Source organism: Dromiciops gliroides, chromosome 6 (genome assembly GCF_019393635.1).
Source record: "Dromiciops gliroides isolate mDroGli1 chromosome 6, mDroGli1.pri, whole genome shotgun sequence".
Taxonomy (NCBI): domain Eukaryota; kingdom Metazoa; phylum Chordata; class Mammalia; order Microbiotheria; family Microbiotheriidae; genus Dromiciops; species Dromiciops gliroides.
Window position 1 is genome coordinate 167,537,444 of NC_057866.1, and position 72,089 is coordinate 167,609,532.

General features: G+C 40.5%; 1 pseudogene; it reads left to right on the top strand.

Annotated features, from left to right (window-relative positions):
- Nucleotides 1-36,279: 36,279 nt before the first annotated feature.
- Nucleotides 36,280-37,419, top strand: LOC122732134 (annotated as a pseudogene).
- The last annotated feature ends 34,670 nt before the right edge of the window (nucleotides 37,420-72,089 follow it).

The window sequence follows — 72,089 nt, forward strand, 5'->3', positions numbered from 1 at the left end:
ATCATCTGGTCTCCACAGCAGAGTGTGGTAACTTCAGACATCTACTAAGGCATAAGGGCTCCAATCCCTTGTAGGAGGGACCTTTTATGCCCTTGGGTTGATGCAGCCAGAGGCCTCCGGTCAATTGAATGAAGGGAAGCACAGTCTGAGACTTGCATTGGCCCTAGGCCAGGCTAGGTGAAAGGTGGGATAGAGAATAACTCTGGTCACTATTACTCCTGTCTTACTATCTCCATGGTATCAAAATCCTAAGGATCTAAAGCAGGGCTTCTTAAACTACTTCTGCTCTTGATCCCTTTTCACTGGAGAAATTTTTACACAACCCCTATTTATATAGGTATGTAATAAAGCTTCTTAACCTTTTACTGTTGCCAAAATGTTCACAACCCTCATATTCAGTTATGAGGCCACATATGGGCTTGTGACCCACAGTTTAAGAAGCTAGGATCCAGATGATCTCTCACTATTTAAATGTTTTAAGAACTTTTACTCAATCCTCTTGGCCAAGGTATGAGTGACTTTCTAAGAAGCCAAAAAAAAAAAGTCCCATGAAGAATCACCATTAAGGGGGGGAAATGTGGAGATCAAAAGCCAAAAATCGTAAACTTTCCCTCCCATTTGAAACAACTGAATCTCAGATCTCAGTGATCTGGTACATAGGGTAGGACATTCCTAATCCTTGAAATTTCATAAGGGCTCTCCTAATGCACAGTGGTGGTAATGAGTCAGCAGTACCAGTACAGATGACAATACCTCTAACGTAGTCACAGATTCATCGTGAATCAGAGTCATCTGTGATAAATTGGTTTAAAGGTTATAAGTTTCTGCATGCAACCTGTCACGTCTAAGGTGATGTTGAGGCTCCCCCAATACTTCCACCCACTTAGCATTCCTTAGCTCACCTGAGAGCCTTATTAGGTGAATGAATGATAGGTCTTTGAATCCTTAGAGGCCTCTACCTCTAAGGAGAGGGACTAAATAAGGACTCTTCATCTCCATCTGGGGACTTAATTACCCCCAAGCTAGTTAAGAGATCCCCTTTCTTCTGAGTAAATATACATTTATCATAGTTATATAAAAAACTTCTCCTCTCCCATGCTATTAGAAAGCAAGGCACCCCCCTTGATTTCTAAGCTTAGAAAGCAGCAACACCCCCTTTGGCCTTATGGTGTTAAGTGCCTTTCACAAATAGCTGGAAACTAAGCCATCTTCTGGAGCCCTGCCTCTTCTGCTAGCTCAATAAGACCTCGCCTGTAAAGATATGGGGGTTCCTGAGGAGTGCTGGTTTTACCTGCTTTACTGTTTTTGGGGGGGTTTTTGGTTGGGTTTTTTTTTTTTGGTTTTTTTTGTTCTTTGCGAGGGGCAATGGGGGTTAAGTGACTTGCCCAGGGTCACACAGCTAGTTAAGTGTCAAGTGCCTGAGGCCGGATTTGAACTCAGGTCCTCCTGACTCCAGGGCCAGTGCTCTATCCACTGCACCACCTAGCTGCCCCCTGCTTTACTGTTTTTAAAGATCTTTCTGGAAAGGAGCTGCCCAAACCATCCCAGAGGAAAGAAAACCTTAACAAATAAGGTGAACCGGAGTTATTTCTCCAGGGCATACAGAACTTTCTAAAAGGGCAAGGACCTAGACTGCTGAGGAAGCAATAAAGAACTGGAGAGGGTCATGCTGTAAGCCTTCCTGGAGATTGTCTCCTAAAAACCAGAGGATCAGAGAGCCCTTTCCCTTCCTAGAGTGTCATTGATTTGTCATAGATATGGCTTCTGGGAGGTTAGGCACCTGACCCAGGCAGTCAAATGCATGATGATGCAGCTGTTAATTAGCAGAGGCTTAAGTGATACATAGGTTATGTGAGTGCTTCACAGGCACAAAGAGACCAGTAAGGTCAAAAATAGCCACTTTGTCCTTGTGGGAATCCAACAGAAGACATAACCTCGGGGGCAGCTAGGTGGCACAGTGGATAAAGCACTGGCCTTTGGATTCAGGAGGACCTGAGTTCAAATCCAGCCTCAGACACTTGACACTTAAATAGCTGTGTGACCCTGGGCAAGTCACTTAACCCTCATTGCCCTGCCAAAAAAAAAAAAAAAAGACATAACCTCCCTAATGTCCATATTGGCAATGAACCCATTCCCCAGAGTAATAAAGTCAGCCTGCTTGTTTAGCATATGATGTCTCTGATGGGTGCTGACAGGTTCCACACACAACTAAATTCAGTGACAGACATCAGCAAAATTCCTCCATCGGTCCTAACATGGTTGAGAACAGCCTTTGTTTTGCTAGTCCTGTTCTCTCCAGACCCCAGGCCACTTGGCCAGCCCTATAGTGTAAATACAAATCTCCCTCATCCCTCAAGGCTCTTCTGTGCCAGTCATGCAGCTTGCAGCTCAGTCTGCTAAGGAAGACTTGCCAAGATCATGACTCCCTAGAGTATCCCCTGTTACTGAATTAGAGGCTGCTAAAGTCCAATTGCATTTGCCTTTTTTTAATAGCAGATGGAGCTATTGGGAAATGAGGCAAAAACAGCATTCCTCAGGAACCCTTAGATCCTTATAGGTGAAGTCACATTGAGCTAGCAGAAGAGGCAGGGTTCCAGGGTCTGGACTGGAAGCCATAGTCTCTGGCTTAGTTGCCAAGTGTTTGTGAAGGGCACTAATTGTAAGAATTCAGGCAAACATGATTTTTAATGTACCCTTGCCATTTAGCAATAGAAGCCTCCAGTGCCCTTCCCATCTTGTTATAAGGACCATCTTTGGGACATCTAGGTGGTGCAGTGGATAAAGCACCAGCCCTGGATTCAGAAGGACCTGAGTTCAAACCTGACCTCAGACACTTGACACTTACTAGCCCTGTGACCCTGGGCAAGTCACTTAACCCCAATTGCCTCACCAAAAAAAAAAAAAAAAAGGACCATCTTGTATCACCCAACTCAAAAGGCAACTCTTTATAAAGAGTGATTGTATCATCCTGCATCATCCTGAACAACTAGGACTCAATAACTGGTTTTAACTGCTTTTATAAAGAGGTATAGTGAGTCACCCCTTTGGAGAACTGGCATCTTCAGAAGCCTAATAGTTGCTTATTCTTGCCACCCCCTTGTTGTTGTTGTTCAGTCATATCTGACTCTTCATGACCCCATTTTCCCATTTCATTTTCCAGCTCATTTGACAGATGAGAAAACTGAGACAAACAGGGTTAAGTGACTTGTCTAGGGTCACACAGCTGGTAAGTGGCTGAGGCAGAATTTGAACTCAAATCTTCCTGACTTCAAGCCCAGTGCTCTAGCCACTGTTCCACCTCGCTCCCCTGGCCACTCCCCTACCCCCCCCGCCCCCCATACCTGCCATAGATTTCACTCAGCCTGGTCTTTATGGACAGAGACTTGCAGAAATATGGGCCTTGCAGGATCATAAGGGCCTAAAGGAAGGGACTACTGGACAACCTGTTCTAAATATTCCAAAGCTATATCCCAGGGCTATGTTGTTCAGGGTTCTATTTGAAAGAGATAAACTTATAATGTCCATGTTGGTGACTTGGCAAATGGAGCCTATCATGATATCCAGATGGGGAATGGGAGTTTTCTAAAACTTGAAATCTAATAAGTCTCTGGGCTTCCTTCTTAGATTGTGGAGGAGCAAGTATCTGTAGTTTATTCCGGACTTTACCCAGAAGCCTCTCGGTTTTCCCTCCCACTGTATTCTCCAACATTTGACAGAGGATGCTGGATTCTAGATTTTCTTAGGATTCATTTCCCACCCCTTATCCTTCATATGTCCCAACCAATCTAGGGTCTCTGCCATCATTGTCTCATCTGGCCCAGGCAATATTACATCATCAATGTACTGGTGCACACCAATGTCCCCAAGAAGAATGACCTCTTTCAGGTATCTGTCCGCCATAATATGTCCATATGAGGGAAAGTTCAGATAATCATGGGAAAAGACAGTGAAAGTATACTAAATTCCTTCCCAGGTGAAAGCCAACTTCTCCTACCTAGTCTCAGCCACAGGAATAGAGGAGGGGAAAAGTATTGGATCAATAACCCCATGCTACTCACTCTGAGCCTGGGCTACCTTTCTCTATGAGAGGTCAGAGTCAGGTCAGTAACAGTTATACTGATAGGCATGATTATTTTACTCAGCTTCCTGTAGTCTCTCTGCCAGGTGAAACATGCCTTCTTGTGTAACACAGGCTTGGGGTATGAAGCACTCTAACTTCCTTCATCGGCATAATTGAAGAAGAGACAGACACATACACACAGAGGGATCTAACTACATAGGATGGTTCAAGCAATTTCAAAGATTTCAATTTGATCCTACCCCACAATAACCTGCATAGAGGCTGCTGAAAGAGCCCCCACAGATACTGATTCCCAAGGGAGAGGGAGGGAACAAGCATTCATTAAGTACCTACTATGTAACATATACTGTGGGGCAGCTAGGTGGTGCAGTGGATAGAGCACCAGCCCTGGAGTCAGGAGTACCTGAGTTCAAATCCGGCCTCAGACCCTTAACACTAGCTGTGTGACCCTAGGCAAGTCACTTAACCCCAATTGCCTCCCCCAAAAAAACCAAAAACCATATACTGTGCTAAGCACATTACAGATATTATCTCAAGACACCATGAAACCCCTTCCCTTCATGGTCTTGCATCTGTAGCTTCTTTTGAAAGACCTACATTGGATAGGGTTGGGGGAGGGGGTTAAGTGCCTTAATCTTGAGTGGGGCTTAAGGGCTTTCTACTGCCCTGGTACTGAATTTCTCTGTACAGTTTTACTAGCATCCCCATGGGCTGGCCATCAATTACTTTATTAACCCCACACTGCAGGAGCTCAAACCTTACCCCACCCTGGGACAATCAAGTTCTGGCTTTGTCACCTTTTCCTAGCCTATATTTGACAGGGAAGCTAGAGAGAAGCCTAGTAAATGTTGCTCCAATCACAACTCACAAGAGTACCCCTTAAAAGATTTTTAAAATTTTACATTTCTTTACTCAGTCCTAATCTCCTGTCATTCCATCTCTCCTTATACCTTACTCCACTTATTCTTTATCCTCAATGACACCTCCAGTCCTGGCTCTCCCTCCTTCTCAGGCTATCCTCTCCTCCCTTACCAATCTCCACCCCTTATTAAACCAGTCAACTCTAACCCTATCTTTTACTCTCAAATTCCTTACCCCCTATCCTCTTGCGTTCCACACCTAGCCAAATCCCAGTCTTAGATTGCTCCCTGCATGATATTCAGATGGGGAATGGAAATTCTCCAAAACTTGAAATCTAATAAGTCTCTGGGCCTCCTTCTTAGATTGTGGAGGAGCAAGTATCTATAGTTTATTCCAGACTTCACCCAGAAGCCTCTAGGTTTTCCCTTCCACTGTATTCTCCAACACTTGATAGAGGATGCTGGATTCTAGATTTTCTTAGGATTCATTTCCCACCCCTTATCCTTCAGTCAAGTCCTTTGTTTCTACTCCTGTGCTTAATAGAGCTGGAGGAAGTCATGAAACTGACGACTGGGTGCATTGCAAATTTATGTTCTCAACTGGACCCTCATTAAATGAGGGAAATCCTTTTTTTTTCTGTCCCTAATGTTGTTGTGGCCAGCAACACTCCGAATGTGACCCTAACCAGATTAAAATATAACTGGGAAATATTTAGCAAAATATAGTAAAATAAGCTGATACTAATAGGTCATTTTCTAAATCAATATGTGCCCATGGGGATCTTAACTATATTTTAGTGGTCTATTTGAGTTTGAAACCATAGCAGCTATTCCAAACCTCTTCTCTACCCAAATCTCTTACAGTACATCCACCCACCCTTTCAAATGAGGGCCTCACATCATACTTTACCATTCTTTTTTTTTTTTTTGCTGGGGACAATGAGGGTCAAGTGACTTGCCCAGGGTCACACAGCTAGTAAGTGTCAAGTGTCTGAGTTCAGATTTGAACCCAGGTACTCCTGAATCCAGAGCCAGTGCTTTATCCACTGCACCACCTAGCTGCCCCCCTCACATCATACTTTACCAAGAAAATAGAGGATATGGCCAATCTGGGAATGTGTTTAGCTTTGACTATGCTTATTTTTTTCCAGGCTTGGCTGGGGAGGAGGGGAGAGGAAGAGGAAGAGGGAGTAGATGGGAAGGAGAAAAATAATTGTCCCTAGATCCTACTATACATACTAGATATTGTCCTCTAGCTCTCCTCACACTCTTCTAAACCCTCTTCAGTCTGGCTTCCAATTTCATTATTCAATTTAAATTGTCCTCTCCCTAAACTTATCAATGATCTCTTAAATGCCAAATCTAATGGCCTATTCTCATTTATCATCAGTCTTAGTGACCTTTCTTATGCCAGGCCCTCTATCCCCCCATGCTTGCAATGCATTTGTTCCTCTCCTCCACTGCTTGGAATCCCTAGTTTCCTTCAAAATTCAGTTCAGGTGGGGGCAGCTAGGTAGCAGAGTGGATAAAGCACCAGCCCTGGATTTAGGAGGACCTGAGTTCAAATCCAGCTTCAAACGCTTGACACTTACTAGCTACATGACCCTGGGCAAGTCACTTAACCCTCATTGCCCCGAAAAGGAAAAAAAAATTAGTTCAGATGCTGCCTTCCTGTTGTGATCCACCCCTCCCCCCTTCCCACTGCACCCTCCTAGCTAGTAGTTCACTACATCCTAAAACCATCTCCTACTCATTTTGTAATTGAAGGGTTCCCAAAAGTCTTCATGCATTTTAAAGCTTAGAAAGCTTGAAACTGCACTTTGGGGATATCCTGTATTATGTATGTATTTGTGTAGTCACATTTATTGGGACCCTTGAAATGTAAGAAATTGTTTCCTCTTTGTTTTTGTACCTTCAATGCTTTGCATAGTGTGTAGCATGTAGCAAACATTTAATAACTGCTGGTTGACTGACTGTATCTTCTCATCCAAGGTCATCATGATTCTGCTTTTGTTGGTTTGGGAATTACCTCTATGTGTTCATATTGTCCTCCAATTAAACTGTAAGTCCTTGCAGGCAAGGACTGTTTTGCTTTTTTCTTTGTATCCTAGGACTTAGTGCAGTACTTGACATTAGGAGACACAATAAATACTTGTTAGTTGATTGAATAATTAGAAAGGTAAGTTAGAACCAGGCTGTGAAGGGTTTTAAATGCTAAGCAAAGGATCTTATATTTCAACGTAGAGGTAATTAGGAGCCATTGGAATTTTTTAATAGAATGACTTGTTGGGGCAGCTAGGTGGCGCAGTAGATAGATCACCGGCCCTGGATTCAGGAGGACCTGAGTTCAAATCCAGCCTCAGACACTTAACACTTACTAGCTGTGTGACCCTGGGCAAGTCACTTAACCCTCATTGCCTCACTAAAAAACAACAAAAAAAAATAGAATGACTTGTTCAGCAATGTGCTTTTCAAATGTCACTTGGGAGATGAGCAGAACCAGAAGAACATTGTCCACAGTATCATCAACATTATGTGTTGATCAACTGTGATAGACTTGACTCTTCTCAGCAATACAATGGTCCAAGATGGTTCCAAAGGACTCATAATGGAAAAGACTCTCCAAATCCAGAAGAAAAAAAAAAGAACTGTGGAATATGGATGCAGATTGAACTATACTATTTCGTTTGTTTTTGGTGCTGTTGTTTTTCTTTTTTGAGGTTTTTCCTTTTTGCTCTGATTCTTCTCTTATAACATGACTAACACAGAAATATGTTTAATGTTACTGTACATATAGAACCTATATCAGATTACCTGCTGTCTGGGGGAGGGGGGAGAGAGAGGAGGGAGGGAGAAAAATTTGAAATTGGACATCTTATAAAAACAAATGTTGAAAACTAAAATATAAAGGAATCATGTTAGAATGGGGGAAAAAATAAGTGTGACTTGGACGGTTGTTTGCAGGATGGAGTATCCCAGGAGATGACGAGTTGCGAAGAGCAGTTAGTAAGCTTTTACCATATTCCAGGATGCCAGTAAGAAGGGCCTGAACTGACTGGGGAGGGGGTTAATTATATGAGTACAGAGAAGATGACAGATACTAGAGTCACTTTCAGTTGTATTAATGTGTTTGCTTTTATATTACATAAATTTACTAAGGTGGATGGAGTGTTCAAGGAAGACTAGCAACTCTGGTGTGAGGGGTTGCTGATTGAGCCCTTTTCAGGGCTGCTCCTTCACTTTTGGTGTTTACCTGGCACCCAACTCTCATCGGAGGCTCCAAGAAGCTGAAGCATTCACAGCGGCCACACCCAGGTAAAACTCTCTCAGCAGACAGGCTAAACCAGGTTGAGGATGACCAATGGGCCTGAAACCTGTCGGTGAGTTAAAGAATGTCTACCCTAGCATGTGAAGACTTCCCCTGGTGGAATGGGAAGATGAGAACAATTTTTCCAATGCCTCTGAAGGCAGCTGAAGCAGGTGCTGTGGAGCACTTCAAGCTTGGTCAGACGTTGAAGAAAATAAGGTCATGCTGATTGTCTTTTGTCCTACACCAGGACTTTGACGACTCTGGAAAAGAGAGTGAGACATGACTTTGTGCAACTCTGCCTCACTTAAATCCAATAAGACATCACCCTGTGATGTCATTGGTCCCCCTCAAAAACAAAGGACAAGCAACAACAACATTTACTGATGGTTCCTATTTCACAAGAGTTCTCTTGTAACAAAGTAAGACAGTTAAGTAAAGCTAATGAGACAGTGAACTCAGCTCAAAGTTCATGCAACATTTCACATCTCTAGCACTCTCCCCACTTATATTTTGTTTTTGTTTTGGGGGGGCAATAAGGGTTAAGTGACTTGCCCAGGGTCACACAGCTAGTAGTAAGTGTCAAGTGTCTGAGGCTGAATTTGAACTCAGGTCCTCCTGAATCCAAGGCCAGTGCTTTATCCACTGCACCACCTAGCTGCCCCCACACATACACTTATATTTTTTAACAGAAATCTCACTCACTCACTCCCCAAGCCATGGGGAAAAAAGGAAAGGAAAATAAAAGAAGAAAACAATTCTTATAACAAATATCTACAGTCAAACAAAAAGAAATTCCCCCAAGGGCTGAACAGAAAAATTTAGATGTATCATTCAGCACCCTGAATCCATCACCTCTCTGTAATAGGATGTTTCTTCATTGTTCCTCTGGAATCATGAATGGTTAACTCATTTCATTCTTCATCAATTTATGAAAAGCCCCAGTGTTTTTTTAATTTTTACAATAGTGATATATATTCATTTTGCATCAGACCTGGTGACTGGCCGAGATGGACAACAAGGAAAAGTAAAGATTCAAAAATGACTCAAGTTGTGAATCTGAATGACCAGTAAGATATAAATTAATAGGAGGAATTGATTTGATGAGAAAGATAAGTTCTGTTTTGGATATGGGCTTGGGATAGCCAGTGATAATTCTATAATAGGAACAATATACACAACTACAAAAATGTAAATGAAAGAGTTACTAAGAGTAAGTTGAGCTCTGAGGAATGAAAAAAAAAATCAATGAACACCCCAAAGAAGAGAAATTTAAAGATACGTCCCCCCTCTGGCAGTGAAGTAAGACCACCAGGAAAAAATACATACATTTTCAGATGCAGTCGCCATATTGGCTGCTATATAATTGGGAAGTAGGAAATTGCTGTGATATGAGACAAAAAGCATCAATAAAATGTATTATTTTGAAAAATGTCCAATAGGCAGCTGAAGAGGAGGGCTTTGAGCTCAGGAAGGCAACTAAAGGAAGACATATATCTAGATTTGGGAGTCATTTGCAGAGATGACTTTTTTAAATACTATTTTTAGACCTATTTGCACATACATATTCATAGCAGCGCTTTTTGTGGTGGCTAAGAATTGGAAATCAAAGGGGTGCCCATCAATTGGGGAATGGCTAAACAAGATGTGGTATATGATGGTGATGGATTATTATTGTGCTATAAGAAATGACAAGCAGGATGATTTCAGAAAGGGCTGGAAAGACTTATATAAACTGATGTATAGTAGAGTGAGCAGAAGCAAGAGAACCTTGTGAACAGAGACAACAATATTATTTAAAGAAGAACTGTGAATGACTTAACTATTTTCTTTCTTTCTTTTCTTTTTTTTTTGTTTTGTTGGGCAATGGGGGTTAAGTGACTTGCCCAGGGTCACACAGCTAGTAAGTGTCAAGTGTCTGAGGCTGGATTTGAACTCAGGTACTCCTGAATCCAGGGCCGGTGCTTTATCCACTGCGCCTATCCACCCCCTGACTTAACTATTTTCAACAATACAATGATCCAAGACAATCCCAAAAGACTAATGATGAAGCATACTAATCCCCTCCAGAGAAAGAACTGATATTGAACACAGACTGAAGAATGATATTTTTCACTTTATTTCATTTTTTCTTTTATTCAAGTTTTCTTGTACAAGATAACTAATATAGTAATGTTTTACATGATTGCACATGTATAACCCATATCTGTTTGCTTACTACCTCAAGGAGGGGGTATGGTAGGGAGGAAAGGAGGAATAGAATTTGGAACTGAAAATTATAAGTAAAAATATTTATTATTTTAAAAATAAAATATTATAAAATACTAATTTATTCCTATTATATGTAAAGATCATTTTAACATTCATTTTTTAAAAAAATTTTTACTTCTGGGGCAGCTAGGTGGCGCAGTGGATAAAGCACCCAGCCCTGGATTCAGGAGTACCTGAGTTCAAATCCAGCCTCAGACACTTGACACTTACTAGCTGTGTGACCCTGGGCAAGTCACTTAACCCCCATTGCCCTGCAAAAAAAGAAAGAAAGAAAGAAAGAAAGAAAGAAAGAAAGAAAGAAAGAAAGGAAGGAAGGAAGGAAGGAAGGAAGGAAGGAAGGAAGGAAGGAAGGAAGGAAGGAAGGAAGGAAGGAAGGAAGGAAGGAAGGAAGGAAGGAAGGAAGGAAGAAAGAAAGAAAGAAAGAAAGAAAGAAAGAAAGAAAGAAAGAAAGAAAGAAAGAATTCAATTGGGCAGCTAGCTGGTACAGTGGCTAGAGCACTGACCCTGGAGTTAGGAGGACCTGAGTTCAAATCTGGCCTCAGACACTTGACACTTATTAGCTGTGTGACCCTGGGCAAGTCACTTAACCACAATTGCCTCACCAAAAAAAGAATTGACTTCCAAATTTTTCTCTCTCCCTCCCCACTCTCCCATCCCTAAACACAGAGATGATTACTGAATCGTACAAAGCTTATTAGAGTACCAAGAGGTCAGGGGGTAATAGAGAAGAGAAGGGGGCTCAGGACAGAACCTTAGGGTAGACCTACTGATCCAGGACCTAATGATTATTCAGCAAAGGCAAATGAGAAGAATCTGCTGAATGTGTATGAAAAGAAGAGAAAGTCATATCACAAAAATCTAGAGAGACTTTTTATAGAAGCATAGAATGGGGGGCAGCTAGGTGGTGCAGTGGATAAAGCACTGGCCCTGGATTCAGGAGGACCTGAATTCAAATCCGACCTCTGACACCTGACACTTACTAGCTGTGTGACCCTGGGCAAGTCATTTCACCCTCATTGCCCTGCCAAAAAAAAAAAGTATAGAATGGTCAATAGGCAGTAGGTGGTAGAGTGAATAGAGTGCCAGACCTGGCCTTAGGAAGATTCATCTTCTTGTGTTCAAATCGAGCCTTAGACCCTTACTTGCTATATGACCCTGGATAAGACACTTAACCCTGCTTGCCTCAGTTTCCTCATCTGTAAAATGAGTGGGAGAAGGAAATGGCAAAGTACTCTACTATCTTTGCCAATAAAGCCCCAAATGGGGTCACTAAGAGTCAGACATGACTGAAACAACTAAACACACACACTGGTCAAATGTCAAATGATACAGAGAAGTCCAAAAGAATAAGAAGTGGAAACCTTGGCTTGTAGAGAGAACTTCTTAAAATGAACTTCCTTGCCTTCTTCTCTCTCCCAGTCCCCTTCACCCATGCCCCAAACCTAGCCAATAGTCCAGCTCTGTTACCAAAGAACAAAAGGGGAATGTCTCAGATAGATGCATTCCTGAAAATTTTAACTACTGGAATTCCTCAGAAGCTAACGTTGAGGAGCTCATGGCTCCTCAGAGGTCTGTTAGGGCAATAGTGGTTCAGGGGAAGGCACTGACAAAGGGGATGATGGAAGGGCAATGCCTTTGTCTTCATCATCAGTATCCACCAAAAATGGGTATCATCCTGAATCCTTGATGTTGCTAAATGTTCCCTCAATTCCATGAACACAATGGTATGACCCGGAACTCCCTTGTAACAGCAGCACCACCAGCAGTGATAGAGTTCTCACCAAGCAGAATGCTCCAGCTCTGGTATGCCACCTCTAGGCACGAGACAGGAAGAGTATGGGGTATCTGCATTGGATATGAATACTTCCTACTGTTTCTAACCCAGATAGGAGGTAGTCAGAGAGGTTTTCAGCAGGTCGGTCTTTGCAGAATTAAATGAAGCCCTTTTATTTATTTGGCTTATTGAAGGGAATCCATAATAGGGAAACCCAAAGGTACACAGAGGGAGGGAGCAAAGAGAACCACACCTCCATCACCCCCACCCCTACCCCCACCACTGTTACCATGGGACTGGACTGATTCCTCCAGTGTCGGACTGAAGATAGGAAAGGGATATTACAGAAGAAAGTGCCTGAGGCACAACGGTCTTTGGGGGCGGGGGGGAACATGATGGGCAGTTCCTAGGAACTGGAAAATCAGTTCACCAAGCTCTTGCTAGGAATCTTGAGTCTATTTTCAATCCATGCATTAGGGTCAGTTCAGACAGCTCCAGGATCAGTATAGTACATAAAGTTTGTAGGAGAACTGGGGTCCCACTTAGATGTGTTTGATTGGGTGTACACCCATGAGGTCACAAGTTTAAAGGTACCCATAAACTAGGAATCTGGAAGCTTCTAGCCTAGAAGTTTCAAAAGCTAGAATATCCAGATAGAAGGGACTCCAGAAAAGAAGTAGGGTAGGAGAAGGAGATGTGGTGAGACAGCTTGTTAGGAAAAAGAAAAACTAGGCTAGAAAGAAGAGATTGTTCTAAACTATAATACAGACATGCTAATAATTCAGCATTTCATAAATGTGAATTTTTTAGGTGACAAAGAGTTTATTCCCTGACCTATCAGTTCCATGCAGGTGAAATTCTGCATATTGTATTAGATTTCGATATAGCAAGGAATACTCATAAGGAGATTCTTCCATGCTTGGGGTATGATTCATTTATCTATCTATTGAGATAAACCTATATCTAGATATATAGTGATACATATCACGATTTGGGAGTGTAGTGTTAGTCTGGATGTGTGATTTAATCAGTGTTGGGAACTCGCAGTGTAAAATTCCTGCAATGATGCTGATCTGCAACTCTTCAGTAACTTTTAGTTTTAGAAAGTTGCCTGGGCAACTGAAAAATGAAGTGCCTGGTCCAGAATCTATCAAACAGCCAAAAGCACTATTAATCCCCTGCGACTAACCACTGTGCTAGGCATTAGGGAGGTGAGGACAAAAATGAAACCATCTCTGTCTTCAGGGGGCATTTATTCTATCAGAGGAGTCATCACATACATCTAGAAGTACATACAAAATAAAGGGAACTTAAGTGGTAGCAGGGAGAGTAAGGGGGGGAGTAGCTTGGAGGACTAACCTCAACTAACCTCTCTCTCTAGTTCTTAGTTTTATCATCTGCAAGATGAGAGGGCTGGACTGGCTGGCTTCTAATGCCCCTTTCAGTTGTAAATATGATTCCAGAAGTGTCACTTAAACTAAACTTTGAAGGAAACGGGATTCTGAGAGATAAGGAGGACATATATTTCAAGCAAAGGGGGCAGACTACATAAAGGTAGGGAGACAGGAGAGAAAACATCGTGTGGGAGAAGCAGGAAGCAGGCCAGTTAAGTTGTATCAGAGAGTACGTAAAGAGAAATAATAGATAATAAGCCTAGAAAGATAGGTTGGGGTCAGGTTCTATAGAATTTCAAATGCCAAACAGATGAGCTGAGATTTATTTGATCCTAGAAGAAAAAGGAGCCACTGAAGTTTATTAAGTAATGGCAAGACATTGGCATATTCTTTTGAAAAACCACTTCAGGGGGCAGCTAGGTGGTGCAGTGGATAAAGCACTGGCCTTGGATTCAGGAGGACCTGAGTTCAAATCCAGCCTCAGACACTTGACACTTAACTAGCTGTGTGACCCTGGGCAAGTCACTTAACCCTCATTGCCTTGCAAAAAAAAAAGAAAAAGAAAAATCACTTCAGCGTCTGTTTAGGAGACTTGTAATAGCACAGATGAGAAGTGAAATGGGGGCCGAACTATTGGGGTAGCTGTGTGAATTGAGAGAAAGAGACAGATAAGAGAGATATTATGGAGATAGAATCAATAAATTTTGACAACAGATTAGACATGCAGGGTGAAAAGGAGAGAGGAGCCTGTGATTACCCCCCAGATTATGAACATGGATGACTAGAAGGATGGTGATATCTTCAACAGAAATAGGAAAATTTGGAAGAAGGGTGAGTTTAGGGAGGAAGATGAGTTCTGCTGTACACATGTTCAGTTCAAATAGGTAATTGGCAACGTGGGATTGGAATTCAGGAGAAAGAATATCTGGGAGTCATCTGTGTAGAGATGAAAACTAAAACTATCCTAGAGATTCTTTTTTGTATGGGGGTTATACTAGATAGCCACTAAGGTCCTTTTCAGCTTGAAAATTCTGTAATTCAATAATCCTATAAGCGCAAAGGAGCTGATGAGGTCATCTAATGAGAGTATATGGAGAGAAAAGAAAGGGGTCCAGAACAGAGCCTCAGAAGTTCATAAACATTTAGGAAGAATGATCTGGATTATATTCAGCAAAATAGACTGAGAAGAACTGACCAGACAAAAAGCAGAACCAAAAGAGATCAGTATCTGGACACTCAGAGAAGAAAGAGAACCCAGGATGGGAGTTAAATGCGGCAAAGAAATAAAGAAGCATAAGACTTGAGAAATGGCCATCACATTTGGAATTTAGAACTCCCAGCTAACTTTAGAAAGCCATTTTAGTTAAGTAATGAGGTTGGAAGCCAGACTGCAAGGGAATGAGAAATGAATAACAAGAGAGAGTTCTCATCTCAAATCTAGAATTCATTAGAACCCAAGGCCTGTCAATTCAAAGATGGGCCCTCTATCTACCATGCCATGGTACTTATTATATTCCCAACATATTCAACAAATGACTGCAAACTGCCTCAGCAATATTTTAAATATCCCCAAGGACGAATCCTTAGAATACTATCTTCAAGCCCATGGTGGTTTTAAATTTTTTTCTTGAAAATCCAAATTATCACATTAATTTGGATTAATAACATTCCTCGTATTACCTTCATAACCATAGAATGTCGAAGCAAGAAGGGACCTTAGAGTCCAAATACAATCCAGCCTTCTCATTTTGCAAATTAAAGGACTGACCTATTATTGAATGTGCATGACTGACTCCTTCATAAATTCTTTTATCTTTATTTTTTACACTACTCTCCAAAAGGTTCCCAATTTGTCTTCATTTGGGAAGTCTCTGGCTTCCCTATTTTGAATAGCATACCATAGATGAAATGAGCTCTGTAGGAGCAAATATTACTACATTATCATAATTACAGTAAGATATTATGTTCATGATAAGCATTTGAATATGTATTTGCCTCTCCTGAGATATAAAGTTACTCAAAGGCTAGACTATGTCTATTGCATGTTCTGTACCTCCTGGTACCATGCATTATTGAGCCACCAAAGAATTAAATGGAATTATTGTTGCTTTTAAGTATTGTGTTGTTGTTGTTGTTTTTTGGGGGCAGGACAATGAGGGTTAAGTGACTTGCCCAGAGTCACACAGCTAGTAAGTGTCAAGTGTCTGAGGGCAGATTTGAATTCAGGTCTTCCTGAATCCAGGGTAGTTGCTTTATCCACTTCGCCATCTAGCTGCCCTGATTTTAAGTATTGTGATCAAGGCAATTGTACAAACAATTTCAGAGTACTTTTTTTTCAAGTATATAGAGGTATTTTCTCCCTTAAATTTATTTAAGTACGGCATTATTTTCCAGTTCTTTTTCCTGCTCTGTATGCGCATTTGTGTATTTCTATGTGTTTTGGGGAGGAGAGGGGTGACAGCCAACTGTTGGAACAAGATTTGTATGGTTTTCTTTACCGGGTTAGTTTCTGAAACAGATTTTTTTTTCATTTTACAGAGGACTTGAATTTCAAGGAAAACCACATTAGACATTGTTTCCTCCCCTATGGACTTTAGTATTCTATTTTAATTTGTTTCCTAAATTGTTATGGTTCTGATTCATATTTTATGAGTTCTAAAAATCTTGCCACATTCCACTAAACTTTACCTTTTCATTTCATTTTTTGGTGGGGCAATGAGGGTTAAGTGACTTGCCCAGGGTCACACAGCTACTAAGTGTCTAGTGTCTGAGATCAGATTTGAACTCAGGTACTCCTGAATTCAGGGCCAGTGCTTTATCCACTGTGCCATTTAGCTGCCCCCTTTTTCCATTTCATTTAATTGAACTCTATCATGACATAAAGCACCCTTGCCACTTGCCAGTTTCATTTTATCCACACATTATGCTAAATTTGAAATGTTTATCAATGTTTCTGTGTTGTCTTAGAAATAAATATCATAGTTCCTTATTTTGAAAGAGGATCATCATCACGCCTACATATGTTTATTGAACCTCAGATATAAACATAAAATATGAATATCAATAGATGGAAGTTCCCTAATAATGGACTCTGCTTTACAAAATTTTTTATGTAGAATCTATCTTCCAATCAAATGCTCTGTAACAAGCCAGATAACATGCTTCTCAGTAGAGGATCACATGAATTGGGAAGAAAGATGCTTAAAATCAGATTCTATACTAAGCAATGTATAGACAGTTGGTCTTGACCAAAATAAGATATTTCATTATAGGATAAAACTTACTTTTACAGAAAAGAAGGAAATGAAAATTAAGGGTGAACTCATTCACCAATATACAAATCATTTAACAATATACAAAGAATATGATCAAAATGTGGTGAAGATTTCTAGGATAATTTCTTTTCTTATCACTGGCAGCACTTGTGGATGACAGAAAGAAAACAATGGCCTGATTATCTGATCGAAAGAAACTACTCAATTAGGTGAAATAATTTCACTCTTTTAGGGAAAAAAGGGTAAATTATCTCCCATGTAATTGTAGCAGATAGTACCCAAGTGCTCTGGAATATTGCTGACTCCTTCAGAGTGTATATCTTCCTCTCATCAAAAGATACAGATACCTTACTTTTGGTTCTGATAGGTTTAAGATAGAAACAAAATTAATGTCCAAAATGATACAACTGAAATGAAATTAAGTAAAGACTTTGCTTCCATGAGATTCTTCTTTCACGAAATTCCCTATATCCAATCGGTCACCAAATCCCATTGCTTCTTCTTCCTAAATATGGACATACTGCTATGAAAGGAGAGAATGTGAGGGAAAGTATTGGAGTGATCAGTTGCATTTTAGATACAGAAGAAAATCCCAAGTGAGTGAAGTTTTTTTTAAAGCCACTGGGTTTGGTAAAGTGATCCTTTCTGACTGTGTCATAAATGTGATCCAAATTTTGATTTCAGTGCAGTCGTAGAATGTTTGAGCTAGTAAACACTTTAGAGAACTTGTTTTGCAGATGAGGAAATTGATAGTCAAAGAGAAGTGATTTGTGGAAGGTCATGTAATTAATTGCCTTTCCTGTCTCTCAAACTCCTTGCTCTCACTTTTTTTTTAACTCCCTACAGTCTGACTTCTGACCTCACTCACCAGAAACTTCTCTCTCCAAAGCTACCAATAATCTCTCAATTGCCAAATCTAATGGCCTTTTCCCAAAAAGTCTTCTTCCTTCTTGATTTTTCTGCAGCCTTTGACACTGTTGATCACCCTCTCCTCCTTCCTGTTCTCTTCTTTCTAGTTTTTTGTATTCCCAGTTCTCTGCCGAGCTGTCTCACCACTGCTCAGACTCCTTCGTTAGATCTTTAGCAAGATCATGCCCACTAACTGTAGGTGTTCCCCAAGGCTCTGTCCTAGGCCTGATTCTCTTCTCCCTCTCTGCTATTTAGCTTAGGTTGGTGATCAGTTCCCATGAATTCCATTGTCATCTCTATGCAGATCTATTGATCCAGTTCTAACCTCTTCCCTGACCTCCCATCTAGCATCTTCTGTTATCTATTTGACATATCAACTAGACACTCAATAAATATCATAAAATCAACATGTCCAAAACTGAACCCATTATCTTTCCCTCCCTCCCCCAAAATTGTCTTCTTCGTAACTTCCCTATTACTATTGAGGCCAACACTGTTCTCCCAGTATCTTGGCCTCAAAACCAAGGTATCATCTTTGACTCCTTATTCCCTCTTACTCCCCCTTCCATAGCCAATCTGTTGCCAAGTCCTGTCAATTCTACCTTCAAAACTTCTCTCTTAGAGGCAACTAGGTGGCACAGTGGATAAAGCATCAGCCCTGGAGTCAGGAGGACCTGAGTTCAAATTCGACCTCAGACACTTGACACTTACTAGCTATGTGACCCTGGTTAAGGCACTTAACCCGCATTGCCACGCAAAAACAACCCCCCCCCCAAAAAAAACTTCTCTCTCATGTGGCTCCTCCTCTTTTCTGATCCTGGCACCACTCTAGTGCAGGCTCTCATCACCTCAGGCTTGATTGCAATAGCCTACTGGTTGGTCTCTCTGCCTCCAACCTTGCCCCACTACAATCCTTCCTCCACTCAACTATTAAAGTGCTTTTCCTAAAGCACAAGTCTGACCATGTTATCTCACCACCACCACCCCCCAGTCAATAAACTCTATAGCCTTCCTATTGCTCCTACAAGCAAATATAAAACCCTTTGTTTGGTTTTTAAGGCCCTTCATAACCTGGCCCTCTCTAACTTCCCAGTATTCTTACACCATACCCCACTCCATATACTCCACAATCCAGTCACACTCCCTTACCATTCCCTGCACATGATACCTCATCTCCTCACCTTAAGCATTTTCCCTTGGCTATCACCCATATCTGGAATTCTCTTCATCCTCCTCTCTCCACCTCCACCTCCACCCCTGACCTTCAAGTCTCATCTAAAATTCCAAAAAAAGTCCAAGAAAACTTTCCCAATCATCTTTAATGCTAGAGCCTTTCCTCTGAGATCATCTTCAGCGCGTTCCATATATATCTTGTTTGTATGTGGTTGTTTGCATGTTGTCTCCAATTTTATTTTTTTGGTGGGGCAATGAGGGTTAAGTGACTTGCCCAGGGTCACACAGCTAGTAAGTGTCAGGTGTCTGAGGCCAGATTTGAACTCAGGTCCTCCTGAATCCAGGGCCAGCGCTTTATCTACTGTGCCATATGTATTGTGTTTGCCTTTGTTCCCCTAGAGCTTACCACAATCCCTGGAACATAGTAGGTGCTTAATAAATGCTTGCTGACTTGGCTTAGCTTGCTATTCTTTAACACTACATCATACTACTATTACAAGCTGTCAGTTACATAATGTAACCATATCTTAAAAGTATCTCAGCAGAATATGAATACATTAATACTAGCAAAATTTGAGTATGACTAACACCATTGCAAAGAATCATTCTTTGTGTCATTTTGTTTCATCTCTTTCTAGATGGTCTACAGTAACAGTACTTTATCTCGTAAAATTCACAGAAACTCATTTTGATGGCCTTACATCTTATCATCTAACATTCAAAAATCATTGCAGTCTATAAGAACAGAAACTGCATTTATCTTTCCCATTTTAACTCGCTGGCATCATCATCATCATCATGGATGTGGACACTCTCTTTACCAATTCAGATCACTGCGTCTATGCACTCTAGTAGACAGTCTTTGAGGTTTCCTTTGCCTGAAAAATTCCTTCATCCTGGTGTCAAGTCACCTTGTTCAAATCACTTAACTTCTCTGAGGCCTAAATTTCTTTAGCTTTCTAATCAGGGGACTGGACTAAATTAGGTCTAAAATCCCTTCCAGGTTTTGATCCAAAGTATGAATGACCTTCTTAAAAGCCTCATTGGATTGAATGCACAAGGCAGAGTTGACTTTTCATCACAGGGGTTTTTCAGCTGTAGATCATTTCGTTTGAAATCATGGACCAGTTTTATCTGATGAAACTCACCTATGGGGTAAAAAAAAAATATTCAAGGAAAGAAGAATCACTGAGGATCTTTATATATTAAAGGCAGCTTTAGATCTAACTTAAGATAAGAAAAAAGAGATTTTAAATCATTTTTGGAACACAAAGTAATAGAACAATTAAGCTAACAGTAAGAATTTGCTGACGGTACTGATGCCCCTAAATAGGAGTTCATGTCTACTTTAAAAAACAAAAAAGGGGGAGGGGAAAGAAAGGAGAAGAAAAAAAGAGAAGACAACCCCATAACCTTTCAAAACTGATGATAAATAGAAAATAGAGACTGGGTGTTTTATCATTGAGCTCATAAACCTTTCACACTTAGCTCACCTTTGCAAATGTGACAGATCAATGCTGGCTAGAAGTTATTATAATCTGATGATGTCATCTTTGGTGTTAAATGAATGGATGATTGGCATTTTGTCGGGGTCCATAAGGGTAACCATCTTACTCAAGGACAACAATCTCAGTCACATAGAAAAGTAGATTGGGCTTAATAGAGAGGGCAAGTACTATGTTGTCAGATAGATTGAAGTAGCCCATTGCCCCGGGATGGTCCTTTAGTGTAAGGCAAGGCATGACAGTAAACTAACATCTATAATGTTTTCCTCTACTAGGATTTCTGTCACTTCATTGGTATAGAGAACTTCCAGTGAGAGAATTCTCTCTACAGTGAAGATTATCACCTAGTTTTCAAGTGTGGTTTCAGGGAAGTACCTGTGGGACACTGAGAGAAGTGAATTGCTTAAGGTAACACAACCTGTATAAATCAAAGAGGGGACCCTGATTTGTCTTCCAGTTAGAAAGAATGGAATGAGACAAGCTTTCTATTCGGCACCCCAAGCAATGTCTGTCTCTCATTCTAAAATTTGTTTTTGGATTTTTAAGTGTCCCCTGAATAGCAGGAAAATTAAACATGTCATAGACTTGGGAGTAGAAGGAACTTCACTGGTCTTCTTGTCCTACCTTCTCATTTTACTGATGAGGAAACAGGATGAGGGAGATGGAAAAAACCCCTACCCAAGGTCTAGAAAGGTAGTAAATGCCAGTGCCAAGATTTGAACTCAGAATCCTTTCACTCTAACTCCAGGGGAACTCCATTGTATTGGACTGCCTCTCTGAAAGCAAGACAACATGCTATCAACAAAACCCAGGAAGAAGAGAGTATTGAGAAAGAGGGAATGGCCAGTGGTGTCAAATGCTGTAGCAAAGTCGTAAAGGATGAGAACTGAGAAAAGACTACTGATTTTAGCAATGAGATCATTGGTGACCTTGCAGAGAACAGCTTCAATTGAGTGGGGAATGAAAAAGTAGAAGCAAGAAGTACATATGTTTTCCCTCTAAGAGTATGGTTATGAAGAAATGTCCGTCAATTGGGGAATGGCTAAACAAGCTGTGGTATATGATTGTAATGGAATATTATTGTGCTATAAGAAATGACAAACAGGATGATTTCAGAAAGGGCTGGAAAGACTTGTATGAACTGATGTATCACTATACGTCAGAACCAAGAGAATATTGTGCACAGTGACAGGAATATTGTTTTATGAAGAACTGTGAATGACTTAACTATTCTCAGTAATACAGTGATCCAACACAGTCCCAAAGGACTGATGAAGCATACGATCTACCTCCAAAAAAAGAACTGATATTGCTTGAACACAGACTTAAGCATGCTATTTTTTTTTACTTTTTTTCATTTTTTCTTTTATTTGTCTTCTTATACAAAATGACTAATGTGGTAATGTTTTACACAAGTGCACATGTATAACCTATATACGATTATTTACTGCCTCAGGCAAGAGGGAGGAGAGGGAGGGAAAGGGAAATAAAATTTGGAACTCCAAACTATAAATAAAAATGTTTATTAAAACTTTGAAAAAAGAGTTTGGCTATGAGAGACAGGAGAGATAGAGGACTATAATTTGAGGGGATGTTAGCTTGGAAGAGGTCTCTAGCAGCATGCCTCTTGCATATATATAAAATGTCACCCTTGCCTGCAATACACATGCTCTTCATCTTTGCTTGGACATATACTGTTTTAACATTTTCATTAATAACTTGGATAAGACATAGATGACATGCTTAGCAAATTTTAGGTGACTCAAAAACAAGAGAATTAGCTAATCCATAGGATGACAGAGACAATAAGGTCTTGCTTAGCAAACACATGGGACTAAATATAATATTATGAAATTAATTAGGGAAAAATAGTCACACACTTGGGCCTTTAAAAATCAGCTTCCCAAGGATAAGATAGAGTATAGAGTATACACTGATAAATAGAAGTTCGTGTAGGAAAAGATTTGGCAGTTTTAGTGGAGTGTATGCTCAATAGGCATTCACTCAGTATACTGTAGCAGGACTTCTTAAACTTTTTCCACTTATGACCCTTTTCACTGGAGCAATTTTTATGTGACGCCAGGTATATAGATATTTTATATTTTATATAGGTGTATGTAACCTTTTACTATTGCCAAATTTTTTGTTATCCCCACATATGGGGTCGAGACCCATAGTTCAAAAAGCTTTGTGCTATAGCACCCAAGAAAATGAATATAATCTTACGCTACATTGAGATGCATAGTCCAAGACAAATGAGGTGAAAGTCTTGCTGTACTCTGCTATATTCAGGCCAAATATGCATTCTTGTGTTCCATTCTGGATACCCCATCTTATGAATGACACTGAATATCTGGGGAATGTATCTAAAGGAAGAACAACCAGATCAAGCCTTATGAAGACTGGTTGAAGGAACTGGAAATGTTAAAGCTAAAGAAGAAAAGACTTGAGGCAGAAATAATAGAGGGTTGAAGTTATTTTAAAGGTTGTCACCCAGGAGAGGGATTAAACTTTTTCTGCTTGGTCCTAGAAGCCAAAATTTGGAGCAATGTGTGGAAGTTGTTAAGAAGTCAATTTAAGCTTTATGTGAGAGAAAAATCTTCTGGACAACTCAAACTCCTTAAACATAGAATGAGCTGAGGCAGACAGAGACACAGAGAGAGAGAGAGACAGGGAGGGACATTGACAGGCAGGAATGGATAGATAGACATAGCCAAAAAGACAGACAACAAAAAGATAGAGACAACAGATAATTAGGTAAATAGACAAATAGGCAGTGAGGTGACTAGATTGATACTAGGTGGATAGAACACAGGACTTGCAGTCAGGAAGAACTGAGTTTGAATCTTACTTCAGACACTTATTAGTTACATGAGCCTGGGCAAGTCACTGACTTCTCTGAGTCTCAGTTTGCTCATCTGCAAATAGGGATAATAATAGCACCTACCTCATAGGGTTGTTTTGAGGATCAAATGAGTCAACATATATAAAGTGCTTTACAAAACTTAAAGTACTACAAAAACACTAATTCTTATTGGCTAGTATTAAAAAGCATTTATTAAGGGGCAGCTAGATGGCGCAGTGGTTAAAGCGCTGGCCCTGGATTCAGGAGTACCTGAGTTCAAATCCAGCCTCAGACACTTAACACTTACTAGCTGTGTGACCCTGGGCAAGTCACTTAACCCCCATTGCCCCGCAAAAAACAAAAAAAAACAAAAACAAAAAAAAGCATTTATTAGGGGGCAGCTAGGTGGTACAGTGGATAAAGCACCGACCCTGGATTCAGGAGGACTTGAGCTGAAATCTAGCCTCAGACACTTTACATTTACTACCTGTGTGACCTTGGGCAAGTCACTAAATTCTCTCATTGCCCTGGGGAGAAAAAACCATTTATTAGACACTTGTGATGTGTCAGGTCCTGGGCTAACTGCTCAGAATATAAATACAAGCAAAAAGAAAAATAGTCCCTGCCCTCTAGGAGTTTACATTCTAACGGGAGGAGACAACACATAAAAAGGAGCTGAAAAGAGTGGAGAGGAGACCAAATCAGAGTCAGGATGAAGAAATCCAGGGAGTCAGAAGCAGGGCATAGTGGGCTTGTGCCCTTCCTCAAATGGAGATTCTAGAGAAGAACTTCTGGGAAGACATTGGGATGCCCTTTCGCCACTGGTAGACTTCAAGTAAAAGCTCGCTGACTACCTATCAGACAGATATGCTGTAGAGATTCTTTTTGTTCAGGTGTAGGCTGGAGTCGATGGACTCCAAGATCCTTTCCAGCTCTGTGGTTCTGGGATTCTCAGCTGATTAAATTTTTGTTTGTTTGTTTGTTTTTTTGGTGAGGCGATTGGGGTTAAGTGACTTGCCCAGGGTCACACAGCTAGTGAGTGTCAAGTGTTTGAGGACAGATTTGAACTCAGGTCCTCCTGAATCAAGGGCCAATGCTTTATCCACTGTGCCACCTAGCTGCCCCCAACTGATTAAATTTTAATCATAAGCCACACTTTTGTTCATGATTTATTTCTTATGAAACATACCTTTTTTCTTCCTTTTAAATATTTATACCTAGCAAGAGTCACACCTCAATTTCCTTTTAAAATTCAAAATAAGGGGGGGCACATTATTAAAAGGCATACACAGGCAGCTAGATGGCACAGTGAATGAAGCACTGGCCCAGGGTTCAGGAGGACCTGAGTTCAAATATGACTTCAGACACTTGACACTTACTAGCTGTGTGACCCTGGACAAGTCACTTAACCCTCATTGCCCCCCCAAAATAAAACAAAATTGAAAATAAGTATTTTAAAAGAACAAATTTAGGGGCAGCTAGGTGTCGCATTGGATAGAGCACTGGTCCTGGAGTCAGGACTACCTGAGTTCAAATCTAGCCTCAGACACCTAACACTTACTAGCTGTGTGACCCTGGGCAAGTCACTTAAAACCCCAATTGCCTCACTAAAAAAAAAAAAAAGAACAAATTTAAATGGAAAAATAGCAAGAGTACCAATTAAAAAGACATTACATGGGGGGGGGGAGTAAGCTAAAGCCATTGTAGAAAGAGGATGGAGGATGATTTAGCTACTTATGAAAAACGAATAAGATGTGTGAGGAAACATCAAGCAGTCAGTTGTTGAAGTATTGAGAAGAGGAAGCAACTCATACGCATTTTATAAAAACTATTTTCCTCAATGACTTCATTGCCACACCTGCTCTCTCCCATACAATGAGATTGTAAGAATGAATTTGGTTAGATTTTCTAAGAGCACCGAGTTTCTCAGAAAAAGGCCTTATTTAAGTACAAAGCATGACTTGATAAGCATGACAGCTGCCATTTTTTAGTAAAATCTGTGAACAGGAAGCTTCAGTAACACAAAATTTATTCAATTCAATATACATTTGTTAATCATCTTCTACATTCAAAGCACTGCCCTAGATACTGGGAATACAAGGACCAAAACAAAATAACCCCTACACTCAGGAAGCTTATATTCTACTGGAAAAAGTCGCATATACACAGACAAGGAAAGACTGGGCAATTTGGGGAGGAAGAGAAACTTCATACTCATGAATTAGGGAGGGAAAAGTGATCAAGCAAGGCATTCTTAGGGCAGGTCACACCTGAGCTTCTGAACCTTTAAAACATAGGTTCCTTGAGGACAGGGACAATTCTATTTTTTTGTTTTGCCTTTGTATCATAGTGCCTTCCAAATAGTAGATTCTTAATACACTTTCAATGAACTGAAGTAAAGGAAAACAAAGATTCTTTAAAAAATAATAAACATTTTTTATTGAAAGTTTTGAGTTCCAAATTCTATCCCTCCTCCCCCTCCCTCCATTCCCCCTTCCTGAGGCAGTAAGCAAAAACAAAGATTCTCAGAGACAGGCAGGAGTATATACCAGACATTGGGGACAGCTTGTTTAATTACAAGAAATGGCAAATTTGGGGCACCTCTGGGTCATAGAGTATGTGAAGAGGAATACTGTGCAATGACTGGAAACATGGGGGAGGGGAGAAAAGAAGAACCTGAAATGACAATAATCAAGCAATTTATTTTCAGTAATTTTCATTCATATAAACACTTTTAATAGGACTTATTGAGTGTATTGTTAAAAATTAAAATGAATTTTATGAACTCATGAAATGAATTGCACAATGAAAAATGTGCACATCCATTGATTCAGTCAAGCACAATTGAGAGAGTTCAAGAAAACATTCAATGAAATTAGAACAGAAAAAAAGAAAGGCACATGAAAGTGAAAAATAAGTGGGTAGTTTGGGCAAAGGTAATTGATGCCACCAATGGCAAGCAATGGCCATGATGCAACTATAATTTATTTTAAGACAGATTAGTTCATGTCTGCTCAACAATACAGATTCTTTTTATGTTGGATGTAATAGGGCACCCAAAGTACAACACTATTACATTCAAAAATAATAATTTAATAGGCACTTGACTAAGACAGTTTTATTGAGAGAGAGAGAGAGAGACGGAAAGAGGGGGAGGGAGGAAGGAAGAGGGAGAGACAAGGAGGGAGAAAGAGAGAGAGGGAGAGAGAGAGAGAGAAGAGAAGATATGGCAGCAAATGGGTAGTGATACAGCAGTTACATAGTATATGTTCAAATGTCACAAGTTCTAGACTTTGAAATTTCCCTTCTAGTCCAAAACAATCATAGAAGAAACAATTGCATGATCCACATTTAGAGAATTTGCAAAATACTCCCCCTTTTTATGTTGTATTTCTTGCTGCAAAATGTATTTACTTCTAAGAATCTACGTTCCTCCTATTCAGGCAATAAAAATCTTTGCCACTTCATATCATTACATTGAAAATACAAGGTTACTTGTCATGTGCACCATTCATTCTAATTTGGATTCAACATCAATGAGCTTCATCTCCCATGAGATCAACAGCGGGCCTGTCTGACTATTTGTCTCTAGCTTGCCAGACCCTTTTTTTTTTTTTTTTAGTGAGGCAATTGGGGTTAAGTGACTTGCCCAGGGTCACACAGCTAGTAAGTGTTAAGTGTCTGAGGCCGAATTTGAACTCAGGTACTCCTGACTCCAGGGCCAGTGCTCTATCCACTGCGCCACCTAGCTGCCCCATTGCCAGACCTTTTTTAACCATTAAGGACATTCTTTAGTTCATTTTCCTAAATGTTTGGTAAGCAAAGTATATTTTCTCATTCATATCCTAGTACTTAATGGTGGATTAATTCAAGTTTTTTCTTCAAATGGAATTTAGTCTCTATTACTGATATTGAACATAGTTCCCAGAGTTTTAAAAAATCACAAAAGTTAAAAAAAAAATGCCTTCAAGTGCCAAGGCTATCTGTCCAGTCTCCCACAAGAGACTGTGAATATACCAGTCAAATCCTGTTACAACTAACACTACAATAACTTCCAAGCCCTATTTTATGACTTTCCTTGTATTTGAATATAATTTCGCAAACCTATCTTCACCCATTCAATTATTGGCTCCCCTCTGTCTAGGTCACTTTTAGAGATATGTCAGGCACTTTAAATGGCTAAGAATATATAGTCAAGTGCACACAAGCAATGGCCTTTTCCCCATTCATCATTGGGTCCCTTTGGCCTAAAGACACAGACAAGAATGAGAGGAAATATAGGCAACATGATCTGCAGCAGATCCACTCTTAGTCCAAAAAATAGATAGTCGGACGAATCTGTTACATCATGTGTCTGAAAGAACAAAACTAAATCTGTGATTTTCTTCATACAGTACCTATTATATTGTCATATGCAAGGAGAATAGCTATTGATAATGGAGTTTTGCCCTTCCCCATAATTTATTCCCCAATTGAAGATCATGTATCTGGAAGAAAAATTGGTGGCTTATCCTCTCCAAACTTCTCATTTTACAGATGAAGTTAAATTCAGAATAAGTGCCTTACCCAAATAGAACTAGAACTAGAACTAGAACTAGAATCCAAACCTAGGTTCTCTGGTTCTCAGTCTAGGGTTCTTTCTATTGCATATATTGTTTCCAAAGTATATAAAACCTAGGGATCCCAGGTCAGTTTGAACTCCTTGGAGCCAAGTTGATCAGAATTCCTAGGGAGAGTCAAACTAATTGAACAACTGGAGTCATCCAGATTTCCAGCATCTGCTCAAGCCTGCAGTAGCTTTTCTAAAGAAGTTCTAGATCGTGGCAGGTTTTCCAGACCTGGATGCAAGAGATTCCACACACTCTTTCAAGCTACTTGGGATTCAAGAAAAACCATCATTAGAAATTTGAGGACCTGAAGCAAGGTGCAGCTAGCTGAGATAGGGGTTGAGGTCATTGCCTCAGAGCACCTAGGACAGTAGCATAAAACTACAGCTAGAGAGATCACTTTGAAAAGGACAGATGCAGGGAGCAGGACAAGGGAACAAGATCAGACATGGCAGGAGTTCCCTCCAGCCCAAAATGTGCTAGCTTCCCTTTTAAACTAATTAATTAGGTACAAAGTTCTATTATTTCTAGATGCTAAAAGACAGCAAGGGCTGTTAGAATCCAAGACAATTCCATGTTCTCTAAATTTATCATGCTCCAAAAAAAGCCCTGGTCATCTCAAACTAGTCATGACTCTGCATTCAGGATTGCAATTAGGTAGTCAAATGTTGCCACAAGTCAACAGTGGTTCACATTAATTGCATGTGGCACTTTACTGGTCTATCTCTAGGTAGTAAAAGAGGGAGAAGGGAAAGAAAAAAGCTAAATGGCTTAATATACTCCTCCATCCAAGAACTATAACTGTCTAGAACTCTAACTAGGTTGGAGTGTCTGGGACTTTGGCCCAACACACTAACAGCTTGGAGGAATCATATTTCTTTCTTTTGGCAGTCTTCCACCCAGATAAGAAGAAAAAGAAAGGAGTGAATTCTTGGGAAGTTGGTCCCAGAATAAAAAGCAGGAAAAAACATGGTGTGTTAGAGAGATGCTCTTCCTTTAGACTAGGTGCAATCCTGAGCACAAAAACAGTATAGTTCTATCCTTCTCCACAAATGAATTTGTTACCGAGTGCCCAAATGCCTAGTTATGGCTTTCATACTTCTTGCAAGGAAATCTCTAGGATGAAGCTAGGGAGTAGAGGAAAACTGATCATTCCCCTATCTCCATCATCAAAGCATGGACAAGATGCCTGTTTCCTACTGGCATTATTCAACACAAATTAAACAAAGATATTACTGGCATACACAGAACAAGAACAGATAGATAAATGAACCAACACTGATACACATACTAAGTGAATATAGGCATTTGGAGCACAGGAGGAAATAAGACCACCTAATGCTACTGGGAATGCAGAAGAAACTTGGAAGTGACATGCTTAGACAATTTTAAGTTAGGAAAGTGGAAACTTCTTATCTCTTTACAAGCATTGAAGAAAAGGTAAACTTTTAGCAAAAAAAAAACTCTAAGTTTATGTTGTGCGGTATTTTGTTTTTCAAGCTAAATTGTCACATGCTTTCCAACTCTACTTCTACGTGCCTAATACTTCTGAGAGTGAAGGATGCAAAACAGGACTAGAAAGACTCTGGAGGATGGAGAGCTGTGGATGCAGCGACGCTTTCAGGGATACATGCAAACCAGACATGGAGACAGGGGGAAAACACCTCCCTCCCTTCTCTGGAATTCTAGGTTCCTCACGCTATGGCACACAAGTGGGGCATGACTACAAGGCATCATTCTTTCCTTTTGGGGGGTAGCTTCCCCATATTGACACAAAATTCACCCACAAGAATTAAAGAGGTGTTGGGTTTTCCAAGGACTTTCTCGTCTGAAATTGAAGAATTAACCACTGGGTACATGGTAAACCTTCACTCAAACAGAAAGACATGGGACAGAAAGTGCTAAGGACCTAGTCAAGAGGGGAAGCAACCACCAAAGCCTAAATGCGGATCTTCAACTGACTGTCATCTTACATTTTATTGTTTATAGCAGTGATCCTCAAAGTGTGGCCCAAGACCCTTTTAGGGAGTCTGTACAATCAAAATTGTTTCCATAATAATACTAAGATGTTTTCATTTCCAATGTGGTAAATATTAATGGTTATAACCCACAGAAACAAAAGCTCTTTGGGGAGTCCACAATAATTTTTAAGAGTATAAAGAGTTCCTGAGACCAAAAAGTTTGAGAACTGTTGACTAGAAGGACTTCCAACCCCTTCATTTTAAAGATGAGAAAACAAGTTTAATGACTTGAGAAACATGTAGACTTTTTTTAAAGTAAATCATGGTTGAAAAAAAAATTTTAAGTAGATCATTGGCCTCGGCAGATAAAGGGAATTTGACTTTTTAGTGGATTTTTTTCATTTAGAAATTTTTGTCTAAGTTTTATAGTACCACCTTACAAGTATATCATGTGCCAAACTCAGACTAATCCTATCTTTATCCTTGTCTCTTAGACCCTGATTTGTGGCTGCTGAACCCCCTTTCTCCCAGTGTTCTACCATGTTTCTATAGAACAAATCATACTCATGGAGTCAAAGCCTACTCCTGCCACATATGTCAAGGTCAACCAATTGTTCTGGGGTACTTAGCTCTCAGCTCACATACATTAGGGTGAATTTTCTTTTGTTGATTTATGCTTAATTTATGTTTATAAACTAAGGGGTTGCTCACCTATTGAGGAATGGCTAAACAAATAGTATAGGAATGAGTAGATTGTTCCATAAAAAATTATGAAACCTATGCTTTCAGAGGAAACTGGGAAGGCCTCTACAAATGAATTGCAGATGGAAGAGAACAGAAATGGGAGAACAATTTACACAATGACACTATCTAGGAAAAAACACACCTAACTTTGAGAGACCTTAGAACTCTGATCAATGCAATGATAAAGCAAAAGTCCAGGGGTCTGAAGATAAATAACACTATGCGGTTCCTGCCAGACAGGTGATGGAATTAAAATGCAGAAAGAGACATGCATTGTTGGACATGGCCAATGTGGGAATTTGTTTTGCTGAACTATTCATGTCTGTTATGAGGATTTTGGTTTTTGGGGTCTTATCATCCAACTGAGGGTAGAACAGGAGAGAAAGAAAATAAATCCTTGTAAAAATAAATGAATAAATAAATAATTTTAAGGAGGAAAATATTTCCAAGTGTTATGTCAACAACAATAATATTGTATTACCCCAGGATGGCTTCTCCTGTAAAAAAAAAAAAAAAAGACTGCTTTTGAGATTTCTTTCCCTAACACAGAACTTTAGTCGTCTGCTATTCATAAAAATGGACCACAAAGTAATTTGAGGTATGACTATTGTTTTATGCCTCACTGAAACAGAAAAGCTATTGTTTTAGATGCTTCCCCCATTTGTAAGACATTTTCCTATCAATGGTCATCCACCCCAATAGCTAAATTCATCCTCCTCTCTTCTACCTCACAGTCCCTACCCTGAAAGTAGGAAAAAAAAATTCCATCAGAAATGGCTGTGGATTATTGGTATAAAATTAAAGCAAGATGCAGGCCGCTCCTTTAATTCTTATCATTGCATTGGAGACCAAATCCTCTCGCTGGGGATGAAAGGCACCATCTCTTCCCAGACATTTGAATGTTTTGTATGTTTTTTTTGTTTGTTTTGTTTTGTTTTGTTTTTTGTGGGGCAATGAGGGTTAAGTGACTTGCCCAGGGTAACACAACTAGTACGTGTCAAGTGTCTGAGCCAGATTTGAACTCAGGTCCTCCTGAATCCAGGGCCGTTGCTTTATCCACTGTGCCACCTAGCTGCCCCCTGTTTTGTGTTTTAATAATGATTTTGGCAGACATGTTTTGTAGCTTTGGTACTTCAATAAAAAACAATAACAATAAAAGCATTGAGCAACAAGTGGGATGTCTTTGGATTATCATCATTCTGGTGGGCTAATCAGAGATTTAATTGGGCTTCATGAAATCATAATCAACTTTCTATCCCAGTTAGTATAAAAAGAGTCTCATGAATATCTAAATAAAATCATATTAAAATAAAATATGTAATAGCCAGAAATTTGGCTCTGAGAAAAACTTACTCTGTTGAATGTTTCTTTTGATGCCTTCTTAGAAGTCTTGTACATATGGTTTCTGTCTGCATATAGGATACAAGTTCTAGAATTGGTATTTTCTTCATTATTCAGATTTTCTAGTAAAGGAATACAGGAAGAGCCAAAGTCCTTTCATATCTGAATATCAGATATAAAATATTTATGTAGTCAGAAAATCTACATTAATGTTCCAGTTCTGACACTTGCTAACTCTGCGAGTGTGAGTAAATCAGTTTTAGTTCCCCCATTTGTAAAAGAAAATTGGGAATACTCTTATTAGCTCCCTCATGGGTTGTGGTGAAAGAAGTTTTCTAAAACATGAATAAATAGTACTAGTTGTTATTACCATTATTGTGACTGCCTCTTCTTTCTGCCCCACCTTCATTATTCATTGTTCACCTCAGTCTTCTTATCTTTTTCAATTCTATTTAGATATAAATTATCCTGAGCTAAACAGTTATATAAATATTATTTTTATATTTAATGTTCCACATACACAGGTAGATAAAATCATTTTTTATATTTGAAGTAAGTTTTGGGGTGTATTTTTGTTGTCATCTCAAAACTTTTTATGGGATTCAGAAATAAGCCATCTGGGGCAGCCAGGTGGCTCAGTGGATAGAGCACCAGCCCTGGAGTCAGGAGTACCTGAGTTCAAATCCGACCTCAGACACTTAATACTTACTAGCTGTGTGACCCTGGGCAAGTCACTTAACCCCAATTGCCTCACCAAAAAAAAAAAAAGAAATAAGCCATCTGAGGATAAGTTACCATTTTGCTATTGCTCATTTATATTTAATGTTCTGTGGATTATTAGATCAGTGGATAAAAACAGTGGGTTTTTTGTAACTAAGAATATTAGGAGGTAAGCTTGGATTTTAAAATTAATAGTATTGTATTTTTCCAATTACTGTTAAAGACAACTTTTAATATTCATTGTTTTAAAATTTTGAATCCCAAATTTTCTCCTTCCTTCTGTTTCTTTCCCCCTCCCTAAAGTAGTAAACAATTTGGTATATTATATGTGTACAATCATGTAAAACATATTTCCATATTAATCATGTTGTGAAAGAAGAAACAGACCAAAAGGAAAACACACACACACACACACACACACACACACAAAATAAAGTGGAAATAGTATGCTTTGATCTGTATTCAGACTCCACCAGTTCATTCTCTGGATATGGATAGCATTTTCCATCATGGGTCCTTTAGAATTGTCTTGCATCATTGTATTGCCGAGAAGAGCTAAGTTATTCAGAGTTTATCATCGCACAATGCTGCCATTCCTGTGTACAATGTTTTCCTCATTCTGCTCATTTCACTTTGCATCAGTTCATGTAAGTCCAGGTTTTTCTGAAATCTACTTGTTCATCATTTCTTATAGCACGATAGTACTCCATTACATTCATATACCACAAGTTGTTTAGCCATTTCCCAATTGATGGGCATCCCCTCAATTTCCAATTCTTTGCCACCACAAAAAGTGTTGCTATAAATATTTTTGTACATGTGGGTCCTTTTCCCTTTTTTATTATCTCTTTAGAATAGAGACATAGTAATGGTATTGCTGGACCAAAGGGCATGCATAGTTCCAACTTGCTCTCCAGAACAGTTGTATCAGTTCACAACTCCACCAACAGTGCATTAGTGTTCCAATTTTCCCACATCTCCTCCAATATTTGTCATTTTCCTTTTCTGTCATATTGATCACTCTTATAGGTGTGAAGTGGTGCCTCAGAGTTGTTTTAATTTGCATTTCTCTAATCATGTAAGCTTCTCTTTTGTAGAAGTCACTAAAAGCACCTTCAGGACAACTCCTATTATTATTGTTATTGTTGTTGTTATTGCTGTTGTTGTCTATGATGAAAATAGTTTTGAAGATTTATGCAACTTTTGATTTTTTCTGTGCTTAATGAAAGCTTGCTGATCAGTTGACTGATATCTAGATCTCATCTGATATAGGTAAAAGGGTCCACATTTCCCACGTAAGTGTTCAAGATAACCTTTTATATCAGATACAAAACAGTCTTTTTTCATGCCATAGAAAATTCAGAATAACACATAGGACTTATAATAGCCCATACAAAGCCTCTTTCAGGTGATCTACATCCTTCACCCCAGGAACCAACACAGATATCTAATGTTCACCCTAAAGGTTGGGACTCCTCCTTAAAAATGAACTTTGGGTACTAAAGAGGAAACCCGTCCCCAACATTATAGTAGTCCCACCTATACCTCAGAAGTCTATATAGGCTTCTAATCTTATAGCACTGTCCTAAGGGCTTATACTGCTGTTCCTACAAAAGCTACCTCTTCCCATCAGACTTCTGTGGCCCAAATAACTTACAATGGTAGCAGAAGGTAAAATATTTTTTCCTTTCCACAGCATGGTTCAGTCCTCTTTTGCTCCTTCACCACCAGGGCCATATATTTCATTGTCACTTCAGGAACTTGATTCTATTCCAGAGCATTTCAGAAATTTGACCATGTAATTCCCTTCTCCACAGTTGTCATCTTGGGCTGTGAAGTTCTGCCATTGCCTTTTCACTGATGCTGTACATGGCCACTGTGTAGATTTCTTTTTACTTGACTATGCTAATTTGTTAGAAGGGCTTCTTTTCTTCTATTTTTAATGGGGGAAGAAGTAAATGGGCATAGTAATGGTAATTAATGCTAAATATGATGAGAAAATAAAAAAGAAGAGAACCACTGAAATATTTTTGGAGTGAAAAACGTAGAAGGAATATCAGAAGGAAGCACAGACAAGCAAGACAGTTTTTAAAGTAATTCGTTGAATTATATATGTGTGTTTGTGTGTGTGTGTGTGTATAGATGTGTGTATATGTATGTATGTGTATCTATACATAATATATATTAAAGTAAATAGTAGGGAATAGAGACCCATGGTTTCACATACAATCTTTTTGTGTTCTACTTTATATGTAGAAATGTTCACATTATTTTGTTTATGTGTGTAAGTTCAGAATAAAGTTTTTTTAAGATAATATAAACAGATAATCCAAGTCCTATCTCTAGTTCTGTTTCAAACATGATATTAGAAGAGACAGTTCAGTACTGTATGTGCCAAAGTAGAATTAGTCATGGAGAAAAAACTCCAGTATAAACACAAATGAAGAAAAGGGAAGTTTCTCCATTTCTATAACCTTTGTCCCAGAGTTCCCCTTTATCTTGATATACTTTGCGAACCTCTCTCTTATGTGCTTCACTTTCTTCCACCAAGGTGGAACCTAGGCATCTTGATAGATGTCACTCCTTTGCTGGCAGTGCAAGCTCTTTATTAATTAAGGATCACCCATTGTCAGACACAGAACATGTTTACCTACACAGTAAAATGAAAGGACTCATATCCATGCCCATAGAGAGTCCAAAAGATACTCTTTTCCCCTTTTCCCCATCCCAAAGACGATTGCTCAGAGTAGCATCTCCTCAAGAATTAAGGATGAACAACAACCACCTCCCTGAGTAGGTTTCTTGAAAGAGTGAAGATGCCAAGATTGGCTCCTCTCTCTACCGTAACTCTGGTCCTAGCAGGTGCCCACTACTCTACTGCCACTCTGCTCCAATCACAGCCTATATCAAGGGTCCTTCTTGTCATGGTCACCGCCTTCCATTTGCACTTCCAGAAGTTGGTGCTGGTTACTTCCAGAGTCTAGTTTTATCAAATATCATTATTCAGTCATTCAGTCATGCCCAACTCTATATGAACCCATGAGATTTGTCCATAAGATTTTCTTTGCAAAGATATTAGAATGGTTTGCCATTTTCTCCTCCAGTGTGTCCCCATTTTATAGATAAGTAACTGAGGCAAATAGGAGTTGAGTAACTTGCTAAAGATCACATAGCTAGTAAATATTTTAGGCCAGATTTGAACTCGGGTCTTCCTGACTCCAGGTCCAGTGCTCTATTCACTGAGCCACATAGCTGTCTTTCTGTGAGATAATAGATAATCCAAATGCTATTCTGGTACCCATAAAATTCAAAAGAAAAGGAAAGCTGCCTCTTTGGGACACCTATAGAAGAATATAGATAAGAGTCACAAAATGAAAAGACATGGATAGGAAACTAATGTCGTGGCTGAGCTATAGTGGTTGCTCAAGTCTAACCATGACATAGTCTCAAGTTCCTCCTCATTCCCCTCTGGGGCTAGGTATCCTTTGCATCTTCCCTCCGTACTTTTCTCCATGTTGAATACAACCTCACTTGCCAATGAAAATTATAATTTACCAGCTGCCTGGTTGAATGGGTTGAAGAACAAAGGGAAAGAAAAAACAGAAATGAGGTGATGATGTATTGAAATGAATTTAAAACAGGAAAACTAATATGACTAGTTGCTTAAAAGAAGAAATGTCAATACCTTTCCTGCTGATGTTACTTTTCCTTTCCAAGAGAAATGAAATAACCAGGGATCTGAACTTTGGTCTGTTGGAGAAACTGACACAATTGCTAATAAACTCCTCTCTAGAGAAATACAACACCTCCCCATAGACCAAATAATTGAGCTTGGTATCATTCCAAAGTTTGTAAGTTTCTTGGGCAGGATAGACTGTTATCCTATTCAATATGAATCTGTCTGGGCACTTAACAGCATTGCTTCTGGGTTATCACACCATCAGTCTTATCTATGGGGGCTGTGGTAGATAGAGATGTTATGCTTGCATTTGCTGTTCTGTTGGCCTCTCTCCAGATTCACATCCCAAACAGGCTATATGCAGGTGATGGTTCATCCTACAGTGACTCGATGATCAATTATGCCATGATAGTCCTTCTTCCAGCTCTGATATATCATCATTAGAATGTGGTTACTTAAGAAATCTTGCCTGGATGCTTTCAAATCTTTATCACATCAAGAACACTGCTATAGAAGCTATGAAACACATTCTTTCTACATTACTTTATTATCTCTTGTATCCTGATGATCAAGAAACTCTGGAAGATACCTATTTGACCCTTTCCTATGTCACGGATGGCTTAAATGACCACATTGAAGTGGTTGTCAAAACTTGAATTGTCCTACAAGGGGTGAAAATATCTGATACATTACCCTTAGTGACTCTTTCCTGAAGGGGTATAGGAAATATCATCACTGGTACAGATAAACTCAATAAATAATCAAGTGAAGAGCAGCCAGAAGACTTGCTATCTTTCCTAGCTTACTTATTTACCACTAAACCAACATACAGGAGGCTTCATGGACCATATCAAACATCATGGTTGACTGTCCAGACTAAATATAGCAAGTTATGAATCATGGACTCATTCTGCACCTGGTTAGAACTTTGGTAAAGGGAGACTTTAATAGAAAACTATATGGATTGCCATAAATTACACAGTACAACAGATTATGTATATTGTCCAGAATAGCATTTGGGAATCCTTAATCAACTTTTGTCTACAAAAGAGAACAAAACTGACCCTCCCCTTCCCTCCCCTCCTAGAGAACCATCCCACATAACAAATAGTATTTTTTTTCAGAGAAAAAAACACAACTGATCACTATATTGAAAAAGTCTGAAAATATGTGCAATGTGTGACACCTGTGGACCTCCATGAAAGGGATCTATAGAAGATATACTAACTGTATCTACCCTTTTATATTTCTTTGCAATATTTTTGTGCCCTAATACATGGTCAATTTTTGTAAAAGTTCCATATATTAGGGGCAGCAAGGTGGAACAGTGGATAGAGCGCCGGCCCTGAAGTCAGGAGGACCTGAGTTCAAATCTGGTCTCAGACACTTAACACTTACTAGCTGTGTGACCCTAGGTGAGTCACTTAACCCCAATTGCCTCACCAAAAAAAAAAATTTAAAGTTCCATATATTATTGAGAATATGTGTATTCTTTTGCTATTCCATTTGGAAGACATAAGTCCTTTAATTTCTTCAGCAATGTGTTCAGTTCCATATTTTCCCTTTTCCTTATCTTTTTATTGTTGTTATTGTTGTTCAGTCGTTTTCTGTTGTGTCCAACTCCCTGTGACCCCATTTGCATTTTCTTGGCAAAGATACTGGAATGGTTTACCATTTCCTTCTCCAACTCATTTTACAGATGAGGAAACTGAGACAAATAGGGTTAAATGACTTGTCCAGGGTCACACAGCTAGTAAGTGTCTGTGGCTGGATTTGAAACTAGGTCTTCCTGACTCCAGGACTGGCTCTCTATCAGCTGCATTACCTAGCTTCCTCCACCTTTTTTGTTAGACTTATCCAAAACTGGGAGAGGAATATTGAAGTCTCCTATCTCTGTTATGTTACTGGCCTTCATACATTTGGATGCTAAAGCATTTGGAACCTTTATTATGGATAATAGTTTGTTCTTTATAGTTCTTTATGGCTTCCTTCTTTATGTCACTTTCTATTTTTAAAATGTTTGTTTTTTGCTTTGTCAGATAGCATGTTTGCAGCTGTTCCTTTTTTGGATTCACTTGATGGAGAGTAAATTTTTTCCCATCCCTTCAGTTTTATTTTGTATATGTCTCTTTTTTTTTTTTTTTTTTTTTTTTTGCGGGGCAATTGAGGTTAAGTGACTTGCCCAGGGTCACACAGCTAGTAAGTGTTAAGTGTCTGAGGCCGGTTTTGAATTTAGGTACTCCTGAATCCAGGGCTAGTGCTCTATCCACTGCGCCATCTAGCTGCCCCTATATGTCTCTTTTTAAAAATGTGTTTCTTGTAAGCAACAGATTGTAGGGTTTTGTTTTCTTATCCAATATGTTCCTTTTTTTTCATTGTATTGGATTCTTTAATCCATTCACATTTAATATGAATTAGGTTTATTTCTTCCTCCATCTGTATCTAATATTAAAGGTTTTTTTCAAGTTATAATTTGCCTCTCTTCTGCTATAAACACAGCATTATATTCCTTCATTTACTTTACCTTAATCCTTTTAAAAATGACTCTGTTCCCACTCCCTCTTCTGGTTTGTCTCTTACTCCCTTTCCTTTGGGGTTTTGCTTATTAGTTCCTTTTTCTATTTTGCTTTTATCTAATTATATAATTCTTCACCTCCTTTTCTTCCTCTCAATAAGTTAAGTAGATTCCCCATTCCTCTCCTCTCTTTCAACTAGTTTTGTTCATTAGGTAGGTTTTGTTGTTGTTGTTGTTATTTTTTGTTTTTTGCGGAGCAGTGAGGGTTAAGTGACTTGCCCAAGGTCACACAGCTAGTACATGTCAAGTGTCTGAGGTCAGACTTGAACTCAGGTCCTCCAGAATCCAGGGCCAGTGCTTTATCCACTGCACCACTTAGCTGACTCCCCTCCACCCCCCCCCAACATTAGTTTTAAATTTTCATTTTTCATACCACTTTCCAAAAAGGATTTCTCTCATTCTCTTCATTATCCACCGTCTTTTTCTGTCTATTCTAGACCCTTATTATCTGATTCATAAATCTGGTCTTATCTGGTCTTTCTCTTTTCTCTATATTCCTTCTGCTAAATTTTCAACTTATCTATTCCATACTTCCTTCTTCAGGCAGTTTCTGCCACTTCCTAGTAGAACTTGGCCCATGGATTCTCCCTTTCTATTGTATGCCATTCTCAGCACAATGGATACTGCCCCATGGCAGGATCCTTCCCTTACTATGTACCTAATTATGCAACCTACCACTATTCATACTCTCTCCTCTTTACCTTACACCCCAACCCTATTTACCTCAAGAGCTCCTCCCTGGGTCCATGCCCTCCCACTCCTCCAGGAGTTCCAACTCCTTCCACTCCCGGCTCCTCAAACCGATATAGGATGAGTAGACTTTTTAAGCCTCAAATCCCTCAGGCTGTGTACCAGCATAAGGTCCCCATCTCTCTCCACAGGAGTGTTCTTCTCTCCCCCCACCCTCCACCTTGCAATTCTTCCCCTCCTGCTCCTCAGCAACTCTCCTCTAGACTCTTCTCTTTCTGAGACCACAAGGGTTACCTTCCCCTCATTTGTAGCTTTATGGGTGGTAGGTAGTGCACTAAGATTGTTTAATTGGCATCTTATTTTGAAACTTTGCAACTTTTTACAAAAAGCCTTCACTTGGAAGCCAAAATGTTTATAGGGTCAACCTTTTTCTTGGAAAGTATTCTCAAATATTTAAATACATGTTTTCTTTATTTCTTACACAATTCATAACTTTCTACAGTGAAATGAAAAAACAAACAAACCAGTAGCTTTAAAATATAACAGAAAATTATATGAGGTTAAACTTTTTTAAAAAACCCTCTACCTTGAACAATTTTTAATTAGATACTTCTTCATTACCTTTGGAATCCTTGATTCTTGACTTTAAGAATAAGATAGGTGTCAGAACTGGATCATGGCTGGCAGTAGTACAATTGTAAAAGGGTAGAAACTTGAGGAAAATAAAATTTAAAATACTAAATATCCATGACCAGGTTGGCTGCACAGTGATGAATTTTTCCAGCCTCAACAACTCTCAAAGACAATCTACTAAAGAGGGCCATGACCTACATTAATGGAAGGGCTTCCATGAAATCACTGGTCCTTAAAGCATTGAATTATAAACATTCTTCCATTATTCTTTGGGGGAAAAAATTGGCAACGCTTGTTTCTCTAATTTTTACCTTGCTGTTTTCAGGTTTTGCTAAAATAGGAAATATTCATCATTACTATTGGAAGAATTTTTGTGTATCAGTGAGTTGCCATTTCAGAATTTTACCTTCATTTCCTCCTCAATTTTATTTCTTCAATGGATCAGTACTGATGTGGAAATTAACTCCAATTTTTCATGTGACAATACTCTCATACCCTCTCATCCTGTGAGACTGTGGTTCTTGAGTAGAGGGAAGCATTCTTTTAATTCTATTGACATCATATGGATTCTCTATTATGACTAGTTTTTATTTAATTTTTTATAATTCATAATAATTTTTGGTTTAACTTGATGACAAGATACAGAATTCTCATATTGAGAGGCAACAGAGTAGAATGGGAAGAACAGTACTTCTGGAGTCAGAGGAATTGGGTTCAAATTCTACATTTGACTCTTAATATTTGTTTGACCTTAGATAAATCACTTAATCTGGCTGGATTTTACAATGTCCAGAGCTACAAAATGAGTGGCCTCTGAAGTCCCTCCCAGCTCTGGGTCTCTCTAATCCTAAACTCCCGGAGGGCAGGGAGTGTGGCTTTCATCAAAGACTAACATTGTGAATACACAATGTGCAAAATCAACCACATCACTTACTAGTTATTGTGAATTGTGGACTCATGGGATTGAAATGATTTTATATTGATACAAACAGGGAAACAAATGAAAGGAGGATGAAAAAGGGTGAGGTGGACACAGAGGGGGAAGGATGGAATGGAACAGAATCGCAAATCTCCTAGAGTTCTGTTATAATATTTTTGATTAATCAACTGAAAATCAGTTCATTCTTAGGGAAATATCCCCCTTTAGATTCAGAAGGAAGATAAAAAGGACCTGCCGCCTTTTGTTTTGAAGCTATTAAGGGCTTAGAGGAAAAGTGCATCCCATTGAATTTGCTTTAAATGAAAAAAACCTCCAGGGCAGATTTGACACTGACCAAAGAAGCTGAAAGTTGGAGGGAGGGAGGGAGGGAGGAAGGAAGGAAGGAAAGAAGGAAGGAAGGAAGGAAGGAAGGAAGGAAGGAAGGAAGGAAGGAAGGAAGGAAGGAAGGAAGGAAGGAAGGAAGGAAGGAAGGAAGGGAGAAAGGAAAGGAGGGAGGGAGGGAGAGAGGAAGGGAGAGAGGGAGGGAGGGAGGAAGGAAGGAAGGAAGGAAGGAAGGAAGGAAGGAAGGAAGGAAGGAAGGAAGGAAGGAAGGAAGGAAGGAAGGAAGGAAAGGAGGGAGGGAGGGAGGGAAGGAGGGAGGGGGGAGGAAGGGAACAAACATCACAGGTTGTAAAGATAAGCTCCTAAAGTGAAGTTAGATATTATAACCAATATTTATTAAAATGCACACTATTATAGGCTAAGCCTATCATTAGAGATTTTCAAAGTCCTTCCTCTATAAACATGTTAGAAGCTAATGATTTGGGACTCTAGCTTTTTAGAGCAATGCATTCTGATCTGGAGACAGTTGTGAGCTTATACTGCTGACCTGATTTCAGACATGAACTCACCACTCACTACCAACCCCCTAAGACAGCAGAAAGGTTACCCATTAAATTCTGCAATTTATTGCACTAATTTACAATCCTTTCAAGTCTGGGCAGGGGATGGGCTGCTCTGGTTTTATAGAAGGACCTTTTTGTCCCTTGTTGGGGACTTTTCCAGATCCTTAACAATTGACTCTAATAGAATCTTATGAATAAAACTAATGAAAACATAAAGAAATGAACTTTGCAGCTCAAGCATACAGTAGCTTATTGTTCAATTTCTCAAGAATAGAAATACCTCCTCCAACAAGGTAGCATGGTCCAACCAGTAACACAAGGGCTTCCATAGAGAAGGTGCTCAGGGTCAGAAGGAGGCTTAATATTTCTGAACAGAGACCTCAGTTAGGTAATAATTCAGGGAGGAAAACAAAAGCTTTTTCAAATAATGAACTTACTTGGCTAATCGGATTGTGCTTTTTAAAAGACAAATAAGGGAAAAAACAACCCATTTTTATTTGAACCAATTCAGTTTAATTCAACAAATATTCATTAAATAGCTATCATATGCAAGTCATTGGGCTAGCCTCTAGGAAGGACAAATTCAAAGATGAGTAAGACACAGGCTTTGCTCTCAAACTTACAGTCTTGGAGAGAAAGGGCACAGCAAATAATTATTTATGAAGTAGAAGTGTGGAGTCCATAAAAACATACAATGCATTGAGTATTCACACTACAGGAGGGGATCTCTTTTAGCTGGGAAGTCAAGAAAAATTATAGGATCAGAGATTTAGACCCGAAAGGTATTTCCAGTATCATTTAGTCCAACAACTCCCTTACCCCCAACAACTTTATAGGGGAGAAGAGGAAGCCAGAGAGATTAAGTGATTTGCTTAGTCACACAGGTAGTAAGTCATTGAGATATAATTCGAGCCCAGGTCTTTCCTGTGACTTCAGATCCAGAATTTTTTCTGTTATAGCAATGAAGGAAGTCGTATTTGAACTAGACCTCGAAGGAGGGACAAGATTGCAAATGGTAGTAAGATTTCAGGTAAATGGAAGGAGTCACCCTGCTTTCACAATAGCAAATACTAATTATCTGTTGTAACTGAGTTACAACCAGGGAGTTGGTTCGCAAAGTGGAAAATAGGGGGGAGGAAGGAAGGAAGGAAGAAAGGAAGGAAGGAAGGAAGGAAGGAAGGAAGGAAGGAAGGAAGGAAGGAAGGAAGGAAGGAAGGAAGGAAGGAAGGAAGGAAGGAAACAATCATTTATGAAGCACCTACTTTGTGCCAGGCCCTTTAAAAAGGGCTTTACAAATATTACCTCACTTGATGTCCATAACAACTCTAAGAGACAAATGCTATTATTATCATCATCCCCATTTTACCACTGAGGAAACTGAAGCTGACAGAGGTTAAATGACTTGCCCAGGGTCACACAGCTAATAACTGTCTGAGATCAGATTTGAAATCAGGTCTTGCTGACTTCAGGCCCAACCCTCTAGCCATTGTATCACTTAGCTGCCTTTACAGGAAGAATAATTATAAAAGAAATATACAGATAGTCCACAATTTAAGCTAAAAACAAATGATTTAACCCACCAAACCTTTCACTAAAGTCATAAATAGAGTTCCAATTAGAAAAGCGAGGTCTTAACTCTTTTCTCTGCCTGTGTCTCATTAATCCTCTGATCAGAAAGGCAAAGATCAATGAAATGGGCAAGACGTGAACAGCAGAAGTGGGAGGAATGGAAACAAAAGGCTGAGATAATTCACATAATAAATAAGCAGCCCAGAAGTATCTTAAAGTGGATCATACTACCTCTAATTTCAATTTGGGGCTAATGAGGCAATACCAACTAAGTGAATAGACACAATTGCTAAAGCAGCAGTCAGAGAAAACTTGTACCTGAGCATTTAAAAGCAATGATCCAGGGGCAACTAGGTGGCACAGTGGATAAAACACTGGTCTTGGATTCAGAAGGACCTGAGTTCAAATCCAGCCTCAGACACTTGACACTTACTAGCTGTGTGACCTAGGGCAAGTCACTTAACCCTCATTGCCCTGCAAAACAAAAACAAAAACAAAAACAAAAACACAATATTTAAAAAGCAATGATGTAGGGGCAGCTAGGTGGTGCAGTGGATAGAGCACTGGCCCTGGATGCAGGAGGACCTGAATTCAAATCTGACCTCAGACACTTAACACTTACTAGCTGTGTGACCCTGGGCAAGTCACTTAACCCCAATTGCCTCACAAAAAAAAAAAAGCAATGATGCTGACTGAGACTATACAGTTCTGCTACTTGTGCTGCCTTGGGGGGAGTCACTTCGCTGTCATTGGCTCCAATATCCTCCTCTATAAAATAAGAGGGAAGTACCAGAGCAAGGGTCTTAACCTGGGATCCATGGATAGATTTCAGGGGGTATGTGAACTTGGATGGGAAAATGTACATCTTTATTTCAACATAATTGGTTTCCTTTATAACCCCAGTGTATTTTATTCTATGTGTTCAAAAACATTCTGAGAGGGGAAAGCTAGGTGGCACAGTGGCACCAGCCCTGGATTCAGGAGGACCTGAGTTGAAATCTGACCTCAGACACTTGGCACTAGCTGTGTGACCCTGGGCAAGTCACTTAACCCTCATTGCCCTGAAAAAAAAATTGTTGCTTAAAATATACTTGAGAATGGAGTCCCAAAAAGAATGATATAGTTAAGAGCTTTAGGGTTGGTAATGTTGGAATCTTACTGTCACCTGAGTTGAAGAGGAAACATGTACATCCGGAGAGGTTTAGAAGTGTTCTGAACTTCTAGAGAAATTTTTTTAAAAACCTGGAAATCAAGGTGGTGTTCATCAGTTGGGAAACAGCTGAACAAATTATGTATATGAATGAAATGGAATACAACTGAGCTGTAAGAAATGAAGATTATTTCAGAGAAACCTGGGAAGACTACATGAACTGATTCCAGATGAAGTGAACAGAACCAGAAGAGTAATTTATACTGTAACATCAATAATCTGAAAGATTTAAGAACTCTGAAAAACACAATAATCAACCATGAATTCCAGAGGACAGATGATGAAGAATGCTAGCCACCACAAGAAAGAGAGGTGATGGACTATTAGCTTGTGCAGAATTAAACACACAGTTTTGGCTGTGACTGGTGTAGATATTTGTGTTGTTTAACTATATTGTTATAAGGGTTTTCTGGGGTTTTAAAATTTTTGTCAGTGAAGGTGGAGGCAGGGGGGAAAGTGGAAGGGAAAAAATACTTGATAATTATAAAAAATAAACAATAATTTTAAAAAGAAAAAAGAGAATAATGTCCTTAAATAACCTGTTCCCACATTGTGACTTTTAAAATTGTTGAAAAAGAAGCTTTTTAGAGAATTCAAGTTCTGCAAGAACATATAAATTTGGGAGGTCACCTGGAAGTGAATAGAATATGGGTCCCTTTCTGAGCAATAACACTGTTAAGCAGGTTGCCTAAGTAGCATTATCCCTATTTTATGTATAAGAAAACAAAGGCTTAAAAAGGATAAATAACAATCAAATCATAATGAACATTTCTACAGAACTCCCAGGTTTTAAAAATGCTAGTCTACTGATTTTGGTATCTTGAAATTAATCCATTCCATGATCATGATCTTGTAAAAAGAATGGAAGATTAGTGCATAGGACTCCAGAATAAACAGCATATCATACTGAGCTATTTCTTTCCTTGACTAACCCAGTTGGAAGTTTCTTTAGAACTTAAGCAATAATATCAATGCAATTTATCTATAGTTCATTGGACGATACACCCAAGCAGCGATGAAATTGCAGAATTAGAATTGTGGCAATTATCTTCTTATAAACACAATCAGAGAAAACGATAAATAAAGTCTGTGACAGAGGTTTGAGGTCCTGGCACACAAACAAAAAATTGGAATAGGTATACTTCCAAGCAAAGCGCTTATAACTATGTCATATCTTTTTTTTTTTTTTTTGGTGGGGCATGAGGGTTAAGTGACTTGCCCAGGGTCACACAGCTAATATGTGTCAAGTGTCTGAGGCTGGATTTGAACTCAAGTTCTCCTGAATCCAGGGCCAGTGCTTTATCCACTGTCCCACCTAGATGCCCCCTACATCATATCTTCTACTAGGTGAGAAAGCACTGGGGTGAAGTGGGGAGCAGACATTCAGAGAATTCTGATAAGGAATTCTAAAAGGCAGCTTGCTGGTGCATTAGATACAACAGCAGGCTTGGAGTCAGCAAGACTTAAGTTCAGACCTGGACTCTGACACTTACTTACTCTGTGACCCTTTGCAGGTCACTTAAAAAAACAACCCTTCATTTACCTCAGTTTCCTAATCTGTAAAGTGGGAATAATAATTGCACCCATTTCCCAGGGTTGTTGTGAGATAATAATTGTAAAGCATTTAGCATAGTGACTGGCATGTAGTAAATGCTATATAATGATGGAGAGACAGAGAGTAGGCCCATGCCTGATCTTCTGAGGCAGCCACCCCTACGACAAAAACAGAGCCCTGGGTGCTTCTCTGTAAAATCAAGAAACAACAACAATAATACTTCACACTTATAATGCACTTTAAGGTACACAAAGAACATTTACTTTGCAACAGCCCTAAGAGGTAGGTAGCACAAGCATTGTTACGCCCATTTCATGAATGAGGAAAGTGAGTGTCAGAAAAGTTAAGTAATAAATTAGAGGTCCTCCTGCAAGCTTCCAAGGACTCTGATCCTGGGGATAGAATTGGTGGTAGCTGCTGAGTGGAGGTTGGGGGATGAGAATGAAATTTGTAGCCAGGTGCTGAAGTTTGGGGTAGATACACCAGGAGATGGGCAGAGAGAAAGAGAAGAGACTGTTCAAGTGAAAGCAGAGTATGCTACAGGCATTCTGGGCACCAGCACCAGAACAGCAACAGAAAGCAGACATCAGGGTCATAGTGGACTTTCCCCCACCCACTACATAGGTAAGCAAATGAGGACATCTCACGTACTCTTCTCCTTCCCTTTCATCTGAGAAGGGAGGATATTTTCTCTCCCTAGAGCTCTGTTAGGTGGCTGGGTGGTGCAGTAGACAGAGCACTGGGGCCTGGAGTCAGGGAGACTCAATTTCATGAGTTCAAATCTGGCCGCAGATACTAGCTGTGTGACCCCGGGCAAGTCATTCAATCCTGTTTGCCTCAGTTTCCTTATCTGTAAAATGAGCTGAAAAAGGAAATGGCAAACCACTCCGGTATCTTTGCTGAGAAAATCCCAAATGGGGTCCTGAAGGGTCAGAAACAACTGAAAAAATTACTGGACTTTCACTAAGATCTTTCCCTGTGCCATAATGGGTTTCACTTTTTTCTGGCTTAAGGGTAGCTGGGTGGCACAACAGATAGAATATTGATGCTGAAGTCAGAAGACCTGAGTTCAAATCCAGCCTCAGATACTAACTGGATGACCCTGGACAAATCACTTAACTTCTGTCTGCTTCAGTTTCCTCCACTGTAAAATGAGGATAATAATGGCATCTGCCCCCTATGGTTGTTGTGAGGATCAAATGAGATATCATTTAACTTGTGCCTGGTACATAGTAGGTACTTAATAAATGCTTTTTCTGTTCTCATTTCTCCTCCTCAGTTGGGATGCTACTGTGTATTTCCAGGAAGGACAAAGGCCCTTAACTTATGAGTATCTGAACTATGAGGCACATTTATTACCACCCAGGCAGGAGAAGAATGAAAGTTAAGCCTTAATTTTCAACAGTTCTTCCTGGTTCAGGGCTAGGTCCTCTCAGAGAGAGATTCACCCTACCTTATAGCGATCATGGAAGACATTTCCCAAATTTCCATCTTTGTATTTTTGTTTTTGTGAGGCAATGAGGGTTAAGTGACTTGCCCAGGGTCACACAGCTAGTATGTATCAAGTGTCTGAGGCCGGATTTGAACTCAGGTCCTCCTGAATCCAGGGCTGGTGCTCTATCCACTGTGCCACCTAGCTGCCCCCCAAATTTTCATCTTTCTAGGCTAAGCCATGATCTAGGCAAATGGCCATTTGCCCAATAATCACTAAAAAGCTGTTAGGGTTCCAGGTTCTCTGAAAGGTACAGAGGCAATCTCTGACCCAGGGACAAGTTCACCCTCTCAGCTGGCCTTTTCCTCAGGACTGACTCAGAGTCTTAGTCTTGAACAATTTAAGTTATAGAAGGGTCTACTCATGTTTGAAGATAAGATCACCCTCTACAAAATGCAAAGGCAGTCTAAGTGGAAGGCACCCTTATATGATGTTGTTGCTTAGCCCTGTCAGACTGAACAACAAAGAATGAGAGCTATCATCTCTATTTTCCAAATTAGGAAGTTGTATCAGAGAAGAGGTTGGAGACCAGATCAACGTCACACAGCTGAGCTGGGTCTCAAACTTACATCTGAATCTAGTGTTCTTCTTACTAGCTGTGTGACCCTGGGCAAGTCACTTAACCCTCCTTGCCCCACCAAACAAACAAATAAAAAAAGGGGTAGTTGGTGGCGCAGTGGATAGAGCATTGGCCCTGGAGTCAGGAGGATCTGAGTTCAAATCCGACCTCAGACACTTGACACGTACTAGATGTGTGACCCTGGGCAAGTCACTTATCCCCAATTGCCTCACCAAAATAATAATAATAATAATAATAATAATAAAATCATCTAGTGTTCTTTCCATTCTGCTGTGCAGCCTTGGCCCTCCAAGGTCACACAGTTAAGAGGTGATATTATTATGTTCCTTTCTCCTCCAATGCCAAAATATCCTATGGGACTCATGGATGGATTTCTACTCCTTGGGGACAGTGGAGTAGCTTCTGGGCTTCTGGAAGTCCATGGAACCAGACATCCTGCCTCCTTTGCAGAGATTTATTCACTGTCTTCCTTATCTTTCCCTAACCTCCTTTCTCACATGGCAGGACCAGAAGCAGCCAGTCTTTCTCAGACATCTCCTACATGCCTCTGTTTCTGCCAAGGCAGTTGCCTTAGACCAAGAGCCCCTTTCTTTTTTTCTTTAAAGGTTGTCCTGCCAGGTTGTCTTACTTTTAAAAAATTCTGAAGTACTATGCACAAATGTATTTTGCCCATTTTCTGATTTGGGTTCATTTTCAATGCTTTCCTTCTGCTTATATCATGTTGTTGTTTTTTCTTCCTCCTCCTTCTAGTTGTTCTTCTTTTGTTTTGTTTGGACCTGTGATTTTATCAGTGTAAGTAATTCTGGTATATAAATTCCTTCACTGAAATAGTAGGCAACTCTTCTGTATGTTAACCTTAATTTTATTTTTTACATAATTATGTAACCAGGCCAACAGAGTCAATGTATGAATTACTGTACCCAACTTAGTCCTGATGGCTTTATCAGGAGAGAACACACTTTGGATTGAGCTCCACCAGAGGTGTGAACTAGGCATGACCAAGATCTAGATATTTCCAATGAATAAATGAGAATTCAATGGAAAGAATTCCAACTGGATTCAATAGGAAGTTTGTTCAGGTTGGTTGAGGCACTTGGTCTTACTTTGTGGAGATTGTATAAAATCATCATGCTAGTTTAGAATGACACATTTAAACTTATGACAGCTTGATGGTAGAAACTGGTCCAGCCAAGCCTTTGAGGAGGAATCACTTTGGGAGAAAGAGTGCCTCTCCCCCTCCCTTTTAAAGATGCATTCTTTTGTTTTGTTTTGTTTTATGTTTGTTTGTTTTTTGGTGAGGCAATTGGGGTTAAGTGATTTGCCAAGTGTCAACGTCTGAGGTCACATTTGAACTCAGTACTCCTGACTCCAGGGCCCGTACTCTATCCACTGGGCACCTAGCTGCCCCTCTCCCTCCCTTTTACTGACCAAAGCAGGATCTTTTGAAATTCAGAGGCTGGCAGATTTTGAGCTTCCCATTAGCCTCCTTCTACTAGCTAGCATCTGTCTCAAGATAGCAATAGCTTTGGGCAGTATCTGGCTCACTAAAGGGCTAATCATTTGATGATTATAGTGCACTGGCCTGGCTAGAAAGCATTAACATTTGAAATACCTGCCCTAGCTCCTTCAGTGTAACCCTGGAGCCCTGGGGCTCTGTAGTAATGATAGTATTAGGTCTAGAGCCCCAGCCTGCCAACCCCAGTTGGAAAAAATAACTCCTAAAGCTTATTTATGCACATGTGGTTGTTGTTGAGTCATTTCAGTTGCGCCAACTCTTCATGACCCCATTTGGGATTTTCTTGGCAAAGATACAAGAGTGGTTTGCCCCCCCCCCCCAATAGAATGTAAGCTTCTTGAGAACAGGGATTATTTCTTTTTTGTGTGTGCTTTATTTCCAGGATCTGACACAGTGTGGCACACAGTAGGTCCTTAATTAGTGTTTATTGATTTTTGTTTTGGAGAATTTATTGGGACACCCACAGGTTAAGTGTTTTGTCCACAGTCAAAGGCAGGATAGGAACCCATTTCTTCCTGAATGCAAGGTCATGGTGCCTCTTGACAACTTGTTGTGGGTTTTAGTATAGCTTTTAATAAGCTGTGCTTTCTTATCTACAGCCATTGTCACCCCATGTGTTGAAAATAGCATCACCTCCAATCCAACAAACATGTACAAAGATCCAATTAAGAACTTCAATTGTGGGCAGCTAGGTGGCACAGTGGATAAAGCACCAGCCCTGGACTCAGGAAGACCTGAGTTCAAATCTGACCTCAGACACTAGACACTTACTAGCTGTGTGACCCTAGGCAAGTCACTTAACCCTCATTACCCCACCACCAAAAAAAAAAAAAAAGAACTTCACTTGCACTTGGGAAGCTGACATTGAACGGGGGCAGTACAGCAAGTTAGTATACATGCTCATATGAGAAGGGGTAGAGGGATCCAAAGGCCATCTCTGGAATTAATTTGAAAAGGGATTGAAATTGGACAAAGTTTTCCTTATTGACTATGGTGAGTTTTTCATTTCCTTCTTTTCCTCCCAGAACAAAAGATAAGTTTCTTGACCGTGATTCATTCCTCTGGGTTACCAAAGACCTGAGTTCAAATCCTGCCTCAGATGCCTACTAGCTGTGCAGTCCTGGACGAGTCATTTAACTTCTTTGTGCCTCGGTTTCAGCATCTGCAAAATGAGGATGATAATAATAGTACTTATGTCCAGGGTTGGTGTGGAGATCAAATGAAATCTCATGAATAATACTTTGTAAACCTTAAAACACTAAATAAATACTATTATTGTTGCTGTTCTTATTACCAAAAGTTAGGTGGCACAGTGGATAGAGTGCTGGGTCTGGAGTCAGAAAGACCTGAGTTCAGATTCAGCTTAGGACACTTACTAGTATGACCCTGGGCAAGTCACTTAACTTCTGTTTGTCTGTTTCCTGATCTGTAAAGGGGGAACAATACTAACACCTATATCCCAGGGTTGTTGTAAGGCTCCAATGGGATAGTAATTGTAAAATGCTCAGTATACCTAGCACATAGTAAGCATTAAATAAATGTTAACTGTTATTATTATTAATAATATTATTATTATTAATCTCTTCTTATATAAGCTCCCAGAATTGAGCTCATTCCTTCTAATAGATTGGGGTCATTGAGGGTGAGCCATCCTCAGTCCCTCAAATCCATGCACAGCTCACCTCAGCCCCAAGAAGGAAAGGATCTTTCCTAAGATCACACCACTTGAGAACAGAGCACAGGCAGGGCTAGCACTCCTGGGGTGATTTGGGGCAGCTCATCCATATCACAGCCTCTGTTCCTGTGTTAAGAAATCTGTTATTGGTGCACGAAAGGTCGCCTTTAGACTTTCTTTTATTGTTAGAAGGATGTCTTGTGCAGAGGCACATTGGAAACCTTAAAGAAATGATCTGAATAAGCATTTGCCATATAGGCTCAATCTAGCGGCTCCGTAAGGGAAGAGATGAGAGGGCCTAATGAGCAGGATCCTTAAAGACATTTCTGGACAAGAACATAGCCTTGAAAAAAGCCTTTGGTTGCAATGGACACTTGAAAACTTGTCCCAACCCTCAGGTGTCTTCAGTGTTTTCTGATCTTAGCATTCCATCTTTCACACATTGGTGGGTGTCATGGCAACTGAGAAAAAGTTGGTTTAAAAAAAAACCCTAACTAAAGAGTGTTAGGAACCAAGGAGTCTTTGACTTAAGCAGAAACAAAAAAAAAGAGAGAGCTTCTGAGTGGACATTTCATTTTTATGTTAAAAAAAAAGCAAGAATAATATGTTCATCCTTCAGAATGTACTGATGTGAGTCACCTATTATTTACATTATTAGTGTTTCATGGCATTGTCAAAGAATTACAGTTTGCCTGGTGGTTCCCTATGTTGGAGGCAATAGGGAAACACTGGAACCTTTGGGGTGGAGGGTGGGGGTGACATGGTCTGACTTTCAATTTAGGAAGGTTACTTTAGTAGTTGAGTAAAGGATGATGTGTAGTGGGGAGAAGTTTGAGGCAGGGAGATGCACCAGCAGGTTATTGCAATAGTCCAGGCATGAGATGATAAGGACTGCACCAGGACAGTGGTGATATCAGAGAAAAGAAGGGGCTGTAAAAAAAAAAACTGGGCCAGATTGGCTAGAGGGTGTAGAGAAAGACAGAGACAGAGAGAAACAGGGAGACAGAGACAGAGACAAAGAGACAGAGATGGAGAGAGGAGTCAAGGATGAACCCTAGGTTTATAGTCTGGGTGATTGAGAGTATAGAGGTACTCTCACCTGTAATTAAGAAGTTTGGGAAAGTAGGGGATGGGGAAGGTAATGAGTTCAGTTTTGAACACAGTGAGATGTTGTCCAGTTGAGATGTTCAATAGGTAATTAGAGAGACAGAATGTCAGAAGAAATTTCAGTTGGTGGTGGTGGTGGCCAGTTGTTTGTCATGTCTGACTCTTCTTGACCCCATTTGGGGTTTTCTTGGCAAAGAGACTGGAGTGGTTTGCCATTTTCTTCTCCAACTCACTTTACAGATGAAGAAACTGAGGCAAACAGGGTAAAGTGGATTGCCCAGGGTCACACAGCTAGTAAGTGTCTGAGGCCAGATTTGAACTCAGGTCTTCCTGAGTCCAGACATGGCCCTTTATCTACTGTGCCATCTAGCTTCCCAGAAGAGAGGTTAGGGATGGATAAATAGATCCAAAAGTCATTTGCATAGAGATGATAATTGAATCCAGTGGAGCTGGTGAGATTACCGAGAAAAATGGCATAGAGCTCTAAATTTATGATCTTACAGAACAAGTTCAATAGCTCCCTCAATGACTATGTATGACTTTGGGTCTTTCACTGTCACCTTTCTGGACCTCAGTTTCCTTATCTGTAAAAATGCATTGCATTACATGATCTCTAAGGTCTTTTCCAGATATCAAGATCTCTGCCTCTATGAGAACACAACTTCCATTGATGTTGACAAAATCTCCAGAGACTCAGCTATTGCTAATATAGCAGCCCAGGGGAATTCCGGTTTCATAGTGGGGTGCCAGACTTCAGTCAGAGGAAAAATTTTTCTACTAAGAATTCTACCAGAAGCAATTGACCTATAAAACATCTTCCCAATGATGGGGGGAGGGGGGAAACTGGTAAGTGGTAAGGGAGGAAAAAGGAAGTGAAAATTTGCTTATAAATACAGTACTTTCTTTCAAAACTTTGTATTGTTATATTTTGTTTGTAAATTATCATCTGTACCCCTCCCTCTCCCACTGAGGCATCACATAGAACAAAACGTTTTAAAAGAAAACCATAGAACAAATCCACAAAACTGATCAACATATCAAATAATAATCATCATCATACATACATACATATATACAATAAAAATTCATATGATGTTACACACCCATGGACCTCCCACCTCTGCAAAGGAGTAGGTGGGAGTTATCTTCCCATATCTCTTCTTTGTGGTCAAGCGCCTTCATTATAATTGGCAATATTCATTTTCAGTTGTTTTGTGGTTGTTGTTTTTGCCATTTACATTGTTTTAGCCATTGTGTATATAACCCCACTGACAACCCAATCTGGGTGGAGGATTTGCAACCTTATGCTACTTCCTGCTTGTTGCCTGTGAACCCTGATTCTGGATTGGGGCAGAGGATGCTGATTCGACCACATGTGACTGCACAAGGGGCGGAGCTGGTATAAGAACTTTGGAGAAGAAAGGGTTTTTTTGCTTACTTCAAGAGAGAAACATGCACTTTCAGAATCTCTTTAGGGAGATTGCTGTAGAGAAAGAGAAAAGGCTTTGGAAAGTAGTAGGAAGCATGGAGAGGTGCTAGTGCCTTAACATGTCCCTGATCCTCAGTTTCCCTTCTAGAGACTTTGGAAAATTTCTCTTTGGGTGAGATAGGACTTGTCTGGGGGTTGAGCTGGTCAACAGGACAGTTTATTCACTCTGTGGATTATATGAAATTCTGCATGCAGAATTTCTCTGGTTTCTGGTTTCTGTGCACCTGAATAAATGTGTTTATGAGCTATTTACTATTTATAATAGTATTTTGTGTAACTAGCATTTGACGTGGAGTCAGATCTTCAGGTATAAGCTTGAGATGATCCTTTCCCCTTTAAAAGAGAGGAACTGTGGGGCAGCTAGGTGGCAAAGTGGATAAAGCACGGGCCCTGGATTCAGGAGGACCTGAGTTCAAATCCGGACTCAGATACTTGATGCTTACTAGCTGTGTGACCCTGGGCAAGTCACTTAACCCACATTGCCCCACAAAAAAAAAGAGAGAGGGACTGAGAAAGTACTTAAACCTCAGAATAATTGTGTCCCTAGACCAGCAATATTTAAGGAGGCAAATATATGCCTCTTTATATTATACATATACATATATAATACACATATAATTTTATACACACACATAGATTATTTGTGCATACATATTTCTAGTCTAATACCCATATTTTGGAGAAGAACAGAGCAGAGTATTAGGACCTCTTCTCTTGCTCTTCTCAGGGCACGAATCAAAGTTTCTCTTTGTGAGGGATAAGTAGAAGTCCAGAGATATTCATCCTTGCCACCTCTTGAACATATTTAGAAAATCTCTGTGGATATACACATCTCACATGAACAATATACACCTTACATGTACTTTGTCTTCCGGGCTTTGCATATTTTCTTTTGTGTCTTTTCAAGCTTTTACATTCTTCTCTACATTCCGTTTCTTACAGCACAGGAATATTCCATTACACTCTCATACCACAATTTGTTTTGCCATTCCCCAGTCAAAAGGCAACGACTTTGTTTCCAGTTCTTTGCTAGTCCAAGTGCTGCTGTAGATATTTTGGTGCATATGGGCCTTTTCTTTTTATCAGTGACCTCCTTGGGATACCTGAGTAGCAGAGAATCTCTGGGTCAGAGAGTATGGACAGCTTGTCCACTTTGTCTGCATAATTCCAAAGTGCTTTCCACAATGGTTGTATCAATTCACAGCGACAACAATGCATTAGTGTGCCCACCGTGCCACACTTGGCCTCCAACATTGGCTATTGTCTCTTTGTCATCATTGCCAGTCTGCTGCATGTAACTATGCTTGTTTCTTAGTAGAATTGGCTGTCTTTAAGAGCAAAAACTAGCAAGGTTGCAGGAGATTCTGATTTTGATTTTTTAACTGAAAGAGCTTTGGGGGTGGAGGAATCTTAATAAAAACTCCATATAAAGGCTTCAGGAAGGGAATTCATTAATGGAAAGCAGGAAAGCATAGGACTGCATGAATGAGCATTATTCTGTGCAGGGACTAGAAAGCCACGTAGAAGGGATATAAAGGAGGAAGGCAAACAGAGGACTAAGAGGAGAAAGATATGGGCTGAGAGGCTAGGAAAAGAACATTCAAGGGAGTGGGGATGCCCACACTAAAAATGTGTCTTACTTTTGCATCAGTCTGAGGGAAAGCTTTTGAAGCATGCAATGTCATAGAAAACCGTGGGAAGTATTCATGAACATATTGTACAAATCTTCATATTCATTTGCCCAGAAGGCAAATGAATCCAAATAGAAGATTGGTCTGAGAGTCAGGGAGACCTGAATTCACTGTCTGCCTGATACATACTGTCTAAGTGACACTGGGACAAATCAATTTAACCCTTGGTGCCCCTAGGCATCTAACATAGAGGGGAGCATAAAAACAAGTTACTGATTGTTTAAAAAAAAGTTGCATCAAAGGGCTGGACTTCGGCTCACTAGGGCTGGCAACTTATGCCACTCCCTGTCCTATGCCCAGGCATTCCTGTTTGCTCCAAGTTCATTCATTGTTAGGAGAAGCTGGCTTTCCAATTCTCACACTCATTGGCTCATCAACCCTGCCCCCAACTCTGTCAACCCAAGCACAATGATGCTTTTTGGTTCTGATTTAAGTTTCCCCCAAAGGGGATGGAGGAAGTAACAAAGAGGACTCAGGTTACGCCATGAATCAGGTATGGGCTATATTATTAACACGTCCACAGAAAGCAATGCTAAGCCTAAGAGATTCTTAGCACCCCTTAATAGAATGATTAGAACAGAATTCAACTAACATAACTACTGTAACAGTCTTCTGGAAGGCTGGTTGCAAAGCTTCCCGGGAACATAAAAGAGTATTTGTAAGATTACTAACGTACCTTTGTACATTTCACACTGATTCATTCCCCTAGAAGCCTGCTAGTAAAAAGGGCCAGGCTTGGGTTCTCTACTAGCAGTGGACACTTTCTCTGATGTAGAGGCTTCCTCAGCTTCTCCAGCTGCTACATACAACCACAACTGGTCCTGCAGACACTGCTGCTACCCCTAGAATACCTGCTGAAACTCACGAGGTTATGTGCTAAAGGATAGAAAACAGAGACAATCACACCCATGGGCACCCGGTACAAGACCATTAGTTGGGGTATAGTGGCAGAGTCAACAGTATTTTGGGGTTTTGAAGGATTCTCTTTTCCCAGGCTTTGCCAGAATGACATCTTATCTCTTGGAAACCTGCAGCTCAAAGAAAGCCAAGTAGAAACTCTGTCTCTGTCTCTGTCTGTCTCTCTGTCTCTGTCTTTCACTTTATTATTAGTAAGGCTCCCTTCCCACTTACTCCTGTCCAGGAGGTGGGCGGCGTAGAAACAAGAAAGGAACCACTCAGGCACCCTCAAATCATCTTAGAATGACATGTCCTTTCTAGCATTGAACCACCAGATGGCCAGGGGGCAGCCAGGAAGTTTGTCATCATGAAAGACCCAAGTAATGAGTCACCTTGACTTTGGAGACCCCAGAAGTTTCCAGGGGAATTCTGGTGTATGCTCTGTCCAAAATCACATTACACACAGATGAGTGGTCAGTCCAATTAGGGTAAGGGAGCTTCTTAATTCCTTACACTGCTAAAATCACAAGTCTAGACCAAAGAAGAATATCAGCCATATTCTGGATACAGAAAACTGGGTTCCTTTCTTTTTTTGTCAAAGATAGATAGATGGATGGATGGATAAGACAGACAAACAGACAGATAGATAGATAGATGGATAGATAGATATAGCAATTATGAAGTGCTTGCTAAGTCCTAGGTACTGTGATAAGTGCTGGTCTTTCTTGTTAAAGAGCTTATATTCTAATTGGGGAAGGCAATACAAAACAGAGAACTGGAAAAGAGAAGGGGAAAAGCTTGCAGGGCAGCATAGTGTGGAGATGACCAAGAAGTATGGTAAAGGCCTTAATCCTAGCAAGACAAGGCATATATATAGGGGACTCGGTGGGCAGGAATCATGGTTCTAATGGGGAGGAGATAGACATGATACCTAGTTTGATTGAATAGTTTCTCAATAACTTCCTTAATTATTTTTTGTGAGGCAATTGGGGTTAAGTGACTTGCCCAGGGCCACACAGCTAGTAAGTGTCAAGTGTCTGAGGCCGGATTTGAACTCAGGTCCTCCTGACTCCAGGGCCAGTGCTCTATCTGCTGTGCCACCTAGCTGCCCAACTTCCTTAATTTTTAAGTGGATAGGGTACTAGACTTAGAGTCAGGAAATCTCAGATATTAGTTGTATGATCCTGGGCAAGTCATTTAACCTTTGCCTGACTCAGTTTCCTCATCTATAATTGGTCCCTACTTAGACCTGCTTCAGCAACACTGGGACGGATAGCCTGAATGTCATATTGATATCAACAGAACCTCCAAACACCTAGCATTTGTATAGACCCAGTACTGAGAATTTATGGGAAGACAGACAAAATCCAGACAGGATAATAAGGTGGCAGGTCCATGCATCCATCTTAGCAATGAGTTTGTGACTGGATCTCACAAAATGAGTAAAGAGAAGAGAGCCAGGAAGAGGGATTCAAAATCCCATGGGACAGTGAGAAAATTGTTTTCCCTAGCCTCTGAAAATTTCACTCTGTGCACATTATGGTTTACTGGTGGCTTTGTGCTTTTATTAGGGCAGATGCCTTTGACTCATTACAATGGGACAGAAATATTGATATGCAATAGCAAATGGAAAGAGGCCATGTGTTATAATGAATAGCACCTTGGGCAACTTGAAAAGATAAGTTGTAGGGAAAGAAAGTACCATTCTCTATGGGTAAAGTAAGTTCCTCACCAGGACCTTCCTATGTGAAAAATCCCTCTGCTTGATACAGAGCAACAACTTATTTAAAATGTATAGTTCTGGGGCAGCTAGATGGTGCAGTGGATAGAGCACTGACCCTGGATTCAGGAGTACCTGAATTCAAATCCAGCCTCAGACACTTGACACTAGCTGTGTGACCCTGGGCAAATCACTTAACCCCCCATTGCCCCACAAAAAAAAATTAAAAATAGAAAAAAAATGTATAGTTTCATTTTTCAGAACACTTGTTTCCATTTGTCTGATTCTATCATTGTACCTTTTTTTGGGGGGGGGGCAGGGCAATGAGGGCTAAGTGACTTGCCCAGGGTCACACAGCTAGTAAGTGTCAAGTGTCTGAGGCTGGATTTGAGCTCACATCCTCCTGAATCCAGGGCTGGTGCTTTATCCACTTGGTCACCTAGCTTCCCCCTCAACATTAATTTTTTATGCGATTTTAAGTTCCAAATTTTTCTGCTTCCCCTTTCCCCTCCCCAAGACAGCAAGCAATCTGATATCGATTTAAAGAAGTCTTGGGGGGCACTGAGGGGTTAATCAAGTTACTCACACAGCTAATATGTATATAAATCTAGGTCTTCCTGTCTCCAAGGCTGGCCCTCTACCCACTGCACAATGCTATCTTTATAGAAGACTATTTGTATTGCTTTCATTTACTTTAGAGTAAGTCGTTTTGTCTATTTTTCTCATGGTTCTCTTTTCTTCACTTTGCAGCATTTCATGGAATTCACCCCAAGTTTCTCTAAGATCCTGGTATTTTGTAATTCTTTGTATCTTATAGTAAAACTATATTCCTAAGAGAAGTGTGGCAGAGCAGATAGAGAGATTGTGTCAGGATCAGGAAGACCCGACTCCACTGTAAAATGAGGATAGTAATAGCATCTATCTCCCAGGATTTGAGTGAGGATCAATGAAATATTCTTTGCCAAAGTGCTCAGGACAGTGTCAGGCATGTAGTAGAAGCTTAAGAAAGACTAGTTTCTGGGGGAAGCTAGGTAGAACAGTGGATAAAACACTGGCCCTGGATTCAGGAGGATCTGAGTTCAAATGCGGCCTCAGACACTTGGCACTTACTAGCTGTGTGATCCTGGGCAAGTCACTTAACCCTCATTGCCCCCCCCCCAAAAAAAGAAAGACTAGTTTCCTTCTTTCCTTCCCACATCAGTGACCTTACACCACCACAGGGCTAGGAAAAGGTGTCAGGGGAAGTGGTGCTGAAGCAGTAGGTCTGTCTGATAGTAGTGATCAGGGGCCAGGTCAGGGAATAGGCGCAGATGGGCCACACAGCACACAGAGAAAGCCAAGCTGAGGAGATCCTTCCAAGGGAAAGGAAGCTCATGCTCTGTGCTTTGGCTATTCTTGGATGAGTGACTCCTGCCTGGCTACAGCTCTAGTCTCCCATTGCATCCCCCAATATTATATCTTCATTTTTATGGTGGAATATATGTCCTGAGGCTCATCACTGGAGGGTGTGGCTACAAGGGGAGGAGTGTGCATGTGTGTGTGTGTGTGTGTGTGTGTGTGTGTGTGTGTGTGTGTGTGTGAAATCATAGATAGTTGAACTATTGATGTAATAAGGGACTTGAAATGTTCAGATGGAGGGAAAAGGTTTAGTCACTTTAATAAATCTCTAGCATAAGCTCATAGTAAGATGTGAAAACCCTTCATCGTGATGAGGGATACAGAGAGGGGAACCCCTGAGAGACCCATCCGGGGTGTTTTCATTCCAACAGGAAGAGTGTCTTAACCCTAAGGAATGGCTACTTAAACAAAAAAATAAAAAAATAAATAAACGAATGAATGAATAAGTAAATAAATGAATGAATAAATAAATAAGAAATGAATCGATCAATCAATCAATAAATGAATAAATAAATGAATGGATGGATGGATGGATAGATAGATAGATAGGTAAGTTAGTAAGTAAAAAGAATGGATACTTGATGGTGGCTAGGGTCTGGGTTGCCCAGAGTAGTTTTGTCTCTGTGACTAGGGATTGATTCATTCGTTGTATTTGTATCTCCAGTGTCTAGCACAGTGCCAGGTACACAGTAGGTATTTAATAAGTGTTTGCTAATTGGTTGATTGTTTTATTATGGCACCCTGCAAATCATACCATAGTGGCTACTTTCAATTTTAAGAAGTATCCTCTAAACTTTAAACTATATCCAGAAAGTCTTCCAAATATGAGTGAATGACAGTATCCCACTTCTGGCTAATGGGATCAGGTCCCATTTTTTTCTAATAACTCTTCAATCGATCCATATATATATATATATATATATATATACACACACACACATATATCCCTAAGCAATGGGGATAGAAAGACAAAAGTGAAAAAATTCCTACCTTTCAAGGAGCTTACAGTCTAGGGTCTAGCTTAAAGACAAATTGTGTGCATGTATACATGTGTGGATATGTATATATGTATATCTATTTGTATATATGTATATATTTGTGCATGTGTAATTTGCATATATAATACACATGTATACACAAATAGATATGAGATTATTTGGAGAAGAGGCACTACCAACTGGTGGATCAGAAGGGGCCTCATGTGAAAGTTAGTACTTGAGCTAAACCTTGAAGTAATCAAGGATTTCAAGAAGCAGAAATGAGGAGGGAGGGTATCCCAGGCACAGCCAGCACAAACAAAGGCATATAGGAGGCAAGGATGCCATCTGCTTTCTTGTAGAGGGAAAAGACAGGAGGGCAAAAAAAAAATCCCAGCTGTCACCCAGGGGGTGGGGGTGGGGTATGTATCTCACTTCCATTTTTCTCTATGAAAACTTAAGAGGAGAGAGAAATGGAGCAAATTTCTGGAAGATTGCAGGCCAGATGTCTGCAGAGAGACACAGAGAGCGAGAGACAGAGAATGAGAGACAGAGACAGAGACAGAGAGACAGAGAGAAAGAAAGAGAGACAGAGACAGACAGAGACAGAGAGACAGATACAGGCAGAGACACAGAGAAAGAGACACAGAAAGAGAGAGACAGAGACAGAGAGACAAAGACAGAGACAGAGAGATGTTTAAAAATCATCTTGTAGTCCTCTGCCCAACCCTCCCCTCTATATTTCCCCTTTATGCAAGAGTACTTTTATAGCGAATGAAAAGAATATTGATGGCATAGGATGTCAACCTGGGATCCATATGATTCAAATGGGATTCAATTCTCAGAGTACTGGCCCGTAGCCTCCAGACAGCTAAAAATGCTCTTGGAATCCTCCTGAGGGCTGCCGAGTTCCAACTCTGTCATCCTATCAGCTGACATCATCCCTGTTCAGGCAATGAAGAAAGATTATCCGCCACCGAAGAATGGCCTTCCAGAATCCTTAATTAATTAATCACCATAAATCAAGGTGGCAGGAGGAGGGCATGTTCATGCAGTCATAGTCACCTTTTGCTCAATTCTTTCCACCCTCACATTCACCAATTAGCTTTATGGGCATCTCATTTCCCTGCCAAGGCCTCCCATAAAGGTATTTATCACCTTCTGCTCTGGTTAGCCAAAAAATTCGTCTGAATCTCCCAGTAGAGTTAGAGATACAATTCCAGCAAATCCTATTCTTCTGAGATATACCTTTAGATGAAGCAGGAGGGAAGAGTGGGTGACAGCTTTTAAGTGTCCTGCTGGGGTTTTCTCTAGGACCCCCTACTTAGTAATTCTTCCTGGCTTAGACCAACTGAGAATGCCCAGAATTCAATTTGCTTTTGAGTACATGGGATCAGAAATTCTAGAGGTAGAAAGAGACTTTGGCATTGCCTGCTCCAACCTCCTCATTTAATTTTATTTTACGTTCACCTTTTGTTTTTATACCACAGTTATTTCTCCTTAACTCCTACCCCACCCCCAATCAATTCTCCCTCATTAAAAAAAATCAGCAAAGCTAACACATACAGGAATGTAATGGCAGTATCTATTGTTCATTTCTCACCAGTAGTCCCCACCTCTTATCTAAGAGAAATGAGTATGTTGCATTGCAGTGGGATATAATGGAAAGAATATTGGCTCTGGGGTGGGAGGACGTGGGTTTGAATCCTATCTCTGGTTGCCCATTCGACCTTGAGCAAGGCAACCTCTCTTCGCCTCAGTTTCTTCATCTGTAAAATGAGGAGATGAGACATCATGGCATAGTGGTAAGAGTGCCAGCTTTGGAGTTTGAGAATGTGGATGCAAAATCTAGTTCTGCCCCTCACTCCCAGAGGAAACTCGGGCAAGTCACTTAATGTTCCAAAACTCAATTTCCTTACCTGAAAAATAAGGGAGTTGGATTAGTGGCATATGAGGTTCCTTCCAGCTCTAAATGTATAAACCCTCTAGGGACTGACTGCCTCAGAGGAGTCTGGCTGCTTCTTAGCCTTGTTATTTCCATCCCTGTGATCACTGTGTACATTGTTCTGTTGGGTCGGCTTTTCCTCCCTTCATAACTTCATAGGATTCTGAGTCCTTGCTGTGTTTCTCTGAACTCTTCATATTTGTCATTTCTTATGGCCCTATCATGCCACCATTTTTTCAGCAATTCTCCAATCAGCAACCTCTTCTTTTTGCAGAAGAAGAAGTAGGTAGTAATCCGGTAGACCCCGAGCTCTAGACTCATCTCATCTTGATTGGCTCTTCCATGGTGCTGCTGCATGCCAATTGAGAGCCCACAATACTACACTTGGGTCAATACTTAAAGAGTCCACAGTTTCATGGGGGGGTGGGAGAGGGCCTCCAAGGATGCAGATCAGACTTGATAGATGACCTTCATTCTTACTTGTAGCTTATTTTTTTTTGAAAATCATCCATACTATTGTGCCATAAGAAATCATGAAATCGAGGGATTCATAGGCAGACTTGCATAAACCGACTCCAAGCAAAATAAGGACCTCCAGGAGAATAGTTTACAGTGACATAAATGAAAATGGCACTTAAAGACATCTAAATTTGATCCATGAAGTGCCTAATGGTTGCTTCAAAGGATTGATGGTACAGTATGTCTCTTGCCTTTGGTCAGAGAGGTGGGGGTAGGTGTAGAATAAGGCATACAATACCAGATATGGCCAACACAATCGTTTTGTTTATATGTTTTGTGGTGTGTGTGTGTGTGTGTGTGTGTGTGTGTGTGTGTGTGTGTGTGTGCGTGTGCACAGGGGGGAGTCATTGGAATGTAAAAAAAATGGTATAGATAGTTCTTTGGGCTTTTTTTTTTCACAAATTCAGCCTTCTCATGAACCTCTTTCTGAACCTGGTGAAACTCCAACTCCAACAGTGGGGTTAACACAGGATCATTTCGGTAGGACCTTTGGTAAGAGAGAATCCTCTTGGCCAGTACGGCCTTCTCATACCTAGTGTCACCTCTGCATCCCAGCAAGGTACCAGAGCAGGGCTTCAGGAGAGGAACACCGCTCTAAATTAGGAAAAAAACGAATGTGTGCATCTGATTGAATTAAAGTAATTATTCCCTCCCTGCTTAGCAATCCTTTCTCTCCCAAGAACTAGGGCAGCTGCTGCCACAGCTTTAAAAATAAACTTCTTGGGACCAGAGCTGGCTCATGAGAGAGTTCTCAAAATTAGGGGATAGGACAGTTGTGCCTGTGAGGCAAAACACCATCTAGTACGTGTGCCTTGCCTATCCATTATGTGGCAGGTAAAACTAAATGTGTGTGGTTACCCGATCTGTCCACCCAATAATTATATTCTCACAATTACTATTACTCTAATATGTGTTCCTTGCCTATCCTAATAATCCATCCTTTGTTGCTGTTGGGAAACCTACTCTTCCTCTTGGGTCCTAGAAGAAGACATATATTGACAAATAAAATTCAACAGGAGCAGTGTGGTCATGGGTAGAAGGTTGACCTTGGAGTCACCATTACTTACTAGTTGTGTGACTCCGGGTTAGTTACCCTGTTTGAGCTACACGTTCCTTGCATATAAAATGTGGGTGATACATGCAGGACCTGCCTCATAGGGTTGTATGGTTCCAGGCCAGTAACCTATCCTCTCCAAACCTTTGATTCCTTATCTGTAAAATGGGGGTTCTTAATACCCTAGGACCTAGCTTATAGGGCTAGTATGAGGAGAAAATAAGAGAGTGCGTGTACACTTCTTTGCAAACTCCAAAGCTCTCTCTGTATGGGTTCTATCATTACTGGACCTGACAAAATATGCTGACATGTCAGCAGGGCTGATGCTATCTCTTTCTGAAAGCATGCACTCACCTCCCTGTCTCTGGATCACCTCATATATTCAGAGAGACAACAAAGGTCCATTGTTTTTTGTCTCCATTGCCCCCTTGCGAATGAATCTGTCTCTTCTTCCTCTCTCAACAGGAGGTATCTTGATAGGCCCTTTCCAACGTCTTAAACCCAGGCAGACAGAGTAATTACCCATAAAGTTGCATGAACAATAACATATAATTACAAGACTGTACTTGGAAGTTAATAAAGAAATAATTCCCTGTTTGTAACGTTTTCTGTTGTACTAATTGACCTTTCACTGCCTGATGGGGGAGGTTAACTCCTTTTCACAGAAGTCTCCCAACATATCCAAAAGCCTGGGCAGATTTGCCTCCCTTAAGGCTCTCCTGATGCTCTATGGATTACTTCACTTATGTATGTTCAAATAAATGAACATTTTTTTAATAGCAGTTGGGGAGGTGCAAGGTGCTTTCCTCACAATGACCTTATAATGTAGGTAAATAACATGCCCATTTTAGAGATGAGGAAACTAAGGTCTTAAACTGTTAAGTGTTCAGGTCTGTTGGCCCAGCCCTATAAAATGGATTATTATGGGAAGCTGAGGCTGTTGTAGTTGTGAGCTTTAGTAGACCAGTCTGGTGTCTGAACCAAGTCCAACATCAATATGCTGAATCCCCAGGATAGAAAGGCACTGGGCTGCCTAAAGAAAGATGAACCAGGCCAGGCTAGAAAGCGTCTGTGCCAGTCGGTATTTGAGTGGCCAGTATACTCCCAGAGCCTGGGCAAGATAGGGAGATCCAGTATCCAAAAAGAGAGAGAGAGAGAGAGAGAGAGAGAGAGAGAGAGAGAGAGAGAGAGAGAGAGAGAGAGAGAGAGAGAGGAAGAAGAAGAAGAAGAAAAAGAGGTTAAGCGACCTGCTCATCATTATACAGCTGTCTTTTGATTTGGTCCTCCTGCCATCTGCCAGAATGAATGAGCACTCAGTTAACAACGGCATTTTTGTAAATGGCTTTGGCTGCACAAGCTAATAGAAATGATGAGTCCCCTGATTAATTCTTTCCTTTTTTGTTGTGTTAAATAAATGCACTTCTCTTCCCCATGCTTCAAATCCTGCTTCTGAAGCTTATTGCCTGAGTGACCTTGGGCAAGTCACTTAACTCAGAAAGGGGGGGAGGGCAGGGTTAGGCAGAATCTTACCCAGGCCTTCTAGTTCCAAGTCCAGAACTCTTTTTACTCTATAAACCACACATTTCTTTCTCATTCGGAAACTGTAACTACCAACTGACAAATTCAGGTGGCTCCTGCTGAGAAGATTTTTAAAAGCTGTCTTCAAGTCTTTGCAGGGATGACATAGAAAAGAGAGATTAGACTTGTTTGGGCCCTGGGGGAAGAACTAGAAGCAAAGGGTGAAAGTGACAAAGACTCCTGATGTAAGGAGACAACTGTAGTTGTCTCAAAAAAGGGTGGGTTCCTCCCTTACTAGAAATCAAGCAAAGACTAGCTGACTCGTTTGTTGACTAGGCCAAACTGGATCATAAGAGCTTATTCTTGGGGCAGCTGGGTGGCGCAGTGGATAGAGCACTGACCCTGGAGTCAGGAGTACCTGAGTTCAAATCTGGCCTCAGACACTTAACACTTACTAGCTGTGTGACCCTGGGCAAGTCACTTAACCCTAATTGCCTCACTAAAAAAAAATATAAGAGCTTATTCTTAAATTTTCAGTGTGAGCATTTATACCTCGGAAATTGGCATATGTTACAAATAAAGGCTCGATTTATTTATTGTTTTTTTCTGTTATTATTGTTATTGTGACTATGCTATGTTTGACTTTTTTATGTTTGACTACTTTTTACAATTTGTTATTATTGACTATTTAGACTTAAGAAAGTGATGGAGAAAATGTTAATAATCCAGATTAAATTCAAAGGTATGTCCTGGTTTTCAGAGAGCTGGTTGTTAAACTTTTTACTAGCACATCCCTGGTTGATGAGATTTTTTTCCCCCTTGTTCAAATTCAAAGGGTTCTAGATCTAGCTCTGGAAAGAAGCTTAAAGTTTATTTAGTCCAAAGCTTCTTAAACTGTGGGTTGTGACCCCATATGAGGTCACATAACTGAATGTGGGGGACACAAAAAATTTGGAAACAGTAAAAGGTTACGTATAACTATTTTATATACCTATATAGGCTGGGCTCAGGTAAAAATTTCTCATTCAAAAAAGGGTCGTGCATGGAAAAAGTTTAAGAAGCTCTGCTCTGGTCTAATTATTTCGTTTTATAGATAAGGAAACTAAAGTCAAAGGAATTTAAATGCCTTGTCCCAGACCCTGAAGGTATTGAGCATCTGAGGCTGGATTGGGATCATGGTCCTTTGACTCCAAGACCAGCTACCTTTCCCCCTGTTCCTGGCCTAGATGGATGGTCACTGAGTTCCGTAGAGTTCCTACATCCTCCTGTCTCAGCTCTCTTGTCACCTCCCAGAGGCAAGTTACAAAAAGAAGACAATCATCAGACCTTTGCCTCCAGTACAAGTGAAAATGCAAATTGTAATAGTTTACACTCATTTCTGTGCTGCTGCTTCTTCACAACCCTCTAAGGGAGATAGTGAATTACCCCCATTTTTCAGGAGAGGAAACCGAGATTGAGAGAGGCGAGATAGCTTGTCTGCGGTCAGAAGGGCCACAGCTGGGACTCCAGAGCAGGCCTTTCAGTGCCAAGGCCAGTACTTTTTGTGCTACACCATGTGCCCTCTGTGAATTGACACACTATATTTAGCGATCTGTGCTGAGTTTTTATTAGTGGAGACTTTTTTACTCTGCATCATCAGCTCTACCTTCATTTCCCTTTCAAACACCTAGCCTAATTATTTATCCTCACATTTAATATCTCCCTGGAAAAACGGACCCTTCCAACCATGAAGAAACAAGAATCCCTTTTTCCTATGACCCAGTGATTGGGACATCTCTCAGGAGAATTTGGGAAAAGAGAACTCCTGAATATGAGAAAAAGCATTGTTGTTTGTCCTTCTACTCGAAGAGGACCTTGTCATCGGACTGATGTCATGACTTGCACTGAATTGGATTTAAGTGAGGGAGGGCTGTTCAAGGTCACCAACCTCACTCTGTCCTCCAGAGCCATCTGGGTCCAGTGGCAAGATATACACCAGAATGACTGGAGATGGCTCTGGATGTTTGAGGCAACCATGGTTAGGTGACTTGCTCAGGGTCACACAGAGAGTAAGTGTCTGAGGTGAGATTTGAACTCATGTCCTCCCAATTTCATGGCCAGTGCTCTATCTACTGAGCCACCTAGCTGCCCCTTGAGAAAAAGTATTACTCTATGAAGAAGTCTCTTCTCCTGATTCAGGAGAAGGAAGAGGATGATCATTTGGGTCTGGGAGAGCAATGAGTAACTGCTATCTCCATATCTGAACACTGCCAATGATACCAATAGCTGTATTGCAGAAACTGGCATTCTGCTAGTCAGTCAATACTGCCAACTTCACCTGGGCCATGTAGGCCAATGAACTCCTTGGGAAAAAGAGTAGGACTAGAGTTAGAGGGTCTGGGTCTCTGATGTTTGCCACACATGTGACCTTGGGTCCATAAGCCTCAGTTTTCTCATCTGTGAAACAAAGGGGTTAGACAGAAGTCCCTTATAATTCTAGATCCATGATTCTAAGATCCCATTTGTTTGGTTTTTCTTTTCTGGGTATATTTAGTTACTTTTTATTCAAAACACTTCTTATAGACTTTCTGTGATGTTTCCCAAAATGCTAAATCTTTTTTCTATTCTATTATATTATGGAAATGCTTGTTTTATTTCTTAAGTTCAGAATAAGATAAAAAAATCCAACTACAAAAAATAAAAAATAAAAATAATCTAATAGGTTAAAGAAATAAACAGCCTAGAATCTTAGGTTGAGGTTTTGGCTCTACCACTTTCCAGGTATGTAACTATGGGCAAGTCACCTAATTTTCTCTCAGCCTCAGTTTCTTCATCTGCAAAATGATAATAATACCTGTAGTATCTACCCGACAAGCATATTGTTAATTTTTTAAGTTGAGGTCTGCTCTCGGGGCACCAGGGTCCCTGTTTGGGGCTTCTTGTGCAGGGGTATAGGTGCTGTGTGAACGGCTTTTTACTCTGAGGCCTTTATGGTGTGTGGAGATCCCCCGCCCTGCACTTCCTGTCTGGGTGCGCTCGGCCAGCCAGGCGCCCGCTCCTGGCGTCCGTTCCCGGTGACCCGTTCGTCGCCCTCCCGGCCGGCGCAGTTAGGTTTTTCCACTGTCTTTCTTGGCCACCAGATTTTTGAACCAGGTTCCAGGGGCCTCAGTTGTTCGGCTGTGGCCCGCAGCTCCTGCTGACTTGCCCCGACCCCCTCGGCGCTGGGTTGCTGCCCAGTGCTGGGCCTCCGTTTTGCCCGAGTCAGACCGACCTTTTCCTGAAGTCTTCTAAATTATCTCTGGTTGGAGGACTGTGTCTCTCTGTCTCTTTGCAGGTTCTGTAGTTTCAGAATCCGTCCAGAGGCTTGATTTAATGTTCGTTTTGAGGGAACAGAAGGAGAGCTCAGGCAGCTTGCTGCTTCCTCTCCGCCATCTTGGCCTATGTAAGCATATTGTTAATGAAGTTAGGATCCTAAATCTAGAGCTGGAAAGATGGCTTTTAGAGACCATCTAATCTGACTTCCTCACTGTACAAATGAGAAAACTGAAGCCAAGGAATAGTGACTAACTCAAGGTCACAGAAATTGTTTTTTTTTTTCTCTTATTCGAGTCTTCTTATAGAAAATGACAGATATAATGTTTTACATAATTGTACAGGTATAATCTATATCTGATTGTTTACCACCTCAGGGATAGGAAAGGAGAGGGGAGAGGCAGGGAGGAAGGGATAGAATTTGGAACTCAAAATTCAAATGTTTATTTTTTAAAAGTGTGATCTAGGAGCAGCTAGGTGATGCAGTGGATAGAGCACCGGCCCTGCATTCAGGAGGACCTGAGTTCAAATCCGACCTCAGACCCTTGACACTTACTAGCTGTGTGACCCTGGGCAAGTCACTTAACCCCAATTGCCTCACCAAAACACACACACACACACACACACACACACACACACACACACACTAAAAATAAAAGTGTGATCTAAAAAAAAAAAAAAGTGTGGTGGCCCAGAAACCCTTTCAGGGGATCTGTGAGGTAAAATCTATTTTCAAAATAATAGTAAGACATTTTAATTTCTAGTACAGCTACTATCCATAGATATAGCCCAACTAATCAGAAGCCCTTTAGGGATGCTCAGTAATCTGGTTTTGAGACCAGAAAGGTTGAAAATGACTGGACTTGAGGGTCAACTTCAAATTCCTCAGGTTGGCATTTAAAACCTTGCACAACTGAGCTACAGTCTAGCTCGATGGATACAGTTCACATTCCTTCCCTTCATTCACTGTATATTAGAGATAAACTGGCCTTTTTTGCATTTTGTCATATGCAGTGTACCATCTTCAGTCTCAGTGCCTTCACATGAAAAAAAGGCCCATCCATTTTCATGATCCCATTTTGGGGGTTTTCTGGGCAAAGATACTGGAGCTGTTTGCATCTCCTTCTTCAGCTCTTTTTACAGATGAGGAAACTGAGGTGAGCAGAGTTAAGTGACATGGGCAGGGTCACACAGCTAGTAAGTGGCTGAGGCCAGATTTGAATTCAGGAAGAGGAGTCTTTTTCACTCCAATTCCAGTGCACTGAGCCACCTAGCTGCCCTTTGTCCCTGAATACTCTCCCTCATTCCTTCCCACCTCTTAGAATTCCTAGTTTCCTTCAAAGGGCAAGTTCCATTGTTTATATGGGACCTTTCTTGATTCCCACCAGTTGCTAGTGCTTCCCTTCTCCAAAGGGGGACACATTTACTTTATATATGTTTTGTTTTGTTTCTGTGGGGCAATGAGGGTTAAGTGACTTGCCCAGGGTCACACAGCTAGTAAGTGTCAAGTGTCTGAGGCTGGATTTGATCTCCGGTTCCCCCAATCCAGGGCCAGTGCTTTATCCACTGCGCCACCTAGCTGCTCCCTACTTTATCTATGCTTATATGTACTCATACATGTTGTCTCTCCCCATGGAGGGTAAGTGCTTTAAAGGCATTGTTGTCTTCCTATCCATAGAGCCTGTGCATAGTCGCTGGTGCAGGGCACATGCTTAATAGATGCTTGCGATTATACTAACGTGCCATCTAAACACCAGCTAATATTATTACGGCGCCATACGGGTATCAGCTATGACAGTGGTGGGATCCTGAGTCGGGCAATGCCGAATATTACCTGGACTTCACTCCTCTCTGAGACTCAGTTTCCCACCTCTGTAAGCTCTGCCAGCTTCAAATCCACAATCCTAGGGCTAATTCATACGCACAAACGATCACAAAGGATCTTTGGCTCAAGGGCAAAGGGACAGGTTGGCGGCTTCCCACAAGCCAGGTTTTGAACGTAACCTGGGTCCGCAGTGGCTCAAATCTCTCCCCAATTGCTGATTTCCTGAGATGACTGAATGTCAGGACAGTAGCGGGCATGCATTTCTGCCCCCTGGAAATAATTACGCATTAGTGTGACTGGTTGGAAGTTTCATCAGAAAGGCCTGACGCTGAGCCGTCTCGAGGTCTGCCTGGCCTTCTTGCCCCTCCAGGGAGTTCCTTGCAGCTGCCTGAGGTGGAGACGATCTCAGGATAATTGAAGCTGGCTCTTCCGAGCTGTCAATCAGGATCACCGCTAAAGTCAGTCAGGGCAGACAAGTACTGGCTCGAGCTGGCTTTCCAAAGAAGATGAGTTGTTGCCCCTTAGCTGGAATCCACCAAAGGGGATGTTGGGGTGGAAGACGGAAAGGAGGACTGAATTGGGCTGATGACACTGAACATCGCATATAGACAAGCAGGCATAGCTTAGGCAAGCTAACTAGCACGCAGATAAATGTTTTCAAGTTTGCAAAGCATTTCAGATATTTGCCTTTTCTCGTTTGATTCTCACAAGATGACCCATGCAGTAGTTGCTATTATTACCCCCATTTTACAGATGAGGAAACTGAGGCTCAGAGAGGTTAGGTTACTTTCCCAGGGTCACCCAACTCGTATCTGAGGTGGAAGTCTTCCTAATGCCAAATATAAAGCAACATACACTGCTGCAAGCTGTTCTGGGCCAGTAGTTCAGGGTGT